General features: G+C 41.1%; 1 protein-coding gene across 1 annotated transcript; it reads right to left on the reverse strand.

Moving 5' to 3' along the window:
- Positions 1–18,010: 18,010 nt before the first annotated feature.
- On the reverse strand, positions 18,011–31,785 carry LOC134608299 (hydroperoxide isomerase ALOXE3-like). The gene is made up of 14 exons (XM_063450999.1): positions 31,597–31,785; positions 30,595–30,796; positions 28,175–28,256; positions 27,408–27,530; positions 27,199–27,302; positions 25,901–26,073; positions 25,584–25,727; positions 21,603–21,806; positions 20,843–20,929; positions 20,514–20,683; positions 20,164–20,285; positions 19,116–19,216; positions 18,622–18,792; positions 18,011–18,367 (listed from the first exon to the last, which is right to left on the reverse strand). Exons 1-14 carry the CDS (start codon positions 31,732–31,734, stop codon positions 18,185–18,187), a joined length of 2,004 nt encoding a protein of 667 aa, XP_063307069.1. The 5' UTR covers positions 31,735–31,785; the 3' UTR covers positions 18,011–18,184.
- Between the last annotated feature and the right edge of the window lie 40,304 nt (positions 31,786–72,089).

The following is a 72,089-nucleotide window of genomic DNA, read 5'->3' on the forward strand; positions in this document are numbered from 1 at the left end:
GGGTTGTTCTCTACCCACACTCCTGGTATATTAAACAAGGATTCATCACTCTTAGGGTTTTGGCTAGTCAACACTGTATAAAGTCGCCACTCTTCTTCCTTTGGTAGAGATATTGTCATTATACCTGAAGGTCCATTGAACTTTAAAGATGTTGTTCCATTTGGTAGAAACGTTATCTGCGCTTGTAGTTTTGACAACAAATCACGTCCTAACAGTTGGACTGGACATTCAGGCATATAAAGGAATTTATATGTTTTTACTACTACGTGGCCTCCCAATGTACAGAGTCGACTTTTAAGAACCGGTTTAGCAGCACTCCTTCCAGTTGCTCCTATTACGGTGATAGTTCTTCCGGATGGAGGAGCAACTAGGTCAGTCACCACAGCACCAGTATCGATCATGAATGCACTCCTTTTTCCCCCTATTGATACATCGACCATAGGCTCCGCTTGGCCAAGGGGGATGGAGCCCGGTCGGTATCAATAGTCCTCCATGACCGTGTCAGCCAATCCTACAAAGTCCCTATCTTCTCTATCGCGGGATCTCTGCGCTGCTGGATAATACCTGTCTTCTCTAACACTTCCTCTATTGCTACCATTATTTCCTCCAGGACCTCCTCTACCTCTCGCTCTGCCTCTATAATTACCATATCCTGCCCTAGGTCTGTCTCTCTCATACTGTTCCCTTCGCGGACACTCACTTCTCCAATGCCCTTCTTCCCTACAGTATGCGCACTGATTTCTACTCAGGGGTTCCCCATTCCACTTACTATCGCCTCTATCTGTTCCCCTATATACTTCCTTTTCCCTTCTATCTACGCCTGCGATTGCTACCGCTAGCATATCTGCCTTTCTACGCATCTTGCGCTCTTCCTCTTTCTTTGTCTCTGTTTCCCTGTTCATGCACACTTTATTCGCTACCTCCATTAGTTGGGTTATGGACATCCCTACAAACCCTTTTAACTTTTGTAGCTTGCGCTTTATATCTCCGTAGGCTTGGCTGACAAAGGCAGAGTTAACCATCCGGGAATTCTCAGGGGCCTCCGGATTAAAGGGGGTATACAAGCGGTATGCCTCCAATAATCGGTCATAAAAGACACTGGGCGATTCATCACATTTCTGCAATACCTCAGCCGTCTTAGACATGTTAATCGCCTTCTTTCCTCCAGCTTTCATGCCAGCAATAATAGCGTCCCTGTATGCTTTTAAATGGGCCATATCTGCGCTATTGATATTCCATTCCGGATCAGTGTTTGGATAATGTGCTGCGGCCCATGCTGCCGGATTGGCCTAATTTTGTGTACGGGCCACTTCTTCCAGCGCTTTAATTGCCGCTTGGTTTATCCTTGTCGTTTCTTCGTTATTAAACAATGTCATAAGCAGTTGCTGGCAATCAGCCCAAGTGGGATTATGTGTCTGGACTATGGAGGTAAACAAATCCGTCATGGCTTGAGGCTTTTCGGTGTATGAGGAGTTATGGGTCTTCCAATTAAATAGATCAGTAGTTGTGAAGGGAACATAAACGAATACTGGATCAGCATATTGTATCTGGCCGTCACCGTTAATGTGTGTCGGGCCAGGTGTCAGTCGAAGTGGCATTTGATAATGTCGGGGTTGTAGGGTACCGGTCAATTGTCGGGTTAGTATGGGGCTTCGTTTAGGAACGTCAGTTAGGGGTTCCGGTCGAGGGGTAGTAAGACAAGGGAATGGGGACGCTTTACTGAGGGGGAGTTCGGTGAGTAAAATATTCCGGGCCGGGCTAGGAGGAGCCTGACCAGGAACTAGAAATGGCGCCAAATCTGGGTAGGTGGAGTTGACAGAGGTAGGTACTGAGAGGTGAGGGTTTAAAACAAGAGGGCTGGGCTCTGAGCTAGAGGAGGAAGTAGGTGGGGACAACGGGGCAAGGGGAGAAGCGTTTCCAGCAGCACCTCCTCTTCCTCTTCCGGTGGAGGAGGAGTAAGGGGGCGGCATAGGGATCTCAGACTCAGGAGGCGTGTCCAAAATGGGCGTAATTACGGCCTTAGTGGACAAGCGAGTCCTGGCCACCATGAGGCGACATTGTTCCTCGTGGCATATTCTGATCCATTTTGGCGAGTCTTTTACGGCCTGCCTCCAACAATCAATATATGGAAACTGGCCGTAAAGTTCAGGCCTACCTGATACAGCCACGTGTACACGCTGTACACGCTGTACCAGATTAGGATCCAAACTGCCACGTGGCGGCCATGCGGCAACCAAAGTAGGCCATTCCCTACTACACAATGTAATCAAGCGTGCTGGAGACATCTTTACCCCAAAATCACATACTGTATATCCCTTTTTAAAATTCTTTATCATACATCCTAAGGGATCCAAAATCGTCGAATCTGACGCGCCCATACTTAACAATGGAGCGTCGTTTCCAACAGAAACAATACAAACACTCTACCAACGGTCACAACCGTTCCCTCGGCAACGCACACAACAAAACACTCAGGGAATTCCCGTACACACACAGCTGTTACACCAGTCACTAAGTAACTAATACTGTGCCCTTTGGCGAAACTATACGGTCACCCACGCTATAATTCCCTATATTTGAATTACCCGTCTATAACATACCCCAGTAACATCGTCTTTACAAACAGTAGTTACAGTACGGTTAGCATAGGTTAAAGTACAATTTAAAGTCACAGTACAATTAGTAGTGGTTATGGTGTTAAAACATGCAACATAGACGACAATTATTAGTACTTATTTACAGTATCAGTAATTATACATGGTTATGGTACCGTGCGCTATAATACAGTTACACACTATTCACACTTTCGCTAGACGGCAGAGCTCACGCTATCTAGCAAGATATACACGCTACTACAACAATCTTTAACACATTTACAATTCCCAACTAATCTATTGGCCAGTACCTTGATGGACTACCTAAAACTATCTGCATACGTTTTGGTTAGCCACACTGCCCAAGCACCACATATAGCGAACTAGAGGGCAGAATTTACAACAGCACCCTTTTAGTCTATTTACTCTATCAAAAATCTAGTGGGTTCCAAATTTACACGCCTTCCCACTTAGCCAAGATATGTTGAGATCTAGCGGACCGAATTTACACAGACGCCGCTTAGTCTCCCGGTCCCTCCGACCTAGCGAACAAAATATACACCCTAGAACGCTAGTCTAGACAAGACACCGGTGTCCGGCTAGGGCTATTTACACCAGAACCCCGTCTGACTCCAAACCAAAATTAAACGGGCTTACTAAAGGGCGTTTAATTGAGCGGTGCGCCTTCGCTCCTTCCCTCCACTGGAGGGGGCAGATTCCAAATAACCCCTTATGGGCCTACCGCACAATCGGTATCCAATACCCCTAGTGGGTCCGCCATCTAAAACAGCGGTCGTCTTACCTCCTCGTTCCTGAACCTGAGTTCACACTCATCGACGGGGACACCCCAGCACTTACTACGTAGAGGCCGATGATCTCCTGGACAACAGACCAGTGGCGCCGAGACGAAGGGAGGTCCACACAGAAGTTCAGGGGTGCAGCCGTAGAGAACGTGGGCAAAGATAGACCGTCTCACGCCTCTGCTTCTCAGCTACCATTGAACGATGAGCTTCCCGGCCAATGCACCAAATGATACCGGAGAAACTGACGGAAGCCAAGCACAGAGAGATGGACGCAGGTTTCTTCAGGAAGGAAGAGATTCTTTATTCGGTTCACCGATCGGGACTCAGAGGGACTAATGTCACCAAAAAACAGCAAAGTCTGAGTCCTGATCATACAGTGTAGGTCCCTTATATAGGCATGTAGCTCCTCCCATAATCAGTTCAACCTACACATACTCTTATCTAATCAACCGAATAGAGACTAAAATCCTGTTTGACCACATGGCTTGCCCAGCACAATGGAGGAGGGGAAATACTCGTATATCCTGTATTCCTACTTATGCTCCTTACACTACTGATTGTATCTTAGCTACGTGTAACTGACTTAACTGGTACATCAACATATGCAAGTGCACATACCACGTGGCAATCTTGTCCTAGTAAATTTATTTTTACTGAGATTCCACCACAGTAAGACTGTTCCACCACAGTAAGACTGTTTTAGACGGTGGACCCACTAGGGGTATTGGATACTGATTGTGCAGTAGGCCCATAAGGGGTTATTTGTGTATGGAATTGGCCCCCTCCAGTGGAGGGAAGGAGCGAAGGCGCACCGCTCATAATTAAACGCCCTGTAGTCAGCCCGTTTAATTTTGGTATTGGAGTCAGGCTGGGTCCTGTGTAAATAGCCCAAGCGGGACACCGGTGTCTTGTCTTGACTAGCGTATCTAGGGTGTATATTACGTTCGCTAGGTTGGATGGACCAGGAAACTAAGCGAAAACTGTTGTATATTCTATCTGCTATTCAAGCGAAGAAGGATGCGACGAGGTGGGGGCAGTCACAAGAAATCGCACGCTGCCAGCCATCTGGGACCACAAAAAAATGGGCCCGAAGAGGAAGAAACTACAATAATTAATATTTCCACTACTGCATTAACTAATGATGAACTTTCGATCCTCTCCAGAGGCTTGACTTTCTGTCCCATGTACACTCCGACACATGTAGAATTGGATTTGGAACTGACTTGTTTTTTCCGTACTCTTAGGTTGAAAACCTTCTTTAATAATACTCCTGTCTCTACCTCATTGTCTACTACCCAAAGAAATGCAGACATTAAGCTCAGTGATACCAAACTCAGGAATAAGAGTAGGTTCAACCCTCCTTCTGTTGATCATGCTATTGAAGTCTTTGCTAATTTGGTGAAACAAGATTTGAATAGTATAATTTCCTCCAGGTCGACATGTAAGCATTACCAAGGTACTCATAATCTTTCTAAGAAAGAAAGATTTTCTTTAAATACCCTTAGTGAGAATAAGGCTTAAGCCTGCAGATAAGGGGGGTGCTATGGTGGTACAAAATACAGATGACTATATAGATGAAATTCTTAGACAATTGGGGGACACTAAGACATATAAACGCTTATCTGGTGACCCTACTTTGAATCTACAGTCTAAAATTGATTTTCTTTTAAAACAGGCTTTGGACAACCATATTATTGATAAGGAATTGTTTAAGTTTTTGTTGGAAACTACACCGGTCGTACCAGCCCTATACACTCTCCCTAAGATTCATAAATCTTTAATCAGACCTCCCGGTAGGCCCATAGTAGCAGGGATTGGTTCCCTTCTTTCACCTTTAGCAAAATTCCTTGATAATATTTTAAGGCCGTTTTTGGGTAATATTAAGTCTTATGTGAGGGATACTACTGAGGTGTTACTGAAACTTAAAGAAATATCATCTAATGACAATCTGGTTCTTGTCACGTTGGATGTGACAAGTTTATATACATCCATTGAACATGATGCTGGTCTGGCGGCTGCCAGATCTGCATTCATTTCACTGGGTTTCCAGGATGATGTCTTGAATTTTATTATGGTGCTTTTGGAGATTGTTATGAAAGATAATTATTTTTTGTTTCAAAATCAATTCTTTTTACAATTGAAGGGTACCTCTATGGGCTCCAATGTGGCACCCACATATGCCAACATTTTTATGTCGGAGATGGAAGAAAGACTTATTTATCCTCATGTTTTATTCCAACAATTCGCCACTAGGTGGCGCTACATTGATGACGTGCTGCTATTGTGAGATGGCACATTGGAGTCCCTTGGAGAATTTTATACCTTCTTGAATACATGCTCTAACAGTATCAAATTTACGATGACTTATGATTTGGTTGAGATACCATTCTTGGATATTCTGATTAAAAAAACATGAGGATAGGCTGGTCACTGATTTATATAGGAAGACTATGCATAGAAACACACTTCTTCATTTTTCTAGTGCTCATCCTCCAACTATCTTTAAAGCCCTCCCTAAGAGTCAATATACTCGTGTTCGGAGACTTGTATCTGACGATGGAGTTGTTGAGAGGCGTCTTGATGAGATGACCACTAGATTTATGGAACGGGGTTATCCCTTATCATTGCTTAATACTCAACCAAGTTAAGGATCAGGATAGACGGTGTTTACTCCATTCTCACAAACCCCAGCGAAATGATAATAGGTTAAAATTTGTATAAAAATTCGGGAGGTAGTCAGATGATTTGCGAAAAATTGTATATAGACATTGGCATGTTCTGGCCCAATGTCATCCCAATATTGTGGAATTTTCCCAAAGACCTATGTTTGCCTATAAAAGAGGCACCTCGTTAAAAGAAAAGTTAGTAAAAACTCTGGTCCCTCAGTCTATTTGTGCCTTATCTGATGTGAAACAAGGAAATTTTCTGTGTTATAATTGTGTCTCTTGCCATTCTATGATTCGGGGGGATGTGATTCATCACCCACGGAGTGGTAAAAAGTATTTTATTAGACAACACTTGACTTGAACAAATTATGGAATCACCTAGGAGGGGAGATAGAAATAGGAGGCTTTTGTTACGTGAGGCTTACTGGATACGGGAACTTGACACATTATATGCAAAGGGCTTGAATTATGAATATGATTTGTCTATGCTCATTTAAGGAATGATTGTTTTATTTTATTTTATTTTAATTTTTCTGTTCTTAATCTTCTCTTTTATGTTTTACAGGATTTTTTAGATGTTTGGTGCTGGTCTCTTTGACACCCTACTTTTCTCACTACATGACCTGATAAGCTGGATTTCTCAGGGACTACTAAGATGTGGACACAACTTGCTCTCTCTTCATTGCACTTTTATATGGTTACAAGTATAGGATTACACCCTCAATAATAGTATCTAAAGATGGTGTTACCGCCTTTTGGTGCTATACACTGTGATCACACTATTACTTAGATAAATGTTTTGATTTATTAAAAATCCTTATTTACACTACTACTTGGTCACTTTTTTGATCTAACTATTAACACTGTTTTTTATGACTTGTGGCACTTGCACTTTAGTATTATTACTTGTTCTTTACTGATTCACTGTATTTAAATACACATATAGTATGTTAGTAATTTAATTGTAGCACTTACTACTTGAGAGCTATATATATGTGGATAGTAGATACTTTCTTGGTCCCTTTTTTCACATAGACTATTGATGTATATGTCATGCATATATAGGTTTTCTCTCTCTCTCTCTCTCTCTCTCTCTCTCTCTCTATATATATATATATATATATATATATATATATATATATAGATAGATATAGATATAGATATATCTATATCTTGTGTTTTATGTTGGAAATCCTTTTCCTTGTATTTTTTTTCTTCATCCTTTGCTTGGAATAGGTGTTAGACTTTTTATGTCTGTATTTTTAGTCTGGAGTGTTTTGTTTTGTGCCTATGTGTGGGGGGATATATATTTATTTTAAGTTTTTTTGTTTTTATTTTTATTGTATTTTTTAGTTTTTATTATTATTTATTTTTATTATGTTTTATTATTTATTATTTATTTATAATTTTATTTATTTTTCATTATTATTTATTTTTTATTTCCTTTTTATTATGTTACTATTATCTTTATATTTATTTATATTGATTTTTTATCCTTTACTTTTGTATTTTTTTATTTTGTATTTTTTTGTATTTGTTTATTTATTTATTTATTTATTTGTTAGAATGATTACTTTAAGTATCCATGTATTGAATGGTTATTCTGAATCTATATGAATAATCATTATGTTTTTACTTAACATTGATCCATACTGTGCATAATGGATCTGATCCTTGGTCTGTGTTTTGCAGTTTACTTGTATGTTTATTGACAAGGATGCTCTGTGAAGTTACATTGTGTATCCATTGTGTGGCTGATACAGTCGAACACAGAGCGATGTTATTTTTGGTCCTTATGCCGGGCCGTTCGTAAGAGGGTTTTGCACGTGCGTTCCAGTGTCGTCACATGCGGTTCACATACCCGGAAATTAGCCGCGTCTGGACGCTATGGAGGATACTTATCATGTATTCATCTCACTTACGTATTTACTTTATTTTTTATTTTTTCCTTCATCTAATGGGCACTTATAGGTAATTATTCAAACTTTTTTTACATTATAATAGGATGCTTTACTTATACACACTCTAGACTCCTAGCAACTGTATTTATGTATACACACTCTAGACTCCTTGCAACTGTATAAGTGTATAGTAATTCATGTTTTATTAAGTTATTGATGTATTACTGGTTATGATTTTTTTTTTGATTTAATGAATTCATTATGGATTTGATCCTTGTATTGATTTTGTAACACTATTGGCATTGGTATGTGTTTTTTTTTTAAAAAAAGATATGTTTTTTTTAAAAAGATATGCTTTTTTTTAAAATTGTTTTGTATCAATTAGTAATTCCTATTAATTAGCTGATTGGATCTTAACTGATTTCCTGTTTGCTATATAAGCACATTTTTCACTATGTGGTGTCAGCTTGAAAAAGACCTTTACGGTCGAAACGTTGCGTTACACTCTGTTACAATAAAACTGCCTGCGGCTTGAATTTGGAGTGTCTGTGAGTTTTTCTTCTCTGTATATCTACAGTGTGACATATTCTATAACTCTGTATCTATGAGCAGTATTACATTCTTTTCAGCTTAGATTCATTCATGATGGATACTGTTCCAGAATTGTCATGTTATGCTTATGTTTCTTGTCCGAAATATGGTCGGTTTCGTTCTGTTTTCGTTCATTGATTTCCCAAATTCCATTCATATTTTTAATCACAAGTATTGTAAATGACTCTGATGGGTTTGAAGTTTCTTGCCCTATGCTGCTGGCTAGGCTTTAAGGTTTAATTGCCACTGCAAGCCTGGAAGGTCTGTGGCGTGTTTTCCAGAAGTGAATTTCTACTTGCTAGATCTAAATATTCTATTTCTAGTGACAAGTGGAAATGTTGAACATGGGCTAGGTTAATTATTTTAAGTATAGAATTAAGAAGTGGAGCGATATCAAGCTACAATAAGCCCCTCTCCCACATGCAACAGACCTTTCAACAAGGAAAGAAAAATACTTATATTTCTCACTGGATGGTATTCCAATTCATACTCAGCATGCAAGAGAAAAATAAAAACATCATAGAACAGATCTGTATAGATTACGTGGCACTTCTTAAATAGTGCTAAATATCACATGCAATTACTTATTAAACAATTTATTACCAATATGTAACAATATCAAATATAAAAAACTATAAAAACAAATTAATTTTTAAAAACGCAAGCATAAAGCATGTCACTGCTTAGTTTACAAACATAAAGCAGGTCATTGCTTAAAACGCAAACATAGAGCAGGTCACTGTTAAATACACAAACATAAAACAGGTCACTGCTTACTAGATGGGATGGTGAGTAAAACGGTATATGTTCCCGTTACCCACAACCAGGCCTTCCACCACTGGGAGATGTCTCCTATGTAAAGGGGTCAGTGGAGTTCCTTTGGTGCAGTCCGGGTAGCATGCGAGTTTCCAGCTGCTGCTCTTTCAAAAGTCCCAGCTTGTTGACAGGCTCCGCCCCCTTCTCGATGTGCTTCCGTGTCTACGCGTTTCTCCGTTCACAGACAGCTTCGTCAGGACGTAATATGCCAAGTTCCTTCCCACTCTCAGAAAGTTTTTATATGGCAGGTCCTGCATATAATTGGTGCATTCTAACCTACTTCATTTGCATATGTGGGATGTCCAGAGAACGTCCGGATCGGCAGACTCGTATATACAATCAATGCCTGCTTTACCTTCGTTCAAAACGGACATCTCACACTTGCAGCAGCAATATATACATACTTATTCACAGATTTATACACAAAAATACAGGTTCATACATAAAAATTGTAGCCTTTTTTAGTAAAACCTTCACGGTGGTGGAATCCTGTTTCACTATGTATAATCTGTAGTAAATCATAACGGCCGATATGTTTTAGCTTTGGGCCTCTGAGTTCAATCTTGTGAGTTCTATTCCGTATTACCTTTTCCACTGGAATGTTATTGGTTTTGTTCCTCCTGCTACAGCTCACATACCTAGAGAGGAGTCGAAGGTGGACTACAATGGATCCTGAAGATAGTTCTACCGTCTCTGGTAAGTCCTATATAATTTACTAATAATAAGTTCATTTTATATCTACTCAACATCTGCTATTATTTCTAACAAAGGAATATTTAAAGGACCACTATAGTGCCAGGAAAACAAACTCGTTTGCCCCCACCCTCAAGGTCCCACTCCCGTGGCGCTGAAGGGGGAGGAAGGGGTTAATCTCTTACCTTTTTTCCAGCGCCGGGCTCACTCGGCGCTGGGACTCTCCTCCCTCTTCTGATGTAATCGGCTGAATGCGCATGCGCAGCAAGAGCCACGTGCGCATTCAGCCAGTCTCATAGGAAAGCATTCTCAATGCTTTCCTATGGACGCTGGCGTCTTCTCACTGTGAAAATCACAGCGAGAAGCGCGGAAGCGCCTCTAGCGGCTGTCAATGAGACAGCCACTAGAGGCTGGATTAACCCTAAAGTAAACACTGCAGTTTCTCTGAAACTGCTATGTTTACCGCAGGCAGGGTTAACACTAGATGGACCTGGCACTAAGCTGAAGTGGTCTGGGTGCCTATAGTGGTCCTTTAATGCAACAGGATATTTTCCAGTGCTGCTTGGTTTAAGTTGTCATACTGTTGTACAATTTAATATCTGGTATTATCCTGCCTGGTTATCCTATGTTGTGGTACAGACCGTGCTAATCTCTATTCAGATTTCACAAATTGGATACTCCAAGAAAGTGGCCTTATTTTGCATTTTGGGAAGTTTCCCAGAAACTCTGCAGTCCTGAGTTTGCTTGTTCTTAACTGATTTTACAAATATTGGTGGGTGCTTGGGTATTACCCTATCGTAATGCTGCCATGGATTAGCCAGGAATAAAGAAAATTTCACCATACTTACCGTAATATATCCATTGCAGCATTGCATCCCACCCTTCTGTATACATTTTTAGGAGCTTGTAACTAGACTGGAGATCCGGTCTGGTAGGAGGCGTATTTATACCTTTATTTCCTGTCCTAAACAGCCAAGTGGGCGGAGCTAACCCTATCGTAATGCTGCCATGGATATATCCAGGAAAATAAAATTACTGTAAGTATGGTGAAATTTGCTTTAGGCTCATATGCTCCAGGTAACTTCGATGCTGTGTATTGCAAGTATTTTAATTGACATTGGAAGATCTTTCCAGTCCCCAGACCATTCTACCAGGTTTACTATCCCAGGTAAAATCCACCTGCTGCCTGAACAATAGAGGACATCCCTAAACAGGTAGTTCCATTACGGACCTCTCTTCTGATATTCATGGGGATTCTTCTAGAGGTCCTTATATCTGGAGTTTGCAACCAATGTGTGGCTTTAAGTGGTTCATTTGTCCTGCGTAATATAATGTAATGCAGCTTGTTGATGACAAACATTTGATTGATATGTTTTACATGGTCTCTGTACCTAGAGCGGTATATGTTATGGTCTCTCCTAACATTGCATTGGTTTAATACTTGTGGATTATATGCTTGGATTGGTTGCAGATAAAACCAGCTGCTTATTATCACCATAGGCGCTGCCATCAGTACTTCATTACTATCTGAAGATAAGGTAAGAGTAAGTATGCAGTGTTTGTTCTCATAAGGATAACTGAATATCTTCTACTATCCTGCTTATTATGCGTCTGTTGCCACAATGTATCATGTGCCTCTGGTTACCACCTTCCCATCAGTATCCTGCCTATTACATATCTCACATTTTATATTGCACAACAGTCTCTAATATATTTGATTATACTGTTTGGCATAATCTGTACCTTTTACAATATGTTTATCTTTGAATGTAGGTACTGACGTGGTTGGCCTACATTGCCTACTTATAATTTAGTAGTTGCCACAAATTCTACGGTTCACATCGATATTTTTTTTTTCCCTCAACTAATCTGTATATGATTCTTCTTGCCTTTGCCTAGTAATGTTATTGGTTTATACCTCTCCTGTAACACCTCTCCTGTAACACATCACTGTGTCAATTCATCCACGGTGTGAGGTATTGTTGTGAGTCTGATTTTGCAACATAGAGTCATTGTTGCAGTGTTTTAATAACACTCTTATTTCTCTACTAGGCTCTGCTTCTTTCTGACAGGCAGATATTGATTTGTTTCCTGTATCTACAGGTAAGTAGTTCACTAGGCAAGAGGGAAGCGGTGTGAATCGTCTTTAATAAATACATTCAGAAAGTAGGAGGATTCTCAGGGTAATTCTCCCCCTGTTTAATAGCACGGTGTGTCATAGAATGTGACGGCAGATAAGAACCATTCGGCCCATCTAGTCTGCCCAGTTTTCTAAATACTTTCATTAGTCCCTGGCATTATCTTATAGTTAGGATAGCCTTATGCCTATCCCACGCATGCTTAAACTCCTTTACTGTGTTAACCTCTACCACTTCAGCTGGAAGGCTATTCCATGCATCCACTACCCTCTCAGTAAAGTAATACTTCCTGATATTATTTGTAAACCTTTGTCCCTCTAATTTTAGACTATGTCCTCTGGTTGTGGTAGTTTTTCTTCTTTTAAATATAGTCCCCTCCTTTACTGTGTTGATTCCCTTTATGTATTTAAATGTTTCTATCATATCCCCCCTGTCTCGTCTTTCCACCAAGCTATACATGTTAAGATCCTTTAACCTTTCCTGGTAAGTTTTATCCTGCAATCCATGAACCAGTTTAGTAGCCCTTCTTTGAACTCTCTCTAAGGTATCAATATCCTTCTGAAGATATGGTCTCCAGTACTGTGTACAGTACTCCAAGTGAGGTCTCACCAGTGTTCTGTACAATGGCATGAGCACTTCCCTCTTTCTACTGCTAATACCTCTCCCTATGCAACCAAGCATTCTGCTAGCATTTCCTGCTGCTCTATTACATTGTCTGCCTACCTTTAAGTCATCAGAAATAATCACCCCTAAATCCCTTTCCTCAGATGTTGAGGTTAGGACTCTATCAAATATTCTGTACTCTGCCCTTGGGTTTTTACGTCCAAGATGCATTATCTTGCACTTATCCACATTAAATGTCAGTTGCCACAACTCTGACCATTTTTCTAGTTTACCTAAATCATTTGCCATTTGGCTTATCCCTCCTAGAACATCAACCCTGTTACATATCTTAGTATCATCCGCAAAAAGACACACCTTACCATCAAGACCTTCTGCAATATCACTAATAAAAATATTAAAGAGAATGGGTCCAAGTACAGATCCCTGAGGTACCCCACTGGTGACAAGCCCAAGCTTCGAATATACTCCATTGACTACAACACTCTGTTGCCTGTCACTCAGCCACTGCCTTACCCATTCAACAATATTGGAATCCAAACTCAAAGATTGCAGTTTATTGATAAGCCTTCTATGTGCAACAGTGTCAAAAGCCTTACTGAAATCTAGGTACGCAATGTCTACTGCACCACCCTGATCTATAATTTTAGTTACCCAATCAAAAAAATCAATAAGATTAGTTTGGCATGATCTTCCTGAAGTAAACCCATGTTGTCTCTGATCTTGAAATCCATGTGTTTTTAGATGTTCAACAATCCTATCCTTTAACATGGTTTCCATCACTTTCCCCATTACTGAAGTAAGGCTTACTGGCCTATAGTTGCCCGACTCCTCCCTATTACCTTTCTTGTGAATGGGCACAACATTCGCTAACTTCCAATCTTCTGGGACTACTCCTGTTAACAATGATTGGTTAAATAAATCTGTTAATGGTTTTGCTAGTACACCACTAAGCTCTTTTAATAGCTTTGGGTGTATTCCATCAGGTCCCATTGACTTATTTGTCTTTACTTTTGACAGTTGAAATAGAACCTCTTCCTCTGTAAACTCACGTGTAATAAATGACTCATTTATCCTTTTTTTTAACAGAGGTCCCTTTCCTTCATTTTCAGCTGTAAATACCGAACAAAAATATTCATTGAGGCAGTCAGCTAGACCTTTATCCTCATCTACATACCTTCCTTCTTTTGTTTTTAATCTAACTAATCCTTGCTTTACTTTTCTTTTCTCATTTATGTATCTAAAAAAAGTTTTGTCCCCCTTTTTTACTGACTGTGCTATTTTCTCTTCTGTGTGTGATTTGGAAGCTCTTATAACTTGCTTAGCCTCTTTCTGGCTAATCTTATAGGTCATTCTGTCTTCCTCACTCTGGGTTTTTTTATAATTACTAAATGCTAACTTTTTGTTTTTTACTATTTTGGCCACATCTGCGGAGTACCACAGTGGTTTCTTGAATTTTTTGCTTTTACTGACAAGCCTAATGCAATTTTCTGTTGCCTTCAGTAGTGCAGCTTTTAAATAATCCCATTTCTTTTGGACTCCATTTAAGTTGCTCCAGTCTGATAATGACTCCTTTACACATATTCTAATTTTAGAAAAGTCTGTTTTTCTAAAGTCTAAAACTTTTGTTTTTGTGTGGTGTGACTCAGTCACTGTTCTTATATTAAACCACACTGACTGATGATCACTGGATCCTAAACTTTCACCTACAGTAATATCTGATACCAAATCTCCGTTTGTTAACACTAAATCTAGTATGGCCTCTTTACGAGTTGGCTCCTCAATGACTTGTTTTAGAGACAATCCCAGTAGGGAGTTTAGAATATGTGTGCTTCTGGCACAAGTAGCTATTTTTGTTTTCCAATTCACATCAGGAAGATTAAAGTCACCCATGGTGATAACTTCCCCCTTCATTGTCATTTTAGCTATTTCTTCAACTAGTAGATTATCTAACTCTTCAATTTGTCCTGGGGTCCTATAAATCACACCTACACGAATTACTGTGTGATTACCAAATTCTAACGTAACCCAAATGGACTCTATGTTCGTCTCACTAACCTTTATTAGGCTAGATTTTATGCTATCCTTCACATACAGGGCTACCCCTCCCCCTTTCTTGCCTTCCCTGTCTTTTCTATATAAAGAGTACCCTGGTATTGCTATGTCCCAGTCATTTTTTTCATTTTACCATGTCTCAGTAACAGCGACTAAATCTACACTATCAGTTGCCATTATTGCCACAAGTTCATGGATCTTATTCCCTAAACTGCGAGCATTTGTAGACATGACTCTAAGCTTATCATTTTTTAACACACTTGCTACAGGCACCTTCTGTCCTTGTTTTGGGGGACAATTGGATTGATGTTTTATCACCCTTTTGCCCCCCCCCCCTCATAGTTTAAATACATCTTAGCAAAACCTCTGAACTGCTCACTGAGAACATTTGTTCCCTTTTGAGAAAGATGCAAACCATCTTTTTTGTACAGTTTATTTCCATTCCAAACAGAGCTACCATGAGCAATAAAGCCAAATCCTTGCTCCCGACACCATTCACCAAGCCACAAGTTAAAGTCCCTAATACGCATCCGCCTGTCATTCTGAGTGTTATGCACAGGCAGAACTTCAGAGAATGACAGTGTGGAAGCAACCTGCCGTATATCATTGGCAAAAACACTAAAAACTTCCTTAACCTCTGAAACCTCATTGCAAGCCAAGTCATTTGTCCCTAAATGGACAAGTACATCCAATTCCCCTTCCTGCTTTGCTTGCTTAACAATATTACAGATACGTCTCTTGTCTCTGTGAGCAGTAGCTCCGGGAAGACACCTCACAAGACCACCATTGTCCATCTCCACACCTCTTATGATGGAATCCCCCAACAGCAACTGCTTTCTATTAGGCCTCACCATAGTCTTCAAGCCTCTCTGCACAACACCACTAGCCTCAGTGCCTCTCTCAGTGCCTCTCTGCACAACACCACTGGCCTCAATGCCTCTCTCCACAACAGCACTAGCCTCAGTGCCTCTCTCCATTCTCATCCGTCCGTTCTCATCCAACAGTATCTGCTTATTCCAGTTTGATATCTGGAAGTTATGCCTTTGTCAAGGTTCTGATTTGATGATGTCATCCATTTGGCTTTAAATTTATATCAAAGACGGACATTATCCTTTATTGTTGACTTAATAGATCTATAATTTCTGGACCGTGTATGGGTTTCATGGAGGTTCTCTACATTTATTATTTTTTATTTTTTTTTAAATCCATCACAAGATGGGTTCCCTATTTCTTACGAGAGTTTGTCTAGCCTCGTTCCTTCTCTAGGTTTGGCTATCATGGCCTTAATTCCTATCTGGCTCTTTATTTATGCAGGATATTTCAGATATTGAATGCCAGGGGGTTGCTGACCTTGCAGCCTCTAGGGTAAATTAACTTGTCTGAGCAGATTTTATGACACTATCCTATTGATTACTTCTTTGGCATTTTTAAAGTCTTCTAAGGTTTATGCAGCTCAATAATGGTTTTATAGCTATTAGCTGTATTTGAACTCTGTCCCTCCATAAATAAATGTTATTATGAATATTTGAGGCGTTTATAGGTAACAATGCATGCATTTACTGTCTAACCAAGGACTTGACGAGACAAAGAACTCCCCTTCCTCAGATGTACAAGTGTGCTATGCAATATTCTCTAGCAATAGTGGATGTAAATAACGAAACACCTCAGGTAAGGAGTTAGATTGAAAAGACATTTTAACTGTACAAATAGAGAGTGCCAGGGACAGTTGGAACCATAACCACTTCTTACAGAGCTTGGAATATTCCTTTACTAGATCTTCCCCTCTTGCATATTGCAACAAGTATCCAGTATCCTGAGTGATGCGTTCAAAATCTCTTAAAAATCCTGCAAGGTCATGTGATTAGCTTTTAGTTCATTACATACCAAAACAGTCACACTTGGATGAAGGCTAAAGCAGTAATGTTTTATGGCCAGACAGCCTGCTTTTATACACAGACCCCCAGCAAAAGACACACCCAGGCATGTGGGATATAAGTCAGTTTGCTTAGCTTAAACCAATTCTCTCACAGTCACAAGAGGTACAATGATTAAAACATAAAACCCATCCCTGAATAGCTTGGATCTGAGCGCCCAAGTTGTCCAAATAGTGCTCAGATCCCAATAACACAGCCGAACCACGGTAAAGTTTTGACTAACTGCACACGTGGTGCTTGCCCAAATATTTTCCATAAGAAAAGTGGTAGCGGTCAGTCAGTCTTCAGGAGTTCATAAACTAATTTAAACAAATTGTTCCCCTGGCTTGTAGGGAATGAATGGTTGCCTCATTCAAAGAGAGTGGATGGGAGGAGGGGGAGATCTTTTCACCAAACAGTGCTCTCCTGGCTTTTCTGTAACAGAAGCAGGCAGCGGTACAAAGTTAGGGTTTGACCGGTTAAGGTATTGGAGTTCTTTACATATAATCGTACTGCTTCCTGCATTCGGGAGACACAATGCCACCATTTTCCCACAGCTTGTGTTTTTGGTTATATGAATGGCGGCCACCCAGAAGGAGCACAAGTTTGTTTTGAAGATAACGAGCCGGGGGTGGTCTATTTCGTAGTTAAGGAAACAAGTTGGATTTGGTTATATTAAAGATGGTTTAGGGCAGTTATCTCACATCTGTACTGTAGATCAGGCATATCCAACCAAGTTTTGGGTTATGCAAGTTGACACTGACTTATGTCCCAGGTTTGAGGTGGATGTGTGCATGTTGGTGAGAGGGGGAGGTGTTGTCCTAATCAGCACAAGTCAAATTCTATTTGGGTGAGTTACAACTTATTTTCTCTTGACCTTAAAGCAAGAGTCATTGATCTTGGGATGGAACATTTAGTGAATTAAAGCATATTAAAAATTCCATGTTACATTTGCAAGGGGAAAATCTGGATATTAAGAGTTTTCTATCCCTTAATGGCCAAGCATGGGGAATCTTTGACACTCAATTAAGACAAAATTGAATCTGTTGGCATCCTATTCTGTTCTTTACTTCAAATGTTGCCATATGAAAAGTTGTCCTAACTATGGACAATTAGCTGCCCTAGCTTCTGATTTTGAATCTCATTTAAGATACCAGAATTAGTCTCTATAGTCCAAAGTTATTCCCCGCACCCGAACAAAACTCATTTTGTAGCAGTACAAGCAATGCATTGGTTTTATTTGCATAGAAACACTGGCAACATTGAGGATTAGTAAGTGTAGCAGAAGCCATAAGTTATTGCATAGTGATCTAATATGTGTCAAGCCATCAACATCTTCTGTGAGGCATAGATTAGATGCTCGAAAGATCTAGAACCATCATTGGTGGAGATGTTAAATTGACACACTGCTCTCAATGTTCTTTGGATTCAGATATAGGTAGGTCAAGCCTTGGATAGTAGAGTTTCTCTTCTTGATCTGCTTGGAAATCCCTTCCAAACTTAACTGAAATTCCTTAATTATGGCTTGTGGAGTCTCCTCTGTAAAACGCTTGTCTGGATAGTTACCTAGAGGTCTCTGGGATAAGAAAGGCTGGATTAAGCAAAGGTAAATTTTTAAAGAAGTGTTCCACATTCAACACTGTTCCTATTGGGAACTAGACATTCTATGAAAAGGCTAAACTTTATGGACATATGTCTCTTCAGTCTATGGAACTATTATTTGGGAAGTGGAGTTTCCCATTAAGATATGGCTGGTGAGGGCTTTCTGCTAAAACACAATTGTAATATGCCATGGGAAATCCCAGCGTTCCCTCACAACTACATACTAACCTTGTCCTCTGGTTCATGACTAAGCAGCCACTCAACAGCCATGGCATTCGTGGTTGTGTTTACTTCTGGCAAAGCATCTAGCACAGTCTGGTAAGTGGCAGCACCCTTCACAATAGGTGGTGGCTTCCTCATTGATGATGGACCATTGGGCAGCCAAGAGTAGAAGTCAAACTGTGTGGAAAGTTAGTTGAGAATTCTTACTCATTGCACTGTAATTCACTGACAAGCCTTTCATTTCAGTCTTTAAATGGACCACTAAATGCATCCAAACAAGTTAATCTCAATTAGATGGTCTGGGTGCAGTGGCCCTGTCATTTTAGCAATAAAAACTGCTGTAAGGGTTGGACATTTTAGCCTTGAATGGGAATAAGTTACAGTGGTGTTCCTACTATAGTGTTATTGCAGTTTTAGGCTTCATGGTGAAAAGACTTGTGAAAAATATTTACAGGAATACTTGCTCCCATGCTACTGGGCCAAGATAAGTGCCTACTCACCTGGCCACTGTTGACAGCAGCATGCTGACCAGAACATGTGAAGATCACCATGGTCAGGTATTTAGTTAGCTCTGTCCGTGTTCCCAGAGAATAAGGGACTCCTGTGGAATAGATCATAGAACAGTTATTTTGTCCTTTAAATAGACTTCATTTTGCTTAGCTGAAGTTAATCTTTGGGAGGGAAGGGTATCTGAAATAAGAGTGTTTTTAGAGAAGACATTAGCTTGAGGAAACTATATTTACATTGTATAGGAGAATCATCTGTAGCAAGACCACTTTATTAGGATGAGGTCATTTTGATTGTGAGTGTTCCTTTAAAATACAAAACCATGTGTCTACTGGAAGTAGTGTAGGATTGTCACATCAATAAATATTAAAGGAGCACTATAGTGTCAGGAACAAACACATGTATTCCTGACCCTATAGGGTTAAAACCACCATCTAGCCCCCCTGGTCCCCTCATGCCTCCCTATAAATAGCAAAATCTAATCTGATTCAAGTCTGGAGCTGCTAGCTCTGTTTCCTTTAGACCTGCCCACTGATAATAGCAGAAGTGGTAGCCTGATCCACTCACAATGCTTCCCCGTAGGATTGGCTGAGACTGACAAGGAGGCAGCTCAGGGTCAGTGCCAGCACAATTCAAACACAGCCCTGGCCAATCAGCATCTCCTCATAGAGATGAATTGAATCAATGAATCTCTGAGGAAAGTTCATTATCTGCATGCAGAGGGATACATTTTAGGCAGCCATGACCCAGGAAGGATCTCCAACAGCCATATAAGGAGTGGCCAGTGAAGTTATCACTAGGCTGTAATGTAAAAACAGCATTTTGTCTGAAAAGACAGGGTTTACAGCAAGAAGCCTGAAGGTAATTATGTTACTCGCCAGAACAAATTCAATAAACTGTGGTTGTTCTAGTGTCCCTTTCACTATGCTAGAGAACATAGTCCAATATCCACACAAGATTTACAGTTCATAGTACAATGCAAGAAACCACTAAAAGCAAACCCTTACTCTGACAAGATCTGCTTATAACAGACTCATTTACCTGAAGATGTACGTCCCAAGAAGCCTTTTGTGAAGATTTCCTCCACCCAGGCCTGAAGCTCAAGATCTTTGCTGACCATTTTGTCATCTTTATAGTAATAATTTACTATGCCAGACACAAGTCTTGTAAGAGCGGAGAAAATAAATTAAAGCATTATGATCCAAAGGATTAAGGACATTTAGGTATTTTATAGTTTTACAGGCTTTTGCAATGACATGAATGCAATACATTTACACAAATTGATGATCCGTTAAAGGTGAACAATGAGGTCACTCCATTTACTCAATAGGACAGGATGCTGGGAGTAACATGTCGCCCACCATTTAGTTAACATGCTACAAACATGTTACCTCTCTACTGCCAGCCAGACCTTCATCCCATCTTCTCTGTAATAGTAATTGGGAACAGACTCCATTCCTCGTTCTTTGATGTCATCAGGGAGGCAGAGGCAGGTGTAGGTCAATTCATCCATGGCTTTCTTTAGTAGAACAGGTACACCTCCCTTTCCAGTCACAAAAGCCTGGACACAGATAGATTACAATTTAAACCAACAATACCGGAGTTGAGGTTCCACAAGTGTTTTGGTTACATAGTCCTGAAATATGCAGTATTCGTTACTATCCCTTCCAACCCCAGTACCCATCTAGCTACTGGCCAAGTTTAGATAGAGAGAAATAACCTCATCGAAGAGACCTCCAGGGCCTATGAGTTGGTTTCTTGCCAAAACATTGATTTCCAAAGTATAGCGGAGATGAGGAACAATGAGCTGGAAGAGAAAGTACAAAAAAGTGAGCTTTCCAGAGAGACTTTCCAAATATTGCATAGAAGTTGAGAATTCATTTACAGCACCAAGTATGAAGGCAGCTCCTTATGGTGTTCCCTGACAGGAGCAGAGCTTGATAAAATGGCTATTGTTTATGTCCACTTACATGTTTTGTTGCAGGAACAAACCTATGTTTTCCAGTAACTAGACAAAATGATTTAAGGCTAAAGTGCTAGAGAGAACTCACTTGAGCATAAAACCAGTTATTCAGCACCAAAACAAACTTACAGGAGAAGACCAAACTATTGTTTCTCTTGACTTTCCTACCTTGTATAGCTACTTTTGGTGCAGAATGGTTTTTGCTTGACTGAGTGTGTGTGCTTTTAATGTTAGCCATCTATTAGATATCCAAGTAAGTGAGGCAGTTACATTTACTTGTGGACTGAACTACAATATTTCCACCATTTTACCATGAAAATATGGAGGGAGTTTTGCATGTAGTACATTACTATAGTACACCTCATCTGAGCTAGCTTTTCAAAAACTGAGTGTTCCCTGGATTGTACAATAGCCAAGACCCTGCAAGAAGCATATCCAGAGCAGGTACTCACAACAGGGGTGGCAGTAAATACTGAATCAGAGGAGTGTTCTTTGTATTGGCCATGCCAATTCCTACCTTATACAGAGGATGTCCCATTGGAAGTTGCCTGGCTGTAGCAATATTAAAAACCTCAGCAAGAAGATGGGTGCGAAGTAGATGAGGTCCAATTTCATGCACCTGAAAGTCTGAATTGCGTACCCAGATTTTGGCAAGGGTCCAATCCCACTCTGGATCACTGGATAGGAAGATGGGGTTATTTGGTCCAGGGGTTTGGCCCAACTAGATGGAACAAGAGACAAGGTGGATTGTCAGAATTAAATAAAGTTAGACAATGAGCAGTAGGCTTTGGAGGAGTCCATTTGTGATCACTGATACCCTCTTATTACCAGCTCCCACAGAACATTTAAACTGCTGGGGGGAGAAGAGATTTGGTTACATGGATTACATTTTCCTGGTAGTCTGAGGATGAAGCAATTAAAGACTTTGGTAAGATATACTACAAAATGACATGTATACTTGCAAATATATTAAAATCTCAATTTCAGTTCCAATTCTGCAGTTCCCCTCCACCAGTCTGGAGAAGTTAAAATACAAACCAACTCAGTTTAGGTAAAAAGTCCCACCTCCTTAAATATAAAGTGAGCGAAGGAATGAAATACACATTTAACCCTTGAACAATTTGGGGGTTGATAGATCATGACAGTAATATTAGGAACAGAGGGAGTAAGGGTTGGTTGCCACCTTAAAAACCTCACATTAGAGCCTTTTGGTGGTATAGGCTTTAAACATGAGACATAACACTCCCCTGCACCCCGGGGAACAAAGCATTCAGATTTTTAATATGCAATATTACAGTGTCTTGTTTCATATATCTATCAACCACCACGTTGTTTGAGGGTTGAGTGTATTTCAGTTCTGCAGTCACTTCAATTGACAATGTAGGCACCCAGACCACTTCAGCTCATTGGAGTTGTGTTGGTGCAAACTCCCATCCCCCTTAACCCTGATCGTGTAATTATTACAGTTTCTATAAACTGCAATAATTACCTGCTAGATTTAACTCCTCTAGTGGCTGTCTACCACTAGAGATACTTCTGGGTCGATAGGGGACTTTTGGTTGCCTAAATGACAATGACACCCTCACACTATGCATGAGGACTTCCAGTGTCACCGGAATCCCCATAGGAAATCATTGAATAATGATTTCCAATGGGAAATCATAACGCGAGTGCAGCCATTGCACATTGGGTCTCCCCTGCAGGCGGATGTCGGCAGGAGCATGGGCAGAGCTGAGCCATTGTTTGAGGGACATTGGCGCTGGACCCAGGTAAGGGACAAATGTCCCATGGACTCCTGGAGGAGTATGGAAGCCAGCCTTTTGGCTATGGAGCATGTCTGGGACACATTTGGGAGTTACCCTGCCCAGCTGCCATTAGTAGCTTTCCCTGGGTGCCCCGGTTCGGCACTTCATGTGCCTAGAACTGAAGGCTGGCTCTCGGGGGTGGGTGGTTCGCATGAACCAAACTCATATTCTACAGCAGTACTTAACCACGAATGTTATTGAACTGTTTGACATGAGGTGACTGTGCGGTTCCTGGAGGGAAGGAACATGAGACTAAGGGGCACAAACACTACCCAAGAGCCAGGCGGATCGCCCTGTATTACGGCTGCAGGAGCTCCTGAAAGTTGACTGGCAAAAGCACCAAACACCCTGGAACTAGTTTGGGCATAGGACCATGTGTGCGGCCAGTCAGAATTTTGAAACGGTGGAGTTTCCCCTACACTTCATGGATCTGAGTGCCATTTGGGGAACTTGGGTGCTCAGATTAGGGCTAAAGATGCATTATTTGTGGGATTATATATTTAGGTATTATATTTGTCTCGGTTCCTGGGAGATAATTAGCTTACCAGTCTAACGCAACTATATCCCAGGCCCAAAGATACCAGGGAGGGGCTTGTGCTGAATACAATTGAGACCCCCTACTGGGGTTAGTGCATAAAAGGCAGAGTTTGGCTCATTAACATGAGTTGTACTCCAGAACTATGTGGTGCCTAGTTACAGGAAGGGGGAAGGGCTATTATCACTGCTAAGCACAAGTAGGATTTGGTGGAGAAAGTCCTTGTAAGGACTAGAGCTTCCAGGATGGAGTCGTCCAGTCCATGGGAGGGATTAGAGCTTCCAGGATGAAGAGGCTCCGGGAGGAGCCAGTCAAGCCACAGCGACTGGGGCAGAAGTGCTGAGGTTTTTCCTGGTCCCAACTAGGAAGCGGTCCTTGGTGAAGGCACCCAGCCAGGGGTACAGGGAGCTTTGCTACAGGGTTTTGAACCCCTTCTGCATCACAGGGGGTTGCTATAGTTCCAGGAAAACACATTGTGACAAACTGCCATTTGCCACTGGGCATTGGAGAGGACTGATTGCTAGCCTCCTGCCCTGCGACTATGGCGCTGGGATGTATTGCCCTTTAAGAACTGATTTGTGTTTATGGACCTTTATGGTACAGTGCTAGCCCTTTTAAAAACAGTGTATGGACACATGGAAACTTTTTGGACACTTTTTCTTCCCCTTTGAATCCCTGGGAAGGTGAGGCTCTTCCCCTCCCCCAGCGCCATTGTTCTCCAGCAGGGTGTTGTCCCAGGGACACTGCCAGACCAGTGGGAACTGGTTTGGGCAGGAAAAGCCATGCTTGCAAGTGATAATAAAGGGACCTCAACCTAACTTTTTAACCCCTGGATGGATTCATGTGATTTTTACATATGTTGCTCCCCAAGCTATGCTGATCACAGAAATATAAGTTGTATCCGTATGTGATGTAAAATCAGGGAGTTATAAAAATGTATAAAAAGTATAAGTTTTAGCTTGGAGATAATTGAGTAGATACAGTAAGAAACTCTATTATCTCCCAAGCAGAGGGGAGAGAATCTGTGGGATGTAACCGTTATCTGGTTGGTTAATGTCTAATTGCCTGTGGGCGTCTCCCTTGCAGGGGAGCACTGCATAAAAGCAGAGTGTGTGCCATTAAACCTGAGTTCTTCTTGATCCCTCAAATCGTAGTCTTGTCTCGTTATTGGAGGGAGCTGTTATAATCACACTGGGGATTGCTATGCTCTGCATACTCCCCTGAGCTTGAATCACTTAGCTCTTTTAAGAGCTTGTTCCTGATACGCTCTCCTTGAAGGAGAGGTCTTCCCCACACAGTCCTGGATTCTGGAGGTTCATACAGGGTGGAAGCAAGAGGTCTTCCCCACACGGTCCTGGAGGACAGAAGCTGATCCAGGGTGGAAGGAAGACGGCGAGACTCCAGTCAAGCTACGGCGGTTGCGGAGTCTGCGGTGGTTGTGGTGTCTGCTGCAGTGCTGGGAGTCCTCAGGAAGCGCTAGGAGCATCCGTCAACGGAAGGTGTCTGTTACACACATGTTTTCCTGGCACTCTAGTTTCCCCTCTAATGTTTAGGTGAGGAGTCCCACTACCTTAAAAATATACTGCGGTATTTTGTGGTATCCAAGCTTCTCAGCAGCTACTTTTTTTTAGCTCTTAAAAGAGCAGTATCCTGTGCAACAAGTGCTACCACATTTATCGTGGAACAAAGATATTTAGCAAATATTTCATACAACAAGCCCATTCTCAGTGCATCTGGTCCTTGTTAGTCAGAAGAATCTGTCAATGCTTAGTAGAGTGTCAGATTTTAAGCATGTGCTAACTAAGAAATTAGCACAGCCCACATAAAGGGATTTCTGACAGGAAGTCAGCATTGGAATGTCTAAGGCCATCATTCCAGTAACCTTGATAAGATGCTTGTGTGGGGTGAGATACCCCAGTGACCAGATAATGTATTATGTGGAATGCTTAATGTAGAGGAACTGTAAATCACTGTAAACCTGAGACACGGGACAGCCAATTGAGAGGACTCAAATTATATGGAGAGCAGCCCATCTCATACAGAGAGTTGAGGTGGTAGGGGATGACAAAATAAACCCTACATGCAGGAGGGGTTCTTCCAAAACATCTCCATTATTTTGTGCAGTTTTTAAATCTGTTGCGGAAGGATTACATTTTACCTGAATAGCTAATGGGAGGAGTTGATCCTGAGGGTTTTTCCACAGAAGGCATAGAGGAGCAGTGAGGTATTGCTGTTGGCCATTAATGGTGTTAGCAGGGACTCCCTCTAGAATGCTGTAATTCGCCAAATATATATTTCCATTCTGGAAAAGACAAACAACTTTGAGTTTGGGATAAAGAGATGGCATCAATCCTTTAAATGGCAACTCCATATCAGGTTTACAATAAAGAAACCAGGACAATGACACAAGGTCTGACATCATAAGCAGCCATTTCAGACAGAAATGTGAAGTTCATTCTGTAGCATGACATGTACCTGCAATTCTTTCTCGAGGTCTGTTGATGTCCCCAGGATAGCAGCCACCATTTCTTGGTCTACAGGGAAGTTGCCAGGGATTTTGATGCATTTCCTTATTAATACAGGGTTCACTCCATTCAGAAACTCATAACCAAAGAAAGTGTCTTCTTTCCACATCTGAGACACCAGCACTGACCAGAAGAATGTATTGATTAAGTGTTCCCAGATGGAGGTCTCATACAACAAGTTTACATTCACTTGTGCTTTAGAAACAACTTCCAGTTTCCTCCAAAGTATTATACAGTCTGAGTTTAGTTGGAATTATTATATTTCCAACAACCTGCATTCCTTCAAACCTCAATGATGCAGATTTTAAAGTAATCTAGATGTTTAAATATAATGTAAAGAATAGTTAGGGCAGCTCTATAGAAGCCATCTTTTAGAAGGAATAATGACTAGTCTAGTTAAATATTAACACGAACAAAGCATCACAACCAAAGGAAATGCTTGACAGAGGCGGTCACTATGGTGGCCAAGGGCTCAGACACCTGGGACTACTAAAGGATCATATCATTTTAGAAGTTTGTGGACAATATTTTCCATAATTAGGGTTGGCTGAACATCAATATAGAGCATATCTGATTGTGTAGCTAGAAGGGTCACTCAATGTACAGAGTTGCCGATTGAGGTAATTAGACAGTGAATGGATGGTGGGCATGAACATGCAATATGGTGTAAGCATTTGACTGCATGTTCATTGGCTATATGACAGGGTGATGTCAGGAGTAATAAGGAGCCTGAAAGGCTGGGTTTAAGTGAAGGGTATTGTATGACAGCTGTGAGGAAAGAGAGGAAATATCATAGAGTGCACATTGGACAGGTGAATATGGATGGAGATGCAACTGGGTCCATTTATAAATGCAATAATGCTGTGAACTCCCCATTAAACTACAAATAACAAATCCACACAAATTGCAGGGGCTCAGCTAGGCCCCCAGTAAGAGTGGAGATGTTTTCTGGTTTACAGACAGGTAGTGTACTTGCATGCATTTCCACACTGTCAAGGACAGACTGAAGGCTAATGGCTGCCCACCAGGCTCGGAGCCTGATGTGAGCCTCTGATGGTCAAGATAGCTCTGGACTGGTCAGTCCAAATAAAGATAGTGGGTTCATTTACATGTGATTTACTTAACCCATTAGGACAGTTCCCTGTATGGCTTCTATACCAATTGGTCATGAGAAGTGTTTTTTTAATATATTGATATGGTGGTCATTCTGGATAGCCAAGACAAAGTAACTGGGCTAAAGTTACATACCAGAGTTATGGGACTTTTTGTAGAGGAAGACTTTGTTGATGTCATTCAAATTAGTCCAGGGATCAGTGCAGTCGGTGAAGCCTCTAAGCTTTATTGCTAATCCACTGTCAATAAATCATTATAAAATTAATAATGTGATACCTACAGAAGCACCGAGGACGGTAGGTTACAGGCTAGTATGGTCAAGAGAGCAATGCCAAATTACTTACGTTGAAGCCAAGGTGAAGCCAAAGCTGGCATATTTCAGGAAGGAGTATCTGGCATCAGGAGGAAGTTCATTTGTATCACTTGCATCAATACAATAAGGAGCCCCATCTGCGTAGATTTTCCACCTGAAAATGATGTGGAATCTGTCTCATCTAAACAAGTATTTCTGGGCAAGATGTACTCCATCCAGACCAGAATTGAATACAGTATAATGTGAACTATAGTTTGGGCTGTGTTTGAATATTAACATGTACAGTTTACCTTTTTGACATTTAGGCTTATCCTAGTGTTGACATAAATAAAAATTAACCTGGCTTTCCTTGATGCTGATGTGTTCTGAGATGTAGCAATTGACATCACAAACCAGTTCATTCCTGGCACAGATCGTATTGGAGGTGAAGAGCATGGGGGAGGGTCATGTAATGCAGCGGTTTCCATTACCATTTGTGTACTATAATTTTCATCTTTGCTATAAAGACCTGTAGCAGAACACCTCTTTCCATCTGAATTGGGATGACATTTCCAGTATATTCAGGGTTGTGAGGCAGCAGCCCACAAACTGCTCTATTTGTGTGGACCAAAACATGCCAACCCACCCCTATTAAAGGTGTGAAGGCTATTGGGGCACTTCACACAACCCACATTATTTCACATCCTGATTAGATCTTTACAGTGAATGACAGACAATTAGTAAACATTAAAGGGGAACCACTCAATGCTATTATTTTTCTGAGCTGGTTGCAAAAGTTAGGCAACCAAGTTATTTTACCTGTAGATTTCTCTATTCCTGTCAAGCTCAGTTTTCCTCTGTTGTACTATGAGGGGGTTCACATCATGTGTCAAGATGATTCCTGCAACAGAAAGAATACCCATGAGAGAGCTTGCTTCCCATGCATTGAACAAACCCTTTTCACGCCTCCCAAATATCCTGTATTCTATCTCAGATTTGTGATTCTGAACCCACTGTTCTGGGAACCAGGAGTTTGTCCTTAAAGTGTAGCACATCAATGCTTGTGTTATGAGTGGGTGGGTTACTCAAACAATGCTCCCTTCATGGTCTTCCTTTAGTGGGCTTGACTGGATGATTGGCAGGCAACCTGACATGCATTCTCCTGACCCTGCACCACTGCATGTGGTCAGAACAGAAAGTTCTTTAGTTTTTTTTTAGGTTTCATGAAGTGCAGAGAACCTCTAATGGCTCTAGTCAATCAGTAGCTTCACATTCACAAAAAATAAAAAAAGTCCTTTCAGTTGGATCACGTTGAGTCCCATGGCAGCACTGTCATGCCAAACTTGCCATTCTTTAATAGATTCCTCTTCTCTCCCTCTGTCGAGATCGGTTAATTTCTACCTGTCTGCTGTAGTTTTCTTTAACATAAGACAAAGTACTACTTTGTCTTATGGAGGTTTCCTATGCTTAACCAGCAGAGGAACAAAGTGTGCTTCATTACCGGTGGTCAGAGCAATTTCTCCACAATTTTCACCTTTGATCCGTGATCTCGTGATGCTTCCTGTCATTTAGACAGAATGCCGTCGAAACTACCAAATTTCGTCCTAACAGAATGACAATAGTTTGAAAGCAACCAGAGTTATGAGTCAAATCACACAGCATGGGAAAAGAACTATCCCACACTGTAAAATGACAGCACTCGTGTTTGATTCCAAGCCAACCAATCACAGTGCTGTGACAGGTAAATTTAGAGATTTAACGGTCAGTCTCTTAATTTACCTTAAACCAACCTATCAGAATAAAATTCCCGGATTGCATCCCAACATGAATAGAGAAACTGTTTTCATAATGTTAGGACGAAATTCTGTAGTTTTGCCGGCATTCTGCCTAAATGACAGGACGTTCGGGAATACTGACAGCATTGCGAGATCATGGAGGAAAGGTGAGAATTGCTCTGATTCACCACCGGAAATGAAGCCTGTTTGCTCCTTTACTGATCATGCATAGGAAACCTCCATAAGACCAAGTAGTCCCTACTTTGTCTTATGTTGTAAAGAAAACTAGAGCAGACAGGAAGAAATGAACAGATCCTGACAGGGAAAGAAGAGGAATCGATTAAAGAAAGGCAAGTTCAGTATGACAGTGCCGCTTTAAGATAATTTCTTGAATTCAAAGATAATTCTCTAAGTCAAGTTTCAGTAGTTTTCGTTACATAGTTACATAGTTACATGGCTGAAAAGAGACTTGCGTCCATCAAGTTCAGCCTTCCTCACATCTGCTTTTGCTGTTGATCCAAAAGAAGGCAAAAAACCCAGTCTGAAGTGCTTCCAATTTTGCAACAAACTAGGAAAAAATTCCTTCTTGACCCCAAAATAGCAGTCAGATGTCTCCTTGGATCAAGCAGCTATTACCCCACTAATTAGAAATTGTATCCCTGTATGTTATGTTTTTGCAAGTATTTATCCAATTGCAATTTAAACATCTGTATAGACTCTGACAAAACCACCTCTTCCGGCAATGAATTCTATATCCTTGTTGCTCTTACTGTAAAAAAACCTTGTCTTTGCCTTAGATGAAATCTCCTTTCTTCAAGCCTAAATGTGTGACCTCGTGTCCTATGTATAGCCCTGTTTATGAATAGATTTCCAGATAATGGTTTGTACTGGCCCCGAATATATTTGTATAATGTTATCACATCCCCTCTAAGGCGTTAAGCTTGTGAATTGCCTTGCTTTAGGTTCTCAGATCAGATGCAGACACCCCAACGACCACAAAAAAAATATTCCCAATAGCTTGCAGTGGACCATACCATGAGTAGATTTCCTCAAATTAATGACTTTGTAACATTTTATTGGCAGTTATCCATTATCAATTAACAGATTTGTAGAGAAAAATCTGAAACCATTTCTTAAACCCCTTTCTGTTGGAGTGTTCTTTGAAGCAAAATTGTAAGATCTTTATTGTAAGAGGATAGTAGAAATATCCCAATGAAAACATGCATTTAAACATACAGTAGCAATTGCAAAGGAGAATTATCAAGAGTCAATGAAATGCAAACAGTTTTTATGAGCATTCCGTGAATATTTTATCATTCAGAGATAAGTGTCCTGTGACAACTGTTTTAAGGCATCATAAATGGCTATCCAAGAGTGATCTAAAAGGTTTAGAGGATTTTTTTATGACTATATGTTGGAAGATAATTGACACCAAGAACCAATATAAAAAGAAAACGTTCATACCTTTCCCTTCTTGAACTTCCAAAGTCATTAACCCACTGAGCCACATGTAACACGGGAATCGAGTGCTCTCCCCACTGGGACTGGTCACATTCACATACTTGCAGTACCAGGGATTATCCTTAGGGACACCCAGTTCCTTGTACAGCCGTACAAATAAGATTTGACCAAGGTCTGCTGGTGTGTTAATATTATATTGTTGTACCTGAAGCCAGAAAAAAAAAGACATGCATCATTTGATTTTTTTTAAAGCTGCAAACACTTAAATATACAAAGATAAGATAAAGACACTTGGAAATGTTTATAATCTTGGTCAGATTGCATTGTTGGGTCTGCAATTTTCTCCAGGAAATCATTGGACTGGCAGAGACGGTAAATTTCGATCTAAGAAAAGGGGCCAAGGCAGATCCACACAGCTTGGGAATAAAGGTGAGTGTTAGCAGGAGTAAGGGTGGCCAGCCACCTAAATTGTGTTTTCAACACTAGCATCAGGAATAGACATTTGCATTCCTTTAAAAGGACAAAGGATACATATTAAGCCCTTTTGGACTTGGACCAACCCTGCTAAGGTTTCCAAGTACCCTGTCCCCCAACTTTACATACTCTGTATGACATCGGTGGGCAACCTTCACCACTCCAGATGTTGTGAACTACATATCCTGTAATTTTACACTTCATTATGCTTCATAGAGGGAAAAACAACAAACACTAGGTTGGACAAAACCTGACATTGATAACAGAAAATTAATCCTTAGAGAGTGTCCCTTAAAAAGGAACACACACACAAAAAAAGCCATTTTAGACTAACATAGATCCGTACACACTGATAACCAAGTATACAGAGCTATATGATCACATTTTGAGAGAGTGCTGAACTTTTTCCTTCTCTTTTACCCCACACACCAGCGTTTTAATTGGAAAAAGAGACTACAGCACAGACTGAACACACCTAGACATTTAATAGGAGAAGGCAGAGCAGTGATGGTATATATACACAATACTCACAGATCCAAAAGGGATTTTCTCTCCCAGCAGCTGTTTAGGACTTTCTCTATTAACTCCTACAAGAGCTATAGAGATGACATCACTGGTGGCCGAGCCAATCTTGCCCCCGGTGGCTATCTTTATTAAATATTTTACCATGGCTACAGGAAGCAGTACTATCCGTAACACAATCAGACCTACAGTCCTTTCCTTAATCTATCCAACAATAACTCACAGGGAAGAGTTCTCCTCTTTTATACATGGAATACCTGCACTGACCCTCCCTTCAATCTGTCACACCCAACCTACCCGTTAGTCAGAAGTAACAAGGATCGGGTATGTTCTCAGGGTTAGGCTATGAAGATTCAAGGAAGGCAAGTTATTAATTAACCCCTTAGTGACACATTTTAGAAGTGAAATGTCCATCATGTGTCCTTAATGGATTAAAATGAATTTCACTAAACTTTGACTTGTACTACATTAAAATGTAAAATTGTAAAACTGAGGCTAAAGTATCCAAGCTGAGATTATTGGGGTTATTTACTAAGTGTTAATTACTCATTACTTATCCCATTTTATAGATAAACATAAACTTCATTAAATGGATTGAGATGTTAGAAAATATATGATTACTGTTTATTGACCTATGATATAATCCAACACCATATGTACGAGAACCATGTTTATATCTGGAATATTTGACTGTAACTTAACATATTAGCTGATTTTGTATAGAGGTTCTAATGTTAATTAACATTTGATGCAATAGTACGGTTTGCCATACTTGGTTACAATTAACCGCATTATCAAATTTATGTAAGCACTTGTCCTTTTAAAGTTTGATTTTATGTTGTCCATGTTGTCAATTCTTAAAAAATGAATAAAGAGTATTGTATTGTACAGCGCCCTGGAATCTGATTATAATAATTGAAGCCTGTATGGGTTTACCTTCATATAAGTTTCACACTAGTGCTACTGTTCAATGTTATGATGTATGGGATAGGGGTAAGACATGATCCTTACTGCATTTAATGTGGGCAAGTCATGGGTATCGTGTATAATGGGCATGAGATGTAGGCAATACGTATGGTGTGGAGGATGCTAGAAGTTATATTGTAAAGTGTGAATCAGTAGTGCTTGCAATAGACATGATTTATAGTTTTGACACATTTGGTTTGGCTTCTAAAATCAGACTAAACTTATCTAGTTCAACAGAAGTATATCAGGGTGCAGCCCACCCATATGGCTTCCAGAAAAGTTAAAAATAATCTCCGGGAACCATAACATACATTGAAGTTGTTATGGTGCCAGGGGGTCACTCTTGCCTTCAGGGATTAAACCATTGTTGAATGATCTCTCAAACTTTGAGATACCGCACTTATTTGCAGTGCCCAGCAACTTCTGTGGAGGTCCGAGGCTTCAATATATATAAAAATAAAAAAAGTTGGATGGATATTTACCTTTTTCAGAGTTTTTTTGAACAAGATGTTATTGATAAGCTGAGAGCATCTCAGCTGTCAGCAGTTCCCATTCACAGGCTTCAAGATTGAAGCTTTGGACCCTCTTTGTAATTTGCAAAGCTTCACCATCTTCAAAAGTGTGTAGTTAAACCCTTAAGTTATGGTTGTTATGCCACCCAGACTGGTCCTTTAAATATGATTAGACTAGAGACATAAGGTTTAGACATCTGGCAATGTCATCTATAGACACATATCTTACAAAAGCTAATAAATGTATTTTATTCTACACCTAAATTAATTGATCCATACAGAGTTTACTTATGGAGTCTCATTCAAAGAATAAGACTCCACAGGAGAATCCCAGATAGATCAAGTCGCTCAGACTGCTTATGTCTAGTACGACCTTCGAAAGTTAATTGTTAGATTATATATTTTGTGTCAGAGAGGCTCATCAACCTTGGAACTGTTCCTAATTTTCACCATGTGTTCTCATTCATAGCAAGCATAATGTGTGCAATTATGAAGTTTATAGGAACACTATGGGTCAGGAACACTAGGGGTCAGGAACACTAGGGTCAGGAACCATATATTCCTGACCCTATAGTGTTAAAACCATCTAACCCGCCTGATCCCCTCATGCCTCCCTAAATATAGTAAACTCTTACTTGTATTCAAGCCTGAAGCTGCAACTCTGTATGCTGTTTCTCAGAACAGCAAGCTACCTGCTGACATCTGAAGTGGTGGCCTGATCCAATCACAATGCTTCCCCAGAGGATTGGCTGAGACTGACAAGGAGGCATATCAGGGGCAGAGCCAGCACAATTCAAACAGCCCTGGCCAATCAGCATCTCCTCATAGATATTAATTTAATCAATGAATCTGAATGAAGAAAGTTCAGTGTCTGCATGCAGAGGGAGGAGATTCAATTGTTGTGATGCATTTTAGGCAGCAATGACCCAGGAAGGGTCTCTAACAGCCATCTAAGGAGTGGCCAGTGAAGTTATCACTAGGCTGTAATGTAAACACTGCATTTTCCCTGAAAAAGACCAGTGTTTACAGCACAAAGCCTGAAGGTAATGGTTCTACTCACCAGAACAAATTCAATAAGCTGTAATTTTTCTGGTTACTATAGTGTCCCTTTATTTTTATTATAACATCTCTAGATTTTATGTTCGTAGTTTTTTTAGCTGATATATCGATGGAAGCACACATGTAAACCATTGCAAATCACTGGAAGATCGTGAAGGGTTAATCCATGCTTGCAGGAGCAAAACAGTTTGAAATTTTATGCTGAAATAGCTTGAAACTTTATGCTGAAACTGTAACTCACTATCTCTGGTATGTGCTTACAGGACAAACTTGCAATTTTATAGCATGACAGGAGGCTTCATATTTGCTTAAGTCTCTCTTTACTAGAACTCCACAGCAGCATATTAACATAAAGAGAAAAAAAAAACAATCAGAAAAAAGTAAGAAAACCATAAAAGGTCCCTCCAAACCAACAACTTCCTCTTTCTTTGCTGCTCCACATCAAGCACAGGTCAGAGTACCACTACCTCCTATTGCTATATCGGGTTTGGGGTATACTTATATATTTATTCATTGATTTTTGTTGCTTACTGGTATATTCTCTTCTCTGTCACTTTTCTCTCCCCCTTTCCTGTAGGGTGCTCTCTACCTCTCCCCCTCTGTTATCTCTCCCCCCTTGCTGCTCTGCAGCTCCGTTTCCTCCCCTTCTTTTTTTGCACTGTCGGTGGGGAGCGGTTCAGTGAAGCGCCTCCCATTCTGCTCCGACCGCCAGGACTGCGGAGTAAGACTTCAGTGGTCCAACGTGTAGCTCTCAAGTGCCCTTTTTTCCCCCGGCGCACAAGAGCTACCCAGTCTACCTGCCGCTTGCCCACGCCCTTGCCGCTGGTCTCTGTCATTTGCAACCACAGGTAGCATGGGCGTGGAGGTGCCGGCCATGCTTGTTTCCTTTCTTTCCCCATGGCCCCCTCTCTACCGGGTCTCCCGCGGGGAAGGTGTCTTGTTCGTGTTTTTCGTTCGTTAGAGCCATGACTTTTAAGCATGGCACAGAACGTTTTAGAAATGTAGCTATACTTCTACTTATATGCCTGCAGTACTTCCATAAGATTTTCCATTTTTTGTGTGATAGTGGGTGACCCACCCTGGGCATATTCTGTGTTTCTCCACTGCGTGTTTTTTACTACATGCCTTTAGGCTGTGGCCTACTCTCTCAGGACATTTCTCTCATACTGGGCCTACAATCCTCCTGACCTGCTTTGCAAACTTCTGTTTTGGCCTGCACATCACTGATGAGCCTGACTTGCCTGTACCCATGAAATTGACCTGCTTTATCTGTGCCCCATTGATTGGACTGCTTTGGCTGTGCCCCCTTAATTTGGCCTGCACTGTCTGTGCCATTACCTCGGTATGCATGATCTATAGGTTCCGTAGCTTGCCTCTGCCACTGTAGGGGTATATCCCCGGTTATTCTGCTAGTGACACTTGACACCTAGGTGTCACGGTGCCTATGTCTCCCTGACTATGGAGCCCTCTACCAAGAGCAGAATTGGCAGACAATGATTAATGAGGCAGTGACCATCTCCGTGGAAAAGACCCTGACTAGGGCCCCCCTCAAGCCCAACCAGAGTAGGGCGCTAGAGGGAACTCTCAAGTGGCAGACAACTCGGCTGAGTCAGACTCTCCTAGAAGAGTATACAAACACAACTAGGTGTGGAAAATGGTGGTGCTTATTTAATATTGTCAGAATGTGTAACCTTTTAGCTGCTGAATACACTCTGTGGGTACTCCCAATATCCCACCACAAAAATAAACACCAACAAACAGATAACTTGTGGTCTGGTTGGTGTTTCCACCTTCCAAACTCCTAGTTAGAGTGCAGCGCTATATGTGAAAAATATGTGCTTGCATAAATACGTGTACATACTCACCCCTCTTTGTAAACTTATTACATAGAAAACAAAGAGAGAGATACAAATAATGGTACAATATTGTATGTATTTGCCAAAAGTGGTTTTGTGCTTTGTGAGTAAAGGTCCACTCACATTTAATAGAGCCTTTTCCAGGTTCAAGGCTCTAAGCTTCCAGGCTCCTGTGTCTTTAAGGTAGATAGCATAACCTCTTTGTTGTAGATTTCTGTATCTATTCCTCTTCACAGTATAAGTGGGAAAAAAGGAATAGAAGAGAGACTCTGGGTGCAGTATGTAAATGACCAGTTGAGCTGTATATATGCAGGAAAAAAATGAGTGCTCACCTTATTTAGAGCCTGATAGTCACTGGCTCTAACTCTGCTGACCAAGTGTCAGCTTCTGGGGTGACACTTTCCCTTACTGGAAAAGGTCTAGGATGCAGTGGTAGTTATACAATGAGTTTATTACAAAATTTGTTAAAATATCAATATATAAATAAAATAAAAAAATAACCATATAAAATAAAACTAAACAGTATAAATGTTACTGGTAATAATTGTGGTTATCCACTTCCCCAAGACGCGTTTCGCCCGGTATATCTGCTTCCTCAGTTGGCTTCAAACTGCATTCTGATGGTTCCGGTTTTTCTTTGCTTGAAAGACCCGCCTATTTTTTAATTAACCAGTAAGGGTCTTTGAATGTTCTTTCCGACGTTTTCTGACGGCATAACGTCACTTCCGTTTTTGTCCTTCTAGGAACTTCAAATTCCATGATACTTTGAATGTGTTGAAACATTTCCGGTCCGTATCGGAGATAGATATGATAGCAATCTTTATTATCCTTATTATGTGTCCATAAGTGTCTCTGTATATGGTTTACTCAAACCATAAAAGCATACATAAAAGAAGAAAAAAATAAACTTATAAATGTCCCATATAATGTTTAAGAAGATAGAGGATTGTGAAACTTAGCATTAAAAAAAACCACATACTTTACAAATGTCAATATACTGGATACATATATGCAAACACGTGTACGTGGGGTACAAGGGTGAAAATGATTTAAAGTGCTAGTCGGCTTTTATTGCTAATGTAGGGTATGCGTATAGAGCTCCTTATTGAAAAATAATGTGCAGATAACAAATCACTTTAATGTCTATACTTAAATCATTTCTTTGCTTATGTTAAAAAGAGGGGTTAAACAGAATGAATAATTGTTGCATAATGTAACAGTCACCTGGGGACTTATGAAACAGTTTACCAGGAGTTGGAGCCCAGTTGCAGGAGATGGCACAGGGAGGAGGCAAAAACCAAAAGTGCAGTACAGATTAAGGGGAAATCCAAAGGCAGGGTCAGATGAGAAGCAGAAGTCAGGGCTGGCAGCGGAGTAACAAAGTCGGTAAATCAGGCAGAGGTCAGAGTCCAGGAAATCAGTCCGTAGCAAGTCAAAGATCCGGCAGGAAACACCAAACAGGCAAAATGACCAGATACTAGCTTTCAGGCAGGGCTGGCTTTTACAGCGTGCTAATTAGATGCAGCTGACCCTAATTGGAAAAAGGGTTGCAGGTGGATCAGTGCTGCTTAACCCAGGCAAAGGATCAAGAAGCAGAAAAAATGCAAACAGAAACTGAAGCCCCCTGGTGGATTTCATGGCAGAGAACCTGACTGGGATGCTGGAGCTGTGAGTTCAAACCCAGCCAGGTCTCTCAAAGGGGCGGCCACGCCTTGTGGGCTGTGCCGTGCCTTTTCACAGTCCAAAAATGTATGTTTTTTCTGCTTAGAGTTAATTGAGTTAGTCCATTGTCTTTGTTAATTGTATCACAGGCAGAGGGGAGGGTTTGTGTACAGTAACTGGGAGTGTTAAAGTGTAAAACGGTCTTTATTGGATTGTGAATTTCATGTCCTGTGCCCCACAAGGTCCACCAAGGCGGTAACCTTGTGGCGAAAAACTGTATAAAAGAGCAGCTGTGCCATTAAACCTTCAGTTCTACTTCACCCTCAATCTAGAGTCCTGTCTCTTATTGGGGGAATCTGCTACAAGGGATTGTCATGCTCTTCATACTCCCTTGAATAATCACTAAGTTCTTGTAAGAGCGTGTTCTTGTTCCTGCTTCACTCTCTGAGGAAAGAGAGGTTCACCTACTGAAAGCTGAAGCCTTGTCGTAGGTCCAGGGTAGGTAGGAGACGGCGAGACCCCAACCAAGCTGCGGTGGTTTGTAGGGTCTGCAGTGCTTATGGTGTCAAATGGAGTGCTTGGAGCCCTCGGGAAGCACTAGTAGCATCGGTCAACAGAGGTACCCAGTCGGGATGCCAGGTGATCCGTTACACCGTGTTTCCGTGACTTGCCTAAGCTCTGTGTAGCGACGACTGTCTCGTTATGTGGTGCTTACTGTTTTCGACTCTGTTTATCTCGTTTCAGTTTAATGGTTCGGCTACAGATCCAAGTTCCAGACTGTCTTCAGGATAAGGTTCAAGAGTTCATCTACTGATCAACATTCAGATGACAGTCATCGACTGATTTTGCCTGGTCATTCTGCTATCTATTGAGTTTTTTATTGTTCATGTACTTTGTTTTATCGCAGTTTGAAAGAGGAAATTGTTGGCTGGGAGAGACCTTTTATGGTTTCCTTACTTTTTTATGAATGTTTTTTTTTCTCTCTATGTTAATGTGCTGCTGTGGAGTTCTAGTAAAGAGAGACTTAAGCAAATATTCGCCTCCTGTCATTAATAAAATTAAGATTATAGTTACACTAAAGCTAGTATAATCTACAATTGTAACATTTCCTATGTGCGTACGGGACAAGCTGTATACAGCAAAGTTAGAAACCAGCCCAGTAAGGATTACAATTAAGGATTATACAGCTCGCTACTTTTGCTGTATACATATTATGTTGTATTAACCCCTTAAGGATGCGTAACAGAAATTTTGGACGCATGACGGAAATGTTCCGCCATGCTGATCCTACCCTTAAGGATGCATGACGGAAAATTTCCGTCATGCAGTATTTTTCCAACAGGGTCTATTAACTTGCTGGTAACTATGAGCCCATGGTATCATTTGATTCCTGGGGCTCCCCTCTCTCACCTGGGGTCAGAATTAGTAACCCCAGACTGACCGATGATCTGCTTGCAGAGCTCATAGGGAGAGCTGCAAACAAGCATTTAAATGGGGATTTAAATCCCCACTATTACAATTTGGTGTGATTAGGGTTAAATACCTGCCCACACAAGGGAGTTCCAGGTATCAATGAAAACATGGAGCTCCCCTCTATCAGCTGGGGACATTTTTAGTAACCCCAGCCTTTTTTATGAGCTTACATGCAGTGCTGGAACTTAAATACCTAAATCTAGATTGTGGTGTAAGCAGGGTTAAATCCATGCTCACACCAGGAAACCCAGGTATCATTAGAAACCTGGCGCTCCCCTCTATCAGCTGGGGTCATTTCTAATGTCCCCAGACTGACAGCTTGAGCTGCATGCTCAAAGTGAGGCAAGCAGCTCTTTTAATGGGGGATTTAAATCCCCATAGACAGCAATGTAGTGTGAGCAGGGTTAAATCTCTGCTCACACCAGGAAACCTAGGTATCAATAGATACCTGGGGCTTCCCTCTGTCATCTGGGGCCATTTTTAGTGGTCCCAGACCTTTTGATTAGCTGCACGCAGTGCTGAAATTCAGCACTGCATGTAGCCCTTTAAATTCACAAAGAACACCGCAGCTGAGTGATCAAGCTCAGCTACAGTCATTCTCTCAAGTGATCTTGTGCTTGGGAGACCATCTATGCCCCAATGCCATTATGATCAGTGCTTGGCATTTTCAGTTGCCCAGCACAGATCGCATTGCATTGGGCATAATGTCTTCAATGTAAGAGATAGGAGACTGCAAAACTGAAAACAGCCAGTAGGTGGCAGCCATGTACCATTGTCTGTTTTAGTTTAACATCCCTTTACTAATATCAGAACTAGAGGGGAACCTTTGGTATTAATATTAAATTAAGGATTACAATTAAGGATTATTTTCGGTTTAGAAAAAGTACAAGCTTTATTATCGGGTTTATTATTAAGTTTATGTTTCAGATTAGGATTATAATTAATTGTAGTATTGGGATTATGTTTCAGATTAGGATTCAGATTATGGTTCAGATTAGGATTAAGGTTAGCACGGGCATCCCTTGCTGAATATAGTAAGGGATTTCCTCTGCGGACACCAGCAGGGGGAATCATTTTAACACTACTGCTAAAGGTAGGATTGAGATTATGATTAAGGTTCTAATTAGGGTTACACATGGAATTAAGTTATGGGTTAGGATTGTGGTAAGGGTTTATGATTAGATTGAGGGTTAGATTTGGGATTAGGGTTTGGTTTAGGATTGGGGTTTGGTTTAGGATAAGGGATTTAGATTGAGATTAAGATCGCTACTTTCCAAAGATATGGGGTATATTTGTACTGAGAAGATGTTGCCGAGTACAGCCAAGATAATTTTATGACAGTGGGACACACGAGATTTAAAAAAAAATAAGCACCAAAAATACTATGTGTATGTAAAAATGCTAAAGTAAAAATTAATACCACAAACTTTGAAACAAAATGGTAACAAAAAGTCACTTCAATAAAGCTTATAATATATCGTGAGAGTCCCCATGGTGTCTGTAATGAAAATATACCCCAACTCGCAGGATTCAACTCGACAAAAGACAACACAGAGGAGAGATAAGTCTACCGGACCTTAGAATGGCCGGACTCGACGTATATGAGAGGAGACACAGTCAGGAACGATCCGAGGTCAAGGGCACAGAGAGACAGCGTAAACTAGGACTAGCCGGGGTCTGGTACACAGTAAACAGCAAGTCGGCAAACAGAACAGATAAGGATAAAGAGATAACGTAGTCAGAAACAAAGCCAAGGGTAATACGAAGGAACACAACTGAACACAACAAGCGCTAAAGGGAACTGAAACAGAAACCACGATAGGGCAGGGAGTAAAGGGAGAGGTAAGTTTAAATACCTTCAACTTATTCTTGATTGGCCCCTGTCATATACACGCCCCCAAAATGTGAGAGTATGGGGAGTGTGGGGTGACAGGGGAAAATGGGAGACCGTTTTGATTTTTCGGCTCCCACTTCCCCTTTAAGCGGCGCGCTCTCAGAGCTAGGCGGGACACGTGACCGCATTCCACGGTCAGCGCCCGCCGTCATCGGCGCTCTGAGCGTGCCGAGAACAGAGGACCTCAGCCGCCCCCCGGACAAGGTAAGTAACGCTACAGTGTCCACTTTTGTAAATGGTATGCATTGGTGGCTTAATTAAGTGTTCTTGCATAGTAAGACCACTTAATGTTATCTCACATATATATTATTCTTATTCTTATTATAGCCAAATTTACCACCCTAACTCCTCCCACAGTTTTTACACTACATAGACAGTAATATACTGAAACGTGCGGATTGTTCCCGATTAGTGTGCTATTACTTTGTGGAACATTTTGTCGAATGGTTCACGAAATATCGTCGTTTTTGTGACAAAATTGGTCCTATAGGAATGAATGGCGGAATGTTCAAAACTAGAGTGGGAGCTGGCAAAAGCTGAAAAATCAGGACATGATTTCTAAACTGCCACCACTTCCTCATTTTCAGGCCCACCTACACAAATCTTATATCAAAACGTTCAGCTATCCCTGCTGCCCCTACAAATGTCCACAGCTAAGCCACAGTCCTGATAGTTTTCACAATATGACCATTTGTTTGTAACTCACGCCGTCCATTGACATTCATTGAAACTCCACTGTAGCTAGCTCAAATTTGAAGGGCAATTTCTAAACTGCTACTGTGCCTACATCAAAATGTAGGTCTGGGTCTTGTGATTCTCACAATATAAAGCTCTTCGCTCTAGGATTTATAATTTTTAAAATACGACCAATTGAAGATGGCAACCGCCAGTAAAGTGAGCAATTTGGAGTAGTTTGTTTTTAACCGCTCTTCTCTGCCCTATTTGGAATCTATTAGTTCCTGTTGGCAGTTGGTGGAATGTTCGAGGGATTTGAAACCCTGTGTAACAAGACTGCAATATGAAGATGCTGTTATATGTGTATTAATAAAGTGAGTTCTTCGTTATACAGGAATTATTGAGTGATTTGTACAAAACATCACAGTGGCAGCAGGGATAGCTGCACGTTTTGATATAAATTGGTACATTTATATTCCTCCATGGCAAGAACACTTACTATTATCTCACATATATATTATTATTCTTATTGAGCAATTTGGAGCAGTTTGTTTTTAATTGATCTTCTCTGCCCTTGCTGAAGAGTGAGTGAACCACACTCCAATCTTTCCACAGTTACTCAAGCCACTCCACCCAGTTACTCCGCCCACTCCAGTTGTAGACTACTGGTGGAGGCAAGAACACTTCACACAATTTCCCCAGAAATTGTAGTTTTTCTAGTTTAAATATATAAGCGACTAAAATTCCCCAAAATGAAACAAAGACCTATTGTCAATTTATCATTTAAAAAATAAAAACTGGAATGGGCCGGGTATGATTTTAGCCCTATATTTTCACAAAAATCTAGCTAAGGTATACAAGGGGGGTCATTTTGTACTCATGAAATATAGCTGAGAATAATTTAGTGATTTAATTTACAGTAGCATATATCAAGTTTCCAAAATTAACCACTAAAATACAACATGTGTGTATAAAAATGCAAAAATAAAACAATGATACAATTTGAAAGAAATTGGTTTTAACATAACTGTATAATAAAGCTCAAAATATACCATATGACATAGCCTGTGGTGTCTACTTTCACAAATGGTATGCATTTATGGGGTAATTTTAACTGTCAAACTGCTACAATACCCTAAAATGTGATATAGACACATTTATCAAAATTCTAATTGTAAAAACTGTAATGGTCAGGACTCTTTTAAGGCACTGTAGCTTCACAGGATAGTGGCAAAGACATACATTGGTATTGTTTTATTCAGTTTGCTGAGCATAATTATGGGGTTTTGATCACAGTGGTACATACCAGACTTGAAAAATGACACAAAAAATTTAATGTGTACGTAAAAAATGCAAAGAAATTAAATATTGAAACCTTGTTTCATGTGTATGTTAAAAAATCTGAAAAAAACTATTTTACAACACTATTTAGCAGAGATTGGGGGCAAAACGGGCTACGTAAAAAGTGTCAGAATACCCTTAGGTAAATAGCCTGTGATGTTTACTTTATATAAATATATACTTTTGTGCGGCAATTTTGCTTTCTGTGATGGCTATTAAGCTTACAAGACAAACATATCAAATTCTAAAATAGCTCCACATTAAATTTTTATTTTACTCCTTGTATTTTGTGACCTGTAACTTTCAAAATAAACTGAAATCCTAGACATATTATGTACTCTGAAAATCAGAACAACTAGTTTAATATATTTTTTAATTGATTACTTTTCTTAAGCTGCACTTATTATACAAACACATTATTGCCTAAACTGTGAAAACAAATTTAATTTTTTTTTGCATTTTTTGTAATAATTAAGAATTTATATATGTATGTCACATTTATATATGTATGACCTTTTTGTACTTTAAAAAACAATATATACATGTGCTGGTGCAATAAATAAGAAAAATGCAAACTGAGGTTGAATACAAACAGCAAAAAATGCAAAAATTGCTTGTGTCCTTAAAGGAACACTCCAGGCACCCAGACCACTTCTGCCCATTGGAGTGGTCTGGGTGCCAACTCCCACTACCCTTAACCCTGCAACTGTAATTATTGCAGTTTTTTAAACTGCAATAATTACCTTGCAGGGTTAAATCCTCCTCTAGTGGCTGTCTGCTAGACAGCCACTAGAGGGCACTTCCTGGTTCATAGCACAGATTTTCTGTGCTATATCGTCACTGGACGTCCTCACGCTGTGTGAGGACCTCCAGCATTGCTAAAATCCCCATAGGAAAGCACTGAAAAGCATGATCAGTCTTCCCCGCCGGCTGACGTGATGAAGGGGAGGAGCGGCGGTGGAGGAAGAAGCAGCGACGTGGGACATGTTGCTGTTTCTGGTAAGTGACTGAAGGGGTTTTCACCCCTTCAGCAACAGGGGATGGGAGGTGGGAGGTGGGAGGTTGCTGAAGGGGTGATTGTTTTCTTGGCACTGGAGAGTCCCTTTAACCCCTTAAGGACAAAGGACATGTGTGGCATGTCATGATTCCCTTTTATTCCAGAAGTTTGGTCCTTAAGGGGTTAAGGGTAAGTCCAGTTTTTGAAGCTGCGTCCTTAAGAACTCGTTTGGAAACAGCTACCTTGTGTGTGTAAAAAGGTAAAAGAGAGGGTTAGTGCTTAATAACAGGATAAGGCAGCAACTTTAAAAAGGGAATCCCTCAAAACCCTTAAAACACAATGAGAAAAGAAAAAAGTAAAAGCTGCGCCAGATAAAACCAATAAATAAAAAAGAATCAACAAGTAAAATGTAACATACACCCAACATGGCCGAAGTGTGTGTCTGGAGTTCGGCCATGTTGGGTGTATGTTACAGCAGGAATGTGTATATCAACAAAGGGATCGAACATAATATGTGACTTGTGATCAATAAATCCTGGCTGATTAATAGACGAATTGGGTTTATTAGAAAATCTTTTATCTAAAGCAGACTGAGAAGCAGCTGTCAAACGCTATACGAGAGCACTATTTGTTGTGTCTTTTTATTCTCTTTGAGTGGCATTTACCCTTGAAGAAAAGAAAGCTGCATCATATCCTACAAGCGGGGATCAAAACCGCTGTACGCTTTCCATACTAGAGCTAGCTATGGAATGTAGGAGATTGACAAAAAGCCGGCAGGACAATAGGTTGGTTAATCGCAGCACTAGAAATAACCTTAGGCAAAAAAGAAGGCTTATGGACTTAAGAAATCTTTGAAAAAGCAGGTTTGAGGCAATGTCACGAACCAGGAAGTGACTTAGAGCTGAAATCTGGCCTTTGAGCATAGATACTCCCAGGCCGGCTTCAAACGCATGTTGCAAAAAAGAAAGAATTTCCGGGATAGAGGCTTTGGCCGGATCCAAACCTCGAAGTGAACACCAGGTTCTGAACTTCATCCAAACTCTGAAATAGATTTTCGAAGTGGACAAGCGGACAGAAGACAGCAACACGTCACATAAAAGGTCAGAAAGACCATGGCCTTGAAGGATCACCCTTGCAGCAACCATGCCGTCAGGTGAAACATCTCCAGAGTTTCCACGGGGAGAGTCACATTCTCCAATATTTGAGAAGAGACTGGGAGATGCTGTCATGGACGTTACCAGTAATTCCTGTCTCTTCCGGGTTGACGGACTGTAGCCACACCCCCTCTCTGACGCGGTCTCATTGCGCTACATAATGCGACCGCGCCAGACAACAGACGCTGGATTAATGAACAGCGTACCGCGGAATTAAACCGGCTGCAACTCTTCTCTACAATTTTCCTGTGTACCGAACCGGACTCGTACTCGACTGACCTCCTTCTCCTTTCCTCGATCATGGCTAGCACTTTGACTCCTCTCAACCTCTCTCCAACGGAACCTTCCCGGAGGGGACTCTGGGACCAACTTAAAGCCTCTGGAAGCTAAGTTACCTCACTTGTGTTATACAAACTTTTCCACTGACTACTGAGCACTCAAGCTTTAGCCCGCTCGCACGTTCTCCTATCGTTATAGGAGTAATTCCTATCCATTAACACTTCAGTCTCCAGCTGAGATGTTTTCTACCAATTAAGCTAAATCAAATCTCCGTAAGTTAATCTCCATTACCTTATTTTATTGCTGCAATTCAATTGTATAAGATAGTGTAAGAATCCACTCACCAATACTGTAGTATTTAAAGATACAGTACCTATGTTTTCTTCAATCAAAATATTAAAGACACAGTATCAGTGAATTCTCTGGTGAACTGTCATCTCTTTATTTCCTCAATTTATCACATTCACATCTAATTAATCTGAAATCTGCAGTTGAGCTCCATCTTACTCTATGTGAACGTGACAGATGCCAACGTGAGATTGGCATGTTTTCCACTTCTGAAAACCAACTTCTGTTCGGCCAGAAGGGCAGGACTGCCAAAATTCTTGCCTTCTCCCATCTTATTTTCTGAACAATCCGTGGTATAAGAGCGACAGGAGGGAAAACATAAGCCATGTCGAAGTTCCAAGGTATCGATAGACCGTCTAGGACATCTGGGTAATCTCCTGAATGGAGAGAAGCAAATCTTTGTACTTTCCTGTTTCTCCTTGTGGCCAACAGGTCTATCTCCGGCCTGCAGAAGCGTGAAACCAGCTCCAAGAAAACTTGGCTTGACAGTGCCCAGTCTGCCTGAGACCAATGGCTTCTGCTGAGGTCGTCTGCAATAAAGTTTAGAGACCCTCTGATATGGGTAGCTGATATAGCGAGAAGATTCGCTTGAGCCCAAGACATTATGCGGTAGCAGAGATCTTGTAGAGCTTTCACCTTCGTGCCTCCCTGGTGATTCAAATAAGCCACTGTAGTGGCGTTGTCCGACTGAATCCTCACTGACTGATTGGTGATGGCTGAATGGAAGGAAACCAGTGCCTTCCAAACCGCATTTAATTCCCTGAAATTTGAGGAAGCGCCTGCCTCCACTCTGTTCCAAAGACCTTGATGGAACTGAGAACCTAGATGGGCACCCCAACCCATCTGGGAGGCATCTGTGGTTATCGTAATCCACTGTATCTGTGCAAACGATAGGCCCTTTGAGATGTTGCTTCTGCGTTTCCACCAGTTCAGTTGTCTTTTCACCCCTTTGGATAGGTGGAAGGGAGAGTCTAGATCTTCCTGTTTTCGTGTCCATTGGGAAAGGATGTCCCATTGCAATGGTTTTGATTCCGCCTTTGCCCAGGCCACTGCTGGGATTGCAGAAGTGATGAGGCCTAGTAACCTCATAGCATCCCTGATTGAACTTAGGTTTTTTTGCAGCTTTGATACGGCTTTTAAAATCCTCATTTGTTTCACTATTGGTAGAAAAAGAGAGAGGGACTGTGAATTTACTTGAAGACCCAAGAACTCTAGACTTCGTGACGCAGTCAGCTTGGATTTTTCCAGGTTCAGGATCCAACCGTGATCTCTTAAAACCTTCATTGTAATCTTGAGATGAAGATTTAGCAGTTGTCTTGATTGGGCCTTCAGGAACCAATCGTCCAGGTATGGAACAATCGAGATACCTTTCAGACGTAAAACTGCCGCTATGGGTGCCAGGATTTTCGTAAAAACTCGAGGAGCTGAGGACAGGCCAAAGGGAAGAGCCTTGAATTGTAAATGGAGAATCCTTCGCTTTCTTGTTCGAACCGCAAACCTGAGAAACTTCCGGGAAGATTCTGAAACCGGTACATGGAGATAAGCATCTTTTAAATCTAACTTTGCCATGTAATCTCCCTTTTGTAAAATGTGTGTCACAGACAGAATACTTTCCATACGGAACTTCTGGTACGGTATGCAGGTGTTTACTTGTTTCAGGTCTAGGATCGGCCAGAAGGATCCATCTGGTTTTTGAACCAGAAAAAGGCGTGAGTAAACTCCCTGAAATTCCCAACGTTTGGGTACCTTCTCTACCACATCTTTTCTTAAAAGAAGAAGAGCCTCTGTTAGGAGAGCCTCTGTTTTTACTCTTGATGGATAGCTTGACAGTAGGAAGGATGGACGTGGTTTCGATGAAAACTTTATTCTGTAACCTTCTGGAACGGTTCTTGTAATCCACCCATTTGAAGTACTCTTTTCCCATTCTTGGGCGAAGAACCGAAGGCGTCCTCCCACTCTTATGGCGTCAAAACTTCCTCTTTTTGTCATGCCTGTTATATTCCTGTCTAGACCACTGGCTGTTGTTTCCACCCTGTTTTTGAAACCTGCGAAACCGCCCTTGGTAACGAAAGGACCTCTGACCTTTGTACTGAAATCTTTTATATCCCTGGGTTCTTGATTCCAGAGGCAGGGCTTTCTTCGTATCAGACATCTGTCTAATAATGTCTTCCAAAGGAGTGCCAAAAAGTTTGTTCCTCTCAAAGGGTAATTCACATAAGGATGCCTTAGACGCAGAGTCAGCTGTCCATGTTCGTAGCCAAAGAGCTCTTCTGGCTACTGACGACAAACTCATAATTCTCGCTGATAAACGAAGAAACTCATCAGAGGCATCCGAAAGGAATTCATTGGATAGTTTCAGTAGGAACAAGAGATGGGAAGGATCTGTATCTGATTTTCCCATAAGGGAATCTTCCAGGGCTTGTAGCCAAACGCTCTGAGCTCTGAGAACCGCTGAACCTGCAATTTCAGCTCTGCACGGATATCCTGCGGCCTGGAATATTCTTCTACACAAAGTTTCGGCCCGTTTGTCCATTGGGTCTTTAAGCCCTGAGACTTCGCCAATGGGTATAGTGTTTTTCTTTGATAGCTGGGCAATCTGAACATCCACCTTAGGAAGATCTTCCCATTTTTCTTCAGACTGTAGCTTGAACAGCAGTTTAAAATGCTTTGAAATGAACGCACGTCTTTCAGGATTCTTCCATTCTCTATGAAGGAGATCCAAGATTTTAGGAGACATTGGGAAACCTTTAACCTTACCCTTGGTAGGTTCAGTTTCTTGTACAGCCGTCGTCACTTCTTTAATAAATTTCTTCAGCTCTTCTGGTGGAAAACCCTCCTCCACACTTGAAGCCAGGCTGGAAATATCCGAAGGTGAAGAAAAAGAGCATTCACCTGAAGAGACGTCAGACACAGAAGGAGATCTATTCCTCCTACGCTTTGTGGGCAGTTTCTCCCGAATAGCCGGTTCTTTTTTCACAGCATCTTTAAAAGATTCAAATGTCTGGGACAAATTTTCCTGAAACCAGCCCAGGAAGGATGCCATATCAGTCTGCTTGGCTTTTTCTAGCCGTTGCGTTGCGCACTGATTGCATGTTTTCTTGCGACATCCGTCAGGTAGAGGTACCGCACATTCCAGACAACATAAGTGCTTAGATTTGCTTGTGGCTTTTTTCGGAACAGAAGTTGACATCTTGTCTTTATCGGTATTATCTGGAGACGTAGGACTGGACATATCTGGGGGGAAAAAAAACACCAGAATAATTTAATTCTAGGAGCATGCATAAAGAAAGGTGAAAAAAGGACAGTTTAAATAGTTAAATCTCACCTCAAATCACCTAAGATCAGTGTAGGAGGGCTGGTGACACGGAAAACTAGGACTGTACACCCACCCTTGTGGTCAGGAAGGTCCTGCACAGCCATATAGGTTCAAATTTTGAATTTGGCGCCAAAGACCGTTTTGCGCATGCTCAGTAGCGCGATTCTGTGTTCGGTGGAACGCAAAGCCTCCCGGGCGTGCGTTCCACCACTGTGCGCATGCGTAACGAGCAATGAAGGAGGACCACCTGGGAACTCCGTCAGAAAACCACAAAAGACAGTACCCGGTCGCGTTCCGTAACGCGAACCCGGAAGTACTATTGCCGCTCAGTTCCCGCCCGGGAAACTATCGGGCACTCACCTCCCAGTCAGCAACCTGTGCTGAACCCACCAAATCTCCACCTGCACTGTGGGGAAACCTGTCCGTCCCGTTGCCGGGACAAGAAGAACTGGTGTGTGTCTCTGGGTTACAGCTTATATGGAGGCAGCAGGCGGAGCACAGCATTTAAATTCTAAAGAAGGGGGAGCTTCTTGTCCAGAACCCTAAGGAACATCCCACTTGTAAGTACTGCCACTATACGAAGGGAAAAACTAAACAAGAATTGTAAAAAAAAATACTGGATACGAGAAGCCAAGGCCAGACAACTCCGCAGAATAGGATGTGACACCGTCAACCAGAGGTTCTTAGATTGTTCCCCACAACAAGCTGGTGTTTGAAGTGGGATGCAACTGGAAACGTGAAGGGTAAGTGAATTGTGTCTTTTAGCTGCCTATTCTCTTGCTCTCACTATCCACACGTTGCATCTCTAGTTAAGTGGATTTTTGGTAGACTAAATTAAGGAACTCCCTGGGTGGGAGACACACCTTTGGAAGGCTAAGTAATATGGGACTTTCTTTGGTAGAAGTCAGGAATACCGGTACCTAAATTATATTGAATACATGTACCTGCTTGATGGCCAGGTTTAACCCTAATCCCTGTGCATGACCGCTTGCTTGCTATAAAAATTGCTGTATGGCTATATTGGATAGAGTATAAGTTATGTATATTATATACTATTGATGTACTTGATTTTAAGCCTCTGAGCTTGTGAACAAGTTACAATCTTGTGGGACCCTCTGAGTTCCAAGCAGCTGCTCTTGTTCACTGATTAATCAAGGATGCCAATTTGATTTAATTACTCAATTTTAAGCATAAAGGCTTGTGAGTAAGTGACAGTATTGTCGGAACCTTGCTTCCAAGACAGCTGCTCTTACTCACTGATTAATTGAGAGGTTCAAGAACTGCCTAAGAAGCCCATAAATTTAAAAAATGTTTACTTCCCAGTCTAAACGTCATCCCTCACCTAACCCAGGTGAAACCTGTAAGGAATATGTTTCAAGTTGTTCCCCAGTAGGATGGTTTATGGTAGACCCCTGGTTAGATAACATTGCAGGCTGGACAGAGTGTATGAAAAGTAATTTCCCATTTCCTAGAGATGGGACAAATGATGATTTCCATATGAATATGATCAAGGGATTATGTTTAGGGGATAGAAAGGCACCCCCATGGTATGAGGGAGATCCCAGGTGGGACGTGACGTATATGAGGAACGGAGGAGAGAATTGACTTTAGATAGCCCCTCACTGGTATCCTGTCTCACAGGATGGGAAGATGGTAAAAGGAAGTAAGAAGAAGGGCAGGGAGATTAGTCTAAAAATCCCACTGTTACCCCTCCCTCCCCCCCATATTGTCCTCTTCCCAACAAGCACCATTTAAACCTCCTAATTATACCCCATACTCGCTTTACCCCACCCTGTTCCTTAATGATGATGAAGACCTGGGACCTATTCTTACTGGTCTCTCCCTTACTGGTCTCTCCCAGGAGGAGTTTAGAGCTGCAACTATAATTAAACATCTTAAAGGAGCTACTTAGGCCATAAATAAATTACTTAAGAAAGCTGGCATGCCCTCAGAGGGCACCATTGACCCACAGATATAGAAGGAATTTATAAAGTCTGCCAAGTTCTCCCTATCACTCTTAGTAGGTGAGCAGTCTCTGGTAAAGGAGATGACTCCGGTGGAGGAGGGAGTGATAGTTTTACTGTTCTTTTCCAACATATATTTATATATTTGTTGATGGTTATGTGTGGGTGGTGTTCTATATATGTTTCACCATAAAGGATTTTTTATGGTATGTAAGGGTGCAGCCCTGTAATCCCATTTATCATTATATCTCTGACTATTTCTCCAGTCTCCTATTTCATAAAGTATGAGTTTGTTTTTCTGTTTATATTGTTATGCATTATTTCAAATGGGATCTATATGCCTGGTATGATTGTTATGTCTATACCATAAGCCCACTACACTTTCAATGAGAGTGGGATAGTGTGATTGTGTTGCATTGTCTGCATGATGAGCCCTATATTTTCATACTATTTTCAGTGCCTTGTGTGTTTGTTGCAGAGAATCCATACTGTAAATATATTTTTTGATGGTAAATTAGAGAGCAACATCTACATTTTTGGCGGTCCAACATGTTACGGTTGCCTACAGGCTGGCTGGAAGTTGGACCGCTTAGATGTCCTGGTTCCCGATCTTGGAGAGTGAGAGCGGCGCTCTGAGCAGCATACAGCAATATTCCTGGAAATGTAGAAATCCCACTAGCTATGAGCAGAGCTAGTATAACACCTTTCCCTACAACACGAGTCGAGGCTGCAAGTTGAGGGTAAAACGAACTGGTTTAATGGATACTCATGCACGGCTTTAAATACAAGTTTTCAGGCCAGAGGAACACCCCTCTGGACCTGATGGTACACAGGACAATGCAATGTCACAGCCAAAAGGAACAAAGTGCATTTTATGAAACACTCCCCCCTACCCTGGAGATAATTGGTCTCAACGGTTACAGTAACTCAATTATCTCCAGGTACATGAAATAACCACACTTTCTTATACACAAGAAAACAGAATAAAAATTGATAACTTTAGCTTGGATCTGAGCGTACAAAATATACGAATTGTGCTCAGATCTCACAAATGGTATACAAAAGCCACGGGGATAAAACATGTCTGTATGGTTATTCGACTAGTAGTAGCCCGGGGGTTCTCGGCTAGGTGATCTGGCCAGGGGTCGGTATAACTCTTGGAGATACAACTTGTCGAACGACATGTCTTTCGTAACTTATTGCCCCAACAGACAGGGCAAGCTGTATCCCAGCGGGATTTGTGCAAACTATTGTCCGAGAATAGTACCATGAGTTTGACGATCAAGACCCGCTGGGCGTTCGATGACGAAAGATGGCTGCTGCCACGTGTTCGGCATATGAACGGCGACCACCCTGGTGATAAGTAATTATGTTGCGGTTAACTACAGAAACTGCAGCTTCAAGGTGGTTAATTGGGGGCACACGCCAGGGGCCGGGTGGTTGGTCGTTCGGGAGTCATTTTGGCTCTTTGTTCGGTGCCCCATTCGACCTTTTACATACGAACGGTGACCACCCTGATAACAGACAATTAGGCTGCGGTTAACCACAAACCACAGCTCCTGGGTGGTTGATTGTCGGCACACTCCTCAGGTAGGGTGGTCGTCCGTTCACCAGTTGGTTTGGTGAAAAGAAGTTGAACTGGGTTAATTAGTGGCACACACCAAGGGCCGGGTGGTCGGCAATTCATGCATATGAATGGTCTGTAAGGGTTGTTCATATACAAAGTCGCAAAATAGAAACAAAAGTAACTGAGTTGTAGAAGACAGATGGGATCTTTAACACAACACATGCTTCATTTTGTGCTGTGAGCTAACTTTTCCTTGCTACAAGTACTTTAAAGGATCCAGTGCATCACTTGCTGAATATGCTTTATGATTCTCTGTAGATTAATCTTTGAGGAAAGACTCCCTATTAGGACTAATATGTCACATTATATGTGCTCTTTTAATTTGTGAAAATCTACAAATTGTTGTATGGGGATGCTGAGATTTTATTCCTTGTGACCACAACTGTAGACTCCCTGTGTGTTGGGGTTGAGGTTTGGTCGGGTATGTAGTCTGGATCAAAATATCATGGACAAAGGTTGATTCTACGTTTGTCTGTGGCTCTTAAACACTCAACTGGATCGATCCATTCAAAGGTTTTCCATGCCTAACATGGTATAGTATAAAAATGTTGAGTCTCTGAGAGTTCTCAGAGATTCGGGTGACACCATGTCTGTGTAATCTGGTCCAAATATTTGCTCAATTTCGATAAGATTTAGGATGATGTAGCATCATCTCAGAGAGTAATTTTATTGACAGGGTACATATGTTGCTATTAAGTAATGCAAGTTTCATACAACTATCTAAGTCAAGAGCACGCTATATAAAGGGATCCCTACACATGTATACATAAGAAACCCTAAAATAAATCTGATTCAAACTAAAATTGGTATGCCTTACAATAATATGTTCTGAATACAGATGTTATGAGTTTATTCTGTGTAATTGGTGCCTGTGTTAATGTGTGTTTTGGATACCCATTATGAAGTGTGCATCTTAACTAGATTATTTGGTATTTTACTGTGTTGTTTTAAAACATTTTTGAATGAGTTTTTCCCAGTCTGTTGCTACAGATAGAAATGCCAGCCTAATAACCTATTGAATAACTGTTTTATTGGCTGTTGAATACTAACGTGTTGTCCAAGAGCAGTGGGAGTTGGAGTAGTTCTATCAGCTCTAAGAGGCTCTGTTTTGTGATTACCTTCCTGTTTCTTACATCTTTCCTGTTCATTTGCAGAGTTTTGTGATCTTTTTTCAATGATTGTTTTGAGGTGTTAGTTTAATGAGTTTAAGACTACATTTGCAATCTATCACGGGCATAGGAACCTACATTATGTCTAACAGTGTTTCTTGTGAGGGACACAGAGTATGACATTTATTTACTTATTTTGTTAACTTATTTTGGATTGGTTACGGTTTAGTTGCGTGTCCATGAATATTGTTTTTGCATTGCTATGGCTGCTGGATATCTATTATGCGTATCTACTACATCTGTTGTGTCATGTTTAGTGAGATGACAACATGTGTGATATGACTGCTGAGTTTGAGTTATATGGTTTGTAATGAATTGGTGTGTTATGTGTTTTATGGTCCATTGTGTAGGAGTATAAATCGTAAATACAATGTGAGCAAGATATTACTTTGCTGCAGAGGTATTTAGATAGACTGGAGGACTGGGCACTCAAATGGCAGATGAAATTTAATGTTGACAAATGCAAAGTTATGCACTTCGGCATAAAGAATACACAAGCAACGTAATGGAAGCAAATTAGGGATAACACGAGAAAAGGACTTGGGAATTGTTATAGACAACAAACTATGCAACAATGTGCAATGTCAATCAGCAGTTGCTAAGGTCAGTAAGGTATTGTCATGCATGAAAAAGGGCATTCATTCTCGGGACGAGAATATCATTTTGCCTCTTTATAAATCACTGGTAAGACCACACATTGAATATGCTGTGCAACTTTGGGCACCTGTTCTAAAGAAGGATATTATGGCACTAGAAAAAGTCCAGAGGCGGGCTACAAAATTAATAAAAGGAATGGAACATATCAGCTATGAAGAAAGGTTAACAAATTTAAACCTATTTAGTTTAGAAAAACGTCGCCTGAGAGGGGATATGATAACATTATACAAATATATTCGGGGCCAATACAAACCATTGTGTGGAAATCTATTCACAAACCTGACTTTACATAGGACACAAGGTCATGCGTTTAGACTGGAAGAAAGAAGATTTTGTCTAAGGCAAAGGAAAGATTTTTTACTGTAAGAACAATAAGGATGTGGAATTCTCTGCCTAAAGAAGTGGTTTTATCAGAGTCCATACAGATGTTCAAACAGCTGCTAGATGCATACATGCAAAAACAGAATATTTAAGGATATAATCTTTCAATGTAGGGTAATAACTGCTTCATCCAAGGATAAATCTGACTGCCATTCTGGGGTCAAGAAGGATTTTTTTTCCTAGCTTGTTGCAAAATTGTGCTTCAAACTGGGTTTTTTTTTTTGCCTTCTTTTGGATCAACAGCAAAAAAACAAATGTGAGGAAGGCTGAACTTGATGGACGCAAGTCTCTTTTCAGCTATGTAACTATGTAAAGTGAAGAATGTCTGTATGTCATTAACACAAGCCTTCAGTGTTTTTTTTTACAAAAGGTGAAATGCTGTCCAGCTGGCAATGATAAAACAATTGCATGCTATCACTCCTGGAGATTGAATAATATGACATTTTGCAAGAAAAGCGCTTGTTACATATCACGTGAAAGGGGCCCGTAAAATTCTGCTGTTCAAATCGTGGATCCACGTTTCCATTTTCACATTGACTAATCCTGAAAGTCATTATTTTACTGATAAAAAGGATTAAATGGACAAGGAGATGACTCTCCCTCATAAAGGAGTACTATTAGTGGAGTATTGTTCAGCTCAGAGTTAACCATACTTTTAACCCCTTAAGGACCAAACTTCTGGAATAAAAGGTAATCATGACATGTCACACATGTCCTGTGTCCTTAAGGGGTAAAAGTGCATTGCATTGTTTGTGTCGAAGGAAACATTATGTTTACCATATAGATTATTGAAAAAAAGAAAAAAAAAAAAAGGATGGATGTATAGGATAGTTTTTTTTTTCCAAAGTAAGATTCATCTAGTATGCCTCATTGATCATAGGGTAATGATGAAATGGTATTTTTAATAGAGATCAGACAATTTCTGACATTTATAAGTGAGGCAATTCTGATCTACTGAACTACTGTATTATATTTGTATTGGTAAATTGAAAGCATTGAAAGCAGACCCAGAAGAGGATAAATAAATAATAATTTCACAAGGAGCCAGGTTATGGGAAGAGGTCACCCAATTAACTCACTAACGGGTTAAACTTGTTTTCTTGATAAGCATATTAAATTTAGCTTTTGTGGTTAGACTTTTTGATACTCAATTTGAACTATGTCCCAACCACATCCTGGCCAGGTTCAGGTAGCAATATGCGTTTTAATATTTGCAATATTTTTGTGTTTTCAATATATTCTGAAAATGAAAAAGTACCTAACCGCATGTTTGCATTACGCCCATGACCCAGACTGTCAGTATTGTCAACCCTATATGAAGACTCTGCTTTCACTGTTTATGTATACACCCCTAGACAACCGTACCTTACATACACAATTTAACTATACATTAAACCTTCAAAAGCTTATTACCGTATATACTCGAGTATAAGCCGAGTTTTTCAGCCCATTTTTTGGGCTGAAAAACCCCAACTCGGCTTATACTCGAGTCATAGTCTGTATTATGGCAATTTGCATTGCCACAATACAGACAGGGGGAGAGGGGGGCTGGCAGAGCTGTACTTACCTGTCCTGCAGCTCCTGTCAGCTCTCTCCTCCTCCGCGCCGTCCGTTCAGCACCTCGGTCAGCTCCCAGTGTAAGTCTCGCGAGAGCCGCGGCTCTCGCGAGACTTACAGTGTGAGCTGATAGAAGGAGCTGCACGGACGGCGCAGAGGAGGAGAGAGCTGACAGGAGCTGCAGAACAGGTAAGTACAGCTCTGCCAGCCCCCCTCTCCCCCCCACTGAACTGCCACTGGACCACCAGGGAAGGAGCCCCCCTCCCTGCCATGTATCAAGCAGGGAGGGGGGACGAAAAATAAATAAAATAAGAAATAATAATAATAAAAAAAATAATAATAATAAAAAATAAAATAAAAAAAAGGGGGTATAAGGACCACTGTGGGAGGGGGGGGGGTATAAGGACCACTATGGGAGGGAGGGGGTGGGATAAGGACCACTATGGGAGGGAGGGGGGGTATAAGGACCGCTATGGGAGGGAGGGGGGGGATAAGGACCACTATTGGAGGGAGGGGGTGGGATAAGGACCACTATGGGAGGGAGGGGGGTATAAGGACCGCTATGGGAGGGAGGGGGGGGATAAGGACCACTATGGGAGGGAGGGGGGGGATAAGGACCACTATGGGAGGGAGGGGGGGGATAAGGACCACTATGGGAGGGAAGGGGGGGATAAGGACCACTATGGGAGGGAGGGGGGGGATAAGGACCACTATGGGAGGGAGGGGGGGGATAAGGACCACTATGGGAGGGAGGGGGGGGATAAGGACCACTATGGGAGGGAGGGGGGGATAAGGACCACTATGGGAGGGAGGGGGGGGATAAGGACCACTATACCACTATGGAAGGGAGGGGGGGGATAAGGACCACTATCGGAGGGAGGGGGGTGGGATAAGGACCACTATGGGAGGGAGGGGGGGAGAAAAGGAACACTATGGGAGGGAGGGGGGATAAGGACCACTATGGGAGGAAGTGAGGGGGGGGGATAAGGACCACTATGGGAGGGAGGGGGATAAGGACCACTATGGGAGGGAGGGGGGGGGATAAGGACCACTAGGGGAGGGAGGGGGGGATAAGGACCACTAGGGGAGGGGAGGGGGAAGTAAGGACCACTAGGAGAGGGGAGGGGGAAGTAAGGACCACTAGGGGAGGGGTGAGTCAGGACCACTGGGGGAGGGGGGTGAAGGAACACGGGGGTGGGGAGGTAAGGACCACTGAGGGAGGAGGAGGGGAGGTCAGGACATATGGGGGGGGCAAATATCCTTGCACCGGCCCTGCACACATTGCATTCATACACTGCATTCATACACTGCATTCATACACACACTGCATTCATACACACACTGCATTCATACACACACTGCACTCATACACACACACTGCACTCACACACACTGCATTCATACACACACACACTGCATTCATACACACACACACTGCACTCATACACACGCTGCACTCATACACACACACGCTGCACTCATACGCACACACTGCATTCATTATACACACACTGTAAATAAATATTCAATTAATATATTTTTTTTAGGATCTAATTTTATTTAGAAATTTACCAGTAGCTGCTGCATTTCCCACCCTAGTCTTATACTCGAGTCAATAAGTTTTCCCAGTTTTTTGGGGAAAAATTAGGGGCCTCGGCTTATATTCGGGTCGGCTTATACTCGAGTATATACGGTAATATTATATCTGTGTGGTACACAAGGAGGGGGAGGGGGGGTTGGGTTGGGTAACCTGCATAGGGAATATGCTTCCTCCTTATTCACCTTTGGTCAAACTTTTGGTCTCTTACTGGCCCTCTGTGACCTGAACTGAATTTCTTTGGAAGATTCATGAGAAAGACGCAGCAGGTTGTTTTGATATAAAGAAAGAAGGAAAAGGTATGTTGTATCAGTCACAAGGATTGCATCATTGTGATCCTAACCAGGCGAGACAAAGAGATTTGGGAGGTGATAGGAGATTGAATCAGAGAAGTTTTATAGGCAGATAGATGACATGGTCAAGGGTCTAACTTTGGTAGAGGTGGCAACTTCAGCACTGCTTTAATTGTGGACAGCAGGGTCAGTGGAAAAATGTTAGCTCAAACCCACCCCGACAGTTTCCTCAGTACCAACCACAACTTCCAATCCATACCCAAACCCAACAACCCCAGCCTAATACACAGATGGTTCATGTTTTCAATATTTTATATATAGTTTTGGCTGTTAATCCAAGAGTATTTAATTATTTGGGATTATTAAAGTAATTAATTGGGGATATCAAATCAAGGTTTGAGTTTAGGAACAGAGTTGTATTGGGAATTATCCCCAAATGTGTACATTAAGATCATATATCTATATATAGATTTCACCAGTTTGTCACTTGTTCGACAAAGACAGATTGCATGAAATATAAGAAAAACTGAGAAAAGTACGTTACACACGTTAAAGATTTAATTTTGAGTTTAGGAACAGAGTTGTATTGGGAATTATTCCCAAATGTGTACATTAAGATCATATAGCTATATATAGATTTCACCAGTTTGTCACTTGCTCGAGAAAGACAGATTGCATGAAATATAAGAAAAACTGAGAAAAGTACGTTACACACGTTAAAGATTTAATTTTAGTCTCTAATTTGACTTTTAGCTAGGTAATAGATTAATTGATGTCGTATTGATCCTTGTGTTTGTATGATTGTAGAGACCGTCCTGGAGTGTTTGTGCCGCCTGATTTTTGGGACTACACACCAATCTCTCTGGCTGACCATGCATTAACTATTTTGCAGTTAAATCTGTTTGGTCAAAATCCATGCAGGCCGAAGAAACTGAGATGCTTACTTATGAGGACATAGAGTAACTTTGAAATTCCTGAAGGTGCAGTGCAGTATAATGCCGCTGGTTCTGTTTTAACCCTTTCAACAATTGGGGTATTGCACAGAGCTTTGTGGTGAACATCCAGCAAACAAAAGAAGAACTATGTGGAAGCTGACATTGTCTTGTTGTCAGCCAGATGACTACCCTTAACTAATTTTTGGAACAAAATGTATGGTGTCCAAATTTATACTCCTTGAAAGATTTATTCTATTTTTCTGAACTATGCTGAACTATTGAACTACTTTGATATTTTATTTTTTTGAGTTAGCCGGAGAGAGAGGAAGTGTTAGCTGACCCAGGGAAGGATTTAGTATATCGTTGATGTATGTTGAGTGTGCCAAGGATGGATTCCCATGTTATGAGGAACTGAGTGTGGGTATGACTGGATCGTTGGAATAGGGACATGATTAGGAGGACGCAAGGTCCTGGTTGGAATTATTGTCGGAATTGCAAGATAGAATATAATTTATCTCCTGATTTAATATGTACTTCAATCAATCAAGAAGTGTTTCCCAATTCCTCCCGATGCCCAAGCTATGTACTCAGAGGTGCAGGTATCATAAGTCACAAGTGGTGTCAATGTGAGTGATGACATGTTTATACAGTTGTGCCCCCCCCCCCCCCTTCTCAGGGTTTCCACAGATGTGCTTACGAGCTTTTTGTCACTTTTTTTTTTTTTTTTTTTTTACCTGGCCCCAGATCACTGTGTGGACTGGTAATCCTAGATGCTGGTCCACGGATGAGGTATGGGTATTTTTCCCACTTTGTCTATATGCGTTCACATTGTGAACGAAGGAGGGAAACCAAACTGTTGGGAATAATACACAATACCTATATTGACCCAAGGCTCCAGCTACAGATGACTGGATGTTCAGACTGTTTAGAATTGGCTAACTTGGAGCATGTCAGCTATTTGAAATAATATATTTTGTCTATATACAATGCTTAGTGAAAATACCTCTAGACAGCGCTATAAACTTTCCAGTCTCTTATTTGCTGTTTTCTATTTCTGTAATTCTAACTGCGTAGTAACATATCTATTTTATGAGTGCGTAGTAACTTTTTATTTCAGCTGCGTAGTTAAACTGAAACTATGAGTACTCCCCCATTACACCTGCAAGCTAGCTATAGGATAAGTTATGTTGAGATAAGATTGATGAATGATATTATTGGATAATGTTTGTATGACCACCCCTGTTTCCTCTTGAATATAACCTGTTACACAGTCTATTAAACGTTAGGAGTCCCAGGCTTAGCACTGTGTAATAACAGAGTAATTAATGCCCTAGCCTGTTCCCTCGCCAAAAAGGTTTCAATGCGACATCCCAGGCCCTGGAGGAACTTGTTGCTAGATACCCAGGCCAATAGAAAGGCAATCCTCGAGAATAGGGCGTCCACAGACTTTTACTAAAACACGACTTAGGGTGTGATGCTGTAAGCGGGATGTGCTGTTTTAATTTATCCGACCATGGAACTATGATCCATGAACACATTTATAAATCTACACAGCTTGGTTTAAGACATTAAACAAGACCCCGGATTCTTTGATGGCTGGGACGGGACCTTTGGGTTGGGAACCTGGCTAAGCCTACTAGTAAATAAAATATTGTATTTCCTGCTTATTGCTGTGTTGATTATTTTATTGGTTTTTCTACTTTTCAGATTGTTTTCTTGCCTATTTTCCTGTCTCAGAAAGGACACTGAGGTATGGTGATTCATGTGTAGTCTCCAGCCAAGGGAATAGTGTTGAAGATGTAATTAAAGGCCCACGGGCATGGCTGCATTCCCGGAAATACCTTGGTTTGGGGACTCTGCCTGTGAATTCCTCCTGCCCATTACTTTGGGAAGTATAGACCACGATGTGATCTAAGAGGGGATTGAAGGGTTAATCCATGCTTACAGAAGAAAAACAGTTTGAAATTTTATGCTGAAATAGCTTGAAAGTTTATGCTGAAACTGTAACTCACTATCTCTGGTATGTGCTTACAGGACAAACTTGCAATTGTAACATTTCCTATGTGCGTACGGGACAAGCTGTATGCCGCAATGTTAGAAACCTGCCCACGCAATCGCTAGCTACTGTTGCTGTATAAATATTATGTTGTATTAATAAACCGAAGAACTCGTTTGGAAACAACTACCTTGTGTGTGTCTCCTTACTTGTTCCCGAAGCGCTTTGAGGGAAGCAGGTTCCTGTCCGTCAACGAGAGCTTCATAGATTGTTCCCCCCAACAGATTGGTTATTGTGAAAATATGAGATCTTGAGGGCAAGATACCTGGAATGGGTAAAATGTATTAAATCCCACTGAGCACATGAAGTTATTCTTTAATGCTGGTGTCCAAGAGCAGAAGTTTGGGAAGTGTTTCTTTCGAATTTGGTCATCAAAGCAGCACACTAAGATTCTGGTGACTATTGGTTGAGAAAGTGGTCAATGAATACTTAGCCGATTATTATTCAGAATGTTATGTGACGGTCACAAATCTTTCATTAGATTTGTACCTCCACCTATTTACAATAAATTATATTACAGGTGTTTATCATATTTAGTTTACAACTGCTACTACATACACTTCATGTGTAATCACTTGCAAACTGAAGCTATGCATAGATAGAAACATTGCCATAATACAGACTGGGGGCTGTGTGCGGTTACTTACCTCTCCTGCAGCTCCTGTCAGCTCTCTCCTCCTCCGCGGCGGTCCTTCAGCACCTCTGTCAGCTCCCAGTGTAAGTCTCGCGAGAGCCGCGGGGTCATAGTGCGGCTCTCGCGAGACTTACACTGTGAGCTGACAGGGGAGCTGCCCGGACCAGCGCGGAGGAGGAGGGAGCTGACAGGATCTGCAGGAGAGGTAAGTGCTTCCTGCCAGCCCCCCTCCCCCCCCCCACTGAACTGCCAATGCCACTGGACCACCAGTGAGTGAGAGCCCCCCTCCCTGCCATGTATCAAGCAGGGAGGGGGGGCGAAAAAAAAATAATAATAATAAAATATTAAAAATAATAATTTAAAAAAATAACAATATAACAAAACATTTTTAAATAATAATTAATAAAATAAATAATAATAGAACAAAAAAAATGATTAAAATAATAATTAATAAAATAACAATAATCAAAATGCCCACCCCCCACCAACACATACACAAACACACACTGCATCACACACACTCACTGCACTCATACACACACACTGCACTCATACACACACACTGCACTCATACACACACACTGCACTCACACACACACTGCACTCACACACACACTGCATTCATACACACACACTGCATTCATACACACACACTGCATTCATACACACACACTGCATTCATACACACACTGCATTCATACACACACACTGCATTCATACACACTGCACTCATACACACACTTGCACTCATACACACTTGCACTCATACACACTTGCACTCATACACACTTGCACTCATACACACTTGCACTCATACACACTTGCACTCATACACACACTGCACTCATACACACAATGCACTCATACACACACTTCACTCATACATACACACACTGCACTCACACATACAAACACTGCACTCATACACACACACACTGCACTCATACACACACTGCACACATACACACACACTGCACTCGAGTATTTACGGTAATGGAACTTTATATATATATATGTATTAAGGCCTTTTGGCCTGTAATTGTGGGAGGGGCGTATGACACACCTCTTCCCTACTTAAGGGACACCCCTTACCTGGCTCCATATCGTTCGAGGTCAGTGCTGCATCATTTCCACTTCCGGGTCATCCAGACGCCATTTTACCTGATTACTCCATGAGGTTTTTTAAGCAGAGCTGTGTCAGGAATCCAGCCACAGGCTTTTCCGGCCTACCACCTTCTTTCTTCAATCCATCGCCGTGGATGGTGTCCAAGTGACTCACAAACTGTAAGTCAACCTACCCGTTATGCCAGGCATCAGTCCCACGGCACCATGCACGGGTCAGGTCCTCACTTTACGGCTGCACTTTGTCTAAGTCTGTTCTAAAACCATTGCATGTTCATGCATATCATTCGTTTAAACCCCCTACCGGTCTTTGGGTGTACTACAGGCTTCTTAGACATTATTGCATTTCATGTACAAACCAACGAACCACTGCATTTTCGCCTACACACTGACCCCTACCGGTCATTCGGTGTACTACAGGCTTCTCAGACATTATTGCATTTCATGTACAAACCATCGAACCACTGCATTTTCGCCTACACCCTGACCCCTACCGGTCATTCAGTGTACTACAGGCTTCTCAGACATTATTGCATTTCATGTAAAAACCAACCTTGCTTCATTTAAACGATTGTCATTTCGGTTTGTGTTTTCTGGTCGGCACTTATTCATAGTATATTCTATGCACGATTGCTGTTCGCATTAAAATGCATACGGTTAAGCTATTCATGCTAACTTCTGTTTCCCTTCATACTAAGATTCGGTTATTCTGCTATGTATTCACATAGATCTTTTTCGTGAGTTACATTTCATCATTTCATGTATTTACATTTGGTTAAAAAGTTGCTTGGTTAAATAGACAGACCATTTTCATGCTATTTTTAAGGTATCATTTATTACATCAAGGGTATGAAACCAGCTAACATTTCTGTATAGACATTGGACTCCCACGCTTACTGGAGTTTTTTTTTATAATTATCCATTTCATTACAATTAAATCAGCCTACGTTACATGCCTCATTTCTTAGTTGTTAACCATGACACAAGGATTTAATTCCTTTTCATGCATACTCGGGTTGAATCACACGTACTGATCCAACCAATCATACGTTTCCTGCACAGTAATCGGTTAAACTTTCAAATACTTATTTTACACGATCTTAGGTTGTCTATTTTGTTTCAGTTTGCTTATTATATATATATATATGGTTTTAATAATAATAGTTATTTTATTTTACAATGCAGATATTACATGTATATTACTGTTATGGTTAGCCTACATTACGGCTCCTTTTTCTGTCATGCTCGTACGACATACCACGAGTTCAAGGACACGGTCCTATTTTCAAAGAGTATAATGGAGATATGATGTTATTACAACCATGTACATTACGATTACATGGCACTAACTATTCAGGCCATTTCTTATCATACTCATACGATATACCACGAGTATATAAGAACACGGTCCTACCTTCCACAGAGGGTTTCGGGTTGAATCACACGCATTGGTTCAACCACTCATACGTCACGTTACAACATTTTCTGCATAGATTGTCATTTCACATGGCATTTACAAACTCAGGCCTTTTCTTGACACACTCAGACGACGTAACACGAGTATTCAAGAACACGGCATATACGTCTCACAAGACTTTCGGTTTTTGAATCACACGTTCTGGTTCATACATTCATACGTCACTTTACAGCAACATTTATGATTCTGCATATTGTCACTTCACATTAAAAAGTCCCTTGCATTCCCAGATCAGTTTAGTGACATGCATATCATCTGATCACCTTCCATATATACACATTACACGGCCAATCCCCTGCTGCCAGGTATCGGACTCAGCGTAACGCTTGTCACTAAGCATGGGCAGTCATGTCACTATCATACTCATAGATTTTACACCTCCCACACATACTGCTAGAAGCCCTAATCCCAGCCTATACAGATTACACAGGTCTCACAGGATCCATTCTCACTCTATCCCTTTTTAGGTTTATCCAGGTTTTCATACCTGTCGAATCTCAAAACTTCATACATACTACCAGGTACGTAAGCCTGCTCACGTTGTAGTTCACATACGTTTCATTCTTCTAGGCCATAGAGTACTGGCAAGTTAGGGGTATAGGCCCAAATAGGTACCTCCCTTCTTGGCATTTCTGCCTATCGTTTAGTGGTCCGCGAGGCCAACACCCCGCCTCAACGTTTCGGAGGCAAACGCCATCGGGCCACACGTGAGTTAGCCGCCTCGCAATATTATAGAGAGGGCCTCACCTGTCACTCCCTCCCCCTGTTTTCTTTTACTATCACCGAGAGGCCTACGATTCCTGCCACTACGACGGGTGGCCTCAATAACCCCTCGCGCCAACTCATAGACAGAGCCTCTCATAGCCACTTGGCAACTAGCAGGGCCTCACCTGTCACAAAACAAGATTAATTTTTCGCCTTTCAGGCCTAGTTAGCCTGCCAGTATCACCCCTGTGGAATCGGTCACTACACCCCTTACCATGGCTGGGTCGGCCGCTGCGACCCCTCCAGCACTGGTTGAGTTGCAATCACTTTCTCCAGCCATCTGTTTCAGGGCACATGCTAAATCTGTGTCCAAATAAAATGTATCCCAAAACTATACTTAACATCAATAAACATTTCTGTACTTACGACATTACTGCCACATCATCCATCTAGACATTTGGTGGAATTCATTATCTCGGGTCTATCAGAAGGATTCACACAGGCCTCATACACATGCCTTCCGGAATCCTGGAATGTCCTAATTTACAATCCGCACAACAAATCCTACAGCGGTGGAGACACTCATAGCCAGGAAGTGGCAAAGGACTTCCTATGGGGGCCCTTCCAGTCCCCTCCATTCACCACATGGCGGACAAACCCCATCGGTATTGTCACGGGGAAATCTTCTCACAAACAGAGACTTATCATTGATCTATCAACACCTCACACCGCTGCCACTCCTAGTCTGAACTCCCTCATACCCTCTGAGGAATTTTCACTGCAATATTCAACCATAGATCACGCCATTACGGCTATCATGCAGGCAGGGGCCGGAGCATGGCTCAGTAAGACTGATATCACAATGCTTTCAAGTTACTGCCTATCCACCCTACACTGTGTCACCTGCATGGTATCAAGTGGGCAGGGCACTACTATTTTGCTCACGTTTAACATTTAGGTTCCAAAGTAGTCCGGCCATTTTCGACATATTCGCCGAAACCCTATGCTGGTTTTATTAAATATAGCCAGATGCCCTACAGTTATACATTATCTGGATGATTTCTTACTGGTCGAGGAGAATATTTCCCCTCCCAGTAGCCTAAAAGAAACCATCAGTCTATTCGAACAGGTGGGTGTCCCAGTCTCCTCCACCAAGACTGAAGGACCAGATACCTTCATCACATTCCTGGGTATCATACTAGACTCAGCCACCATGCAAGCTAGCCTGCCACGCCCAAGGTAGAAAACATTCTGATCAACATAATCTCTACATACAACTCGGTACTTGCAACCGCAAGAATTACAGTCTCTGCTTGGGTCACTGAATTTTGCCATTCGCATCATACCTCAAGGCCGGGCTTTCATCTCACAACTCCTTTACATGTTTCCCACTTTTAGACATGATGGACACAGGTCACCCCTGGATACCCAAGCCACGGCAGGCGTAATTATGGGGAGAAAATTTTAACCACCTTGAATGGTAAAAGCATGTTCCTTCCAAAATTGTCTGACTCCTCACCTACCATTTGGTCAGACGCGGCGTCTACCACAGGTTTTGCAGCAATTTTTCAGGAACGAATGGCTTTGGGGCAGCTGGCCTTCAGAAGTTCAGGACCTGGAGGGTTTTTCCACTACCTCAGCTCTGTTTGAGATATATCCCATCGTGACGGTTGCCGTGGCATGGGTGCATTTATGGGCAGGTTCGTCTGTACGTTGCTACTCAGACAACCAAGTAACTTGTCACATTATAAACAAGGCCGATCCAAATCACTGACTATTATGAGATTCTTGAGGAAACTCACTTGGCTGGCTGCATGTCATAATTTTCTCTTGTTTTGTATTCATGTTCCAGGTGTATGTAACACTGCTGCTGACAATTTGTCTCGCTTTAATTTCCAGGCTTTTCGTCAAATACTCCCGTCAGCCGCACTCACAGCCACGAACACCCCACTATTCCACCATCTAGTAATGGACTAGATGCTATTATGCAACATAGCAGAACATTGTCCCAATTAGCACTGTCTACTAATACCCGGGAAACTTACGATAGAGCTTTCATTTGATTTAAAGATTCCTTTCTGAACACAACATCTTACAACCTTTCATCGTGACATCCTGGTTGGGCTTTGCTTCTTTTTGCCACCTCAAACTCAAACTATCATGCAACACAATCAAACCATATCTGACAGGCATCCAACATCACATGCTAACTTTACAACCAAACAAATCAAGTGTCCTCCTACCAATTAAGAACATCCTTAGGGGTATTCAGAGATCCGAACCGTCACGTACGGCCCAGAGGCTACCAATAGATTTCCATATTTTTAAAGACTTATACAATTCACTAGATTTAAACCTTTTGCCAACAACACAAACCTCATCGTTAAAACCGCCATATACGTAGCCTTGTTTATGGTTTCTTGAGACCAAGAGAATTTACCGCCATCAGCACAACACAGTCCACTCACATCCTACTTCATTCACACTTAACAAAACACATGGACTATTATATCTTGACTCTGCCTCACTCCAAAACCAGTCAACATGCACTTTCAGTAGAGGTTAAGTACTATCCTACTCACAACAGGTGGAGCCCCGTCAAACTACTGGACTCATATACCCAGCATAACAACGAACCACCATCTCAACCACTTTCAGTCTACAAGGTTCGGTACTCACTACCACCACCTTTATGACACACGTCAGGTCTTTACTTACACAGCTGGGCCTCAAATCAGCTAACTATTCGGGCCACTCCTTCCGCATAGGAGCGGCCTCCACAGCATCCAGTGCAAACATTCCAGTTCATGTTATCAAGTCACTAGGGCGCTGGAAATCATCGGCTTACTCTAGATACATACCTAACCCGGTACAAGAAGTAAGAAATGCCTTTCAAGACATGTCTGGTTAAAGTATGTATATTGCTGGTATGTAATAAATTTGATTTTCTACTTTTGCCCTCTTTATTTACAGGCCTACCTCATCGTCGGTTCCGGCACACCACAACCGACTTGCTCTTTTAATACCATCCTACACTTATCAGTGTTTGTATCTTCTGTACTATCATGAGCCCTTAACACAAGTATTAAGGCCTTTTGGCCTGTAATTGTGGGAGGGGCGTATGACACACCTCTTCCCTACTTAAGGGACACCCCTTACCTGGCTCCATATCGTTCGAGGTCAGTGCTGCATCACCCTCCCACCCACTCCTCATTATTAACTCCTTTTCTCTTTACATTTCTTCTTGGTGGGCCCTCTTTATTTACAGGCCTACCTCATCGTCGGTTCCGGCACACCACAACCGACTTGCTCTTTTAATACCATCCTACACTTATCAGTGTTTGTATCTTCTGTACTATCATGAGCCCTTAACACAAATATATATATATATATATCTATATCTATATATATATATACATATATATATATGTATTAAGGCAATTTTGCCTGGATTTTGGGAGGTGCTGGTTTGCTACCCCTAGCCTACTTAAGGCTCTCCCCTTACCTTGCTCATTACCGATCGAGGTCAGCGTTGAACGAGGATCCACTTCCGGGTTCTCTCAGACGCCATCTTGGTTTTCTTACCCACGAGTTTCTCCGCGGCAAGCTGTGTCCAGGAATCCTCTCGCAGGCCTTTTCCGTCCATCCAGCTTCTTACCTGGGTCTTCGTCGTAGATCGCGTCCCATGGACTCCTAAACCGTAAGTTAGACCTACCTGTCACGCCAGGATTGGTTCCCACGGCGCACGGTACAGCACGGGTCCTCGCTTTACGGTTTTCTCTGCACAGTTGCAATTACACAGCCTTTTTCGCGGCTTAATTTCGTACAATTTGTTTGGCTAAATCATGCGTATTAAGAGAAGCAAAAAACACAATAATAGGTCGCGCTAACTGCAAATAAATGAGTAATAACAATGTATAATGAAATACAAAGATAAAATAGAACAAAGTCTAAAGGACACAAAGGAGAGGAATAAAAATATTAATATAAATATATATATAAGTCCACTTGCATACACTCTGACGGTGAGGAATGGAACAGTTATAACGAATAGTTCCAATACTTTATAGTCTGCTGGTATATTCCAATAAATTAGTGGAAGGCTTGATATGTAGGGATTTCCAATAAAGAAGAATGGATCCTCTAATTCATGGGGTGTCTATTATTGAGCATAAACTAGCTCAAGTATAGTAAGCATTCAGTGGCGTCTGCCCCCCACTGGCGGGATAAGGTGAAGATAATTCCTCGGTATAAAAGAAGGGGGAGAAAAAACAACCAAATATAGTGCTCACTGTAGATATGATAAAAATAAGGTGAAACAGTAAAAATGCGGGTACTCACATATGGATGAGCAGGATATACTGCTCAATCTATTCGTTTGGGTGGTATAGTCCCCACCTAGGATTCTTTAGCAGGTATCAGCTTCACAGTAGTATAGGACCAGGTAGAGTAAATAAATAAATAAAAAGAAAGGATATATGGCAAAATAATTTTAGGTTAAGCCAATATGCCTTTAATAAGATAATAAATATATAAAAACAGCCAAAACGCGTTTCGCCACACAGGGCTTTATCAACTGGCAATAGTAAAAATCAGCCTGGTACATAGATGCTTAAATAAGCTAAGAGAAACACATGCTTATTCAAATTTTAGCGCCAAAATGACGTCATCAATACACAGTATAAAATACAATTACATATTAAAACAGAAGAAATACAAGTCCATAATGGTAATAATAAAAAAACGTATAAAACCCTTAATTTTAACTTTAAAACGAGTGTTTTCAAGTAGGAAGAATAAAAAATAAAAGGGGAGTATTCTATCACGTGATCGCGGATAGCCGCGATCACATGGGGTTCTCCAATGCCTCTTGGGAAATGTAGTGTACTGCACAGGGCATCGGAGGCCCGGATTTGCGAGCAGAACAGATAGACACGTGATCGCGATCATCCGCGATCACGTGGCATACCGCAGTGTACTATGGGCAATGTAGTCTAGACGGAGGTCGGCACTACAAAGCACACCTCCGTCTAGTAAACGAGCAAGCTGCATGAAGTAAAGATTATTTAGGCAAAGTGCAGAATATACAGGGAATAATAAAAACGAGCATAATGAGAATAAAAAGAAGAAAGAAGGGGGGAAAGAGACAAGTACTGGAATAGTGAGAGGAGTGAAGAAGGGGAAATGTGTATATGTAGATAGGGTATGAATATGTAAATATGTAAGGTGAAAGTGTATGTGAGTGTGATGGATATACAAGAATGTCAGGGATATCTGTAAACTAGATAGGGGCTTCATAAACAGACAGAGACCACCACTGAGTAAGTAGTAGGAAGTGAGTTTAAAGAAGAAAAATAATAACTTCTAATGTAGCATCTGAATATTATGATTAAAAATATATGTGGGTGAAAATAATAAATATAAATAAATTTAAAAAATGGATAAAAATAGAAGAAGAATATAGAAATAATAATAATAAAAAAAAAAAAAAAAAAAAAAAAAAAAAAATGAAAAAATGATAAATAGGTGAATAAATAAAAAAATGTAATAAGATATGGAAGCATATACATGGATATGAATGAAGAGATATGAATATAGAGAGCAGAAAAAAGAGAAATAATGATATAGTTTATTATAAAAAGGTATAAAGGAATATATATGAATGTGAATGAGGGGATATGAATATAGAGAGCAGAAAAAAAAAAAAAAAGGGAAATAATAATATTGTTTATAAAAAATTAAAAAGATCAAATTCTGCATTAAGTCCTTGTGGGGCAAGGGTTCTGAGTTGAAAGACCCAATACATTTCTCTTTTACCCAGAATATTGGTAATGTTACCTCCTCTCCATGGGAGGGTAACATGTTCTATCCCAATAACTTTCAGAAGAGTCGGGTCTTTATTGTGTATCGTAAAGTGCTTAGAAACTGAATGGTTGTCATAGCCCCTTTTGATGTTACGGCAGTGTTCTGCCAGTCTTACTTTGAGGCATCTCTTAGTCATGCCCACGTACTGTAGTCCACATGGGCATTCCAACAGGTATATAACACCTTTTGTGTTACAACCAATGAAGTCTTTGATAGGATAAGAGGTTTTTGTAATATTAGAGGAAAAATGAGTAGTTTTAGAATTTGTGGTACCTTTTGTAGTTCTGCATACAATACAGTTGTTACATTTAAAACAACCTTTAGGTTTAGATAAAAAATTCCTTTTTTGTTGTACACTTTTTTTTGTATAATTTTTGGTAAGCATTGTTTTGAAATTCGGCGCTCCTCTAAATACAACGTTGGGTCTATCTGGGATGTAGTCTTTTAAAAGGTCGTCTTGTTTCAGAATGTGCCAGTGTTTGTTTATGATTTTCTTTAAAGTTTTATTCTTATTGTTAAAATCTAAGATAATAGGCAATTGTGGGGGATCTGCTTTTTTCACTTTATATGTTAGGAGCTCTTTTCTTTCTTTCTCCTTTACCGACTCCAGGGCTACATCTAATTTGTTTACTTCATAGTTTTTTTCTAAAAACATATTTTTCAATGAGGTAGATTGAGCAATAAAATCAGCTGTGGATGAACAATTACGGTGGAGGCGAAGAAATTGGCTTTTTGGGATGCCATCCAACCAGGGTTTATGATGGCAACTCGTCTGATCTATTATTGTGTTTGTACAAACCTCTTTAAAAAAAGTTTTTGTTTGGATGCATCCGTCTTGGATAAAAATATTTAAATCTAAAAAATTTACTGACGTATTACTAAATTCTGAAGTTAAAACAATACCTCTATCATTCACATTTAAATGGTCTAA

This window comes from Pelobates fuscus, chromosome 4, assembly GCF_036172605.1.
Source record: "Pelobates fuscus isolate aPelFus1 chromosome 4, aPelFus1.pri, whole genome shotgun sequence".
NCBI classification, from domain to species: domain Eukaryota; kingdom Metazoa; phylum Chordata; class Amphibia; order Anura; family Pelobatidae; genus Pelobates; species Pelobates fuscus.

Bases quoted from the DNA above. Each gene is read 5' to 3' on its own strand.
- LOC134608299 (XM_063450999.1), bottom strand. From the start codon at position 31,734: ATGGTAAAATATTTAATAAAGATAGCCACCGGGGGCAAGATTGGCTCG. The intron at 27,303-27,407 runs GTAAGTAATTTG...ATTTATTGACAG, and splicing joins GGCTTCACCTTGGCTTCAAC to TGGATTAGCAATAAAGCTTA. The intron at 20,930-21,602 runs GTAGGAATTGGC...TTTCTCTTCCAG, and splicing joins TGGGACATCCTCTGTATAAG to CTCATTGTTCCTCATCTCCG.